Genomic DNA, 72,089 nt, shown 5'->3' on the forward strand with positions numbered 1-72,089 from the left:
AAGAAGATACTTGAGTGCCGCATGATCTGTGTAGATAATGATCTTGGATCCGATCAGGTAGGACCTAAATTTGTCCAAGGCGAACACTACGGCTAAGAGTTCCTTTTCCGTAGTCGAGTAGTTCACTTGGGCAGGATTTAGAGTCCTACTCGCATAATGAATGACGTAAGGCCTCTTATCTTTTCTCTGACCTAGAACCGCTCCAAGAGCATAATCAGAAGCGTCGCACATAAGCTCAAAAGGAAGGCTCCAGTCGGGTGGTTGTATGATGGGTGCACTAGTCAACATGCCCTTAAGCTTAGTGAAAGCTTCCTGACATGGCTCAGTCCACTCGTATGGTGCATCCTTTTGAAGTAGATTACATAAAGGACGAGAGATGAGACTAAAGTCCTTTATGAATCTTCTGTAAAATCCAGTGTGTCTTAAGAAGGATCGCACGTGCCGTATGTTCTTAGGTGGAGGTAAGTTAGAGATAAGATCAATTTTTGCCTTATCCACCTCGATTCCTTTGGATGAGATAATATATACAAGAACAATTCCCTTTGAACCATGAAATGACACTTCTCCCAATTAAGTACCAAGTTCTTTTCTTCACATCTTTTCAGCATACATTTAAGACTTCCTAAATACTTGCTGAAGATGAACCGAAAACAAAGAAATTGTCCATGAAGACCTCTAGATATTTCCCCACCAGTCCGAAAAGATACTCATCATACATCACCGAAAGGTGGCAGGGGCATTACATAATCCGAATAGCATCCTTTCTATAGGCAAAGGTGCCGTAGGGACATATAAATGTGGTCTTTTCGTGATCTTCAGGGGCGATTTCAATCTGATTCTAGCCCGAATACCCGTCAAGGAAACAGTAATAGGAATGACCAGCTAACCTTTCCAAGATTTGATCAATGAAGGGCAAGGAAAAGTGGTCCTTCCTCGTGACGGTATTCAGCTTCTTGTAGTCAATGCACATTCTCTAACCAGTACTAACTCTAGTTGGCACGAGTTCATTATTGGCATTGGCTACGATGGTGATCCCAGACTTCTTAGGAACTACTTGAGTTGGACTCACCCATTGATTATCGGATATGGGGTATATGATACCCACATCCAATAGTTTAAGAACCTCGGCCTTAACTACTTCCCTTATGTTTGGATTTAGTCTATGTTGTGATTGCCGAGCGATCTTCGCATTATCCTCAAGATATATGCGGTGAGTACAAATCGAGGGGTCGATTCCCTTGAGGTCCGCTATCGTCCATCCAAGGGCTCCCTTATGCTCAATGAGAGTAGATATGAGCATACTCTCCTATTTTTGCTAAAGGTGGGAAGAAATCACCTCCGGATATGTCTCATCTTGACCTAAATAGACATATTTCAAATTAGAGGGTAAAGGTTTTAGGTCAAAATTTAGTGGCTTGAGGTTAGACGATAGAGGCACTACATCAATTTAGGGCAACTCTTCAAATTGTGGCCTCCATCGGTTAACTTCAAGTACCGGTGTAGTATCGAGCAAGGCATATGTCTCCCTAATCATGTTATCATCAAAATCATGAGAGTGGGCCAGGCATGTCTCTAGAGGGTCAGAGGATAAGGTCAGAGGTGTCGTATCTTCCACTAAAGAGTCAATCATGTTAATGTCATGGAAATCGTCATCATCCTCTAAGTTTCTGCCGTTATTGAAAAAGATATTTGACTCTAATGTCATATTCCCAAAAGACATAATCATGACACCATTCCTGCAATTGATAATTGCGTTTGAAGTAGCAAGGAATGGGCGACCAAGAATGACGGGGATCTGAGTACTCATGTTATTGATTGGTTCAATTTCCAGGATGATAAAATCTACAGGGTAGTAAAATCTATCAACTTGGACCAATACATCCTCAATTATCCCTCTTGGTACACGAACAGAGCGATCAGCAAGTTGTAGAGTGGTTAGGGTGGGTTTTAATTCACCCAAACCTAATCGCTTGTATACCAAGTAGGGAATCGATTGACGCTTGCTCCTAAGTCAAGAAGTGCATGATCAATTTGATGGTCCCCGATTACACATGATATGGTTAGGCTACCGGGATCTTTGAATTTTGGTGGCACGTCTTACTTTAGGATAACACTCACTTTCTCAGTCAAGAACATCTTCTTTTGAATACTCTGCCATCGTTTGGTCGTGCATAAGTCTTTCATAAATTTGACATATGAAGGTATCTGTTTTACGACATCAAGTAGAGGAATGTTGACTTTCACTTGTTTCAACACCTCTAGGATATCCTGAGAGTTAGAGAGAGGTTTTAGTGCGACCAACCGTTGGGAAAATAGAGCAACTGGATTTTCTAGAAGTTCCAGTTTTAATTTTTGTGGGGCCTCACTAGATCCATCATTGTTGTCCTCTTCTGGTTCTTGAGGCTTTTCAGGCCTAACCGGAAGGGTTTTATCAATGATCTTCCCACTCCTAAGAGTGGTGATGGATTTAGCGTGCTCCATTTGATTTGAAGAGCTGGGATTACTTATCTCGTATTGTGGTTTAGGATTGGGGAGCGGTTGTGCAGGAAGCATCCCCTTTTCTATAACCGTCATACGTGAATCCATCTTTTGCATAAAATCTCGCATTACCTGGGTCAGCTCTTGCATGAAATTTTGAACCAGTTCTTCTTGAGGTTTCCTCTGATTTGGATTTTGATTGAAGAAACCTTGAGGGGTAGCAGTTTGTCCATTTCTCCAACTAAAGTTTGGATGATTTTTCCAACCAGGATTGTACGTATTAGAGGTTGGTCCATTGAAAGGTCTTTGATAAGTATTTACGGCATTAGATTGTTCATTCAACACTTCTCGAAAGGCGGGTATCATAGGACAATTTTCAGTTGTATGAATGTTGCAATCACAGATGCCACAAACACTTTCATTAACCTTATCCTTCTTTCCTTCCATGGCCTCAACTTTTCTTATGAGCGTAGTCACTTTATACTTGAGATCATCCTCTTCTTTCAAGAGATACAATCCACCTTTCTCCTTAGATTGAGTCGGCCTAGACGTGGTGTTCGATTTTGGGTAATAGTCCCATGATTGTGTTTTTTCAGCAAGACTATCGAGGTAATCCCATACCTCGTCGACATTTTTATTAATGAATTCTCCATTACACATTGTCTCGACCATTTGGCGCATGGAAGATGTCAGTCCATCGTAAAAAAAAATTATAATGCACCATGTTTCAAAGCCGTGTTGTGGGCATGAACTGACCAAATCCTTGAACCTTTCCCAACATTGGTAAAATGTTTCATCCTCCTTTTGGGTGAAGTTCATGATTGCTTTTCTAAGGGTAATCGTTTTATGATGTGGAAAAAATTTCTTTATAAATTCCCTCTGCATATCATTCCATGTGCCAATGGATCTAGGACGCAGTGAATGTAACCACGTCTTAGCCTTCTCCTTCAAGGAAAAAGGAAAGAGTTTCAGCCTGACTGTGTCCTCAGACACATTTTGAAAATATAAAGTGGCTATGATTTCATCAAACTCTTTCAAGTGTAAATATGGATTTTCATATTCAAGTCCATGGAATTTTGGAAGGAGTTGGATTACCCCTGGCTTGATATCCATATGTCCTGTATTTTCTGGAAAAACTATGCATGAGGATGTACTCACCCTCACCAGTTGTAAATAATCTCGTAAAATATGAGGCGGGGGTGCTTGATGCACCTCATTCTCATCTTAAACTTCCTCAGCCCCTAGGTTGAAGTTGTTGATTTACCATTTGATTTTCAACCATCACTTCAATTAACTCAGGGGATTTCGAGTGGTGCCTAGTCCTGCGATGGACAGTCAACCCCTCAACCAAGCCTCCTTCAATCAAGAGACGTCGAGTGTTGTCACGGGCCCACTTGGGCATGAAACACTCGCAGCCCTCAATCAAATTCAAAACCTAATCCTAAGAAAGGAAAAGAAAATCTAGAAAGAATGAGAGGGTTGGAAAGAAGTTACCAAATTGGAGTCCCTAAGTGAAAAACCTACAAAAGAAAACAAAACAAGTCAGTTTCTAAAGAGAAGGTCTAAAATTAAAAAATCCTTAAAAAGAAAGATATAAGTAAACTAGTTTCTAAAAGAAGAAATTCCTAAAAGAAAGTGGAAATTTAAAATAAATTAGGAAAGTCCTAAACTAGAAAGTAAGTTACTAAAAGAGATCTGAAAATAGAAAGTAGAGAAAGAGGTTACCGAATTATAAATTTCTATCTTAAAAGCCTACAAAATAGGAAGGTTAGTTTCTAAAAAAAAAAAATCTATAAGTAGAAAATTTCTAAAATTAAATTAGGAAACAAAGTTAGATTCTAAAAATAAAATAAGGGAAAGATAAGTTAGTTTCTAAAATTAGAAATAATTTTAAAAAGGGAAATAACTAACCTAGTTTCTAAAAACAAAAGAGGAAAGTTTCTAAAAATAAACTATTTCCTAAAAATAGAAAAATACTAGAATTAGAAAATTTCTAAAACTCAAACCTTAATTCTAAAATTAGAAAAAGCAAAGGAATTAGAAAGGGCTTACCAATTTAGAAGTTTATGTCAGGATCCTACAAAATAGGAAAAAATAAAAAAATAAAAAAAGAAAAACCTAATCCTAACCTAATCTTAAACTAATCTTAAAACTAGTTAATCTCAGAAAAACGTAACCGTCAATCCCCGGCAACGGCGCCAAAAACTTGTTCACTCCCCAAGTATAGGGTTGTGATGTAGTAATAAACTCGGTGAGACCGAGGTCGAATCCCAAGGGACTGAAACCTGTACGTAATCTGAAACTAAGTAGGACTAGAATTAGACTAAGATGAAATCTAAATCGAATGAATTTGAGGGAATAATGGTGAAATATTAATATAAAAATTAAAGAATTCAGAAGTAGGAAATTAGGGATTCAGAGAATCTACTTGTAGAGATCAGGGAGATCTTATGCCTGTTTCAAGAACTCAACTGGACTTAAAGTCCCATCTTCATGAAAATCAAGACTGAACTTCCTTTGATATAGTTTTTAAGAGATGAAAGGTATATGAATTAGAATGGATTCCATCACCAAACCATGCCCATGAGACAAAGTAAACAACAGAATTAACTAATTACTAACTAATCAACAATGTATGAAGGTTAGAAAGGGTACCGACATCCAACCATGCCCAGGAGACGATGGCGAACAACAGGGCTTCCTGACGTCATAATCAAAATAAGGAAAAAGAAATACTCAAAGCCATCGCAGACCCATTGTAATTTCAGTCAACAGACCATTAAAAACTAAAAATATTCCCATAATAAAATTAAATCAAAATCCATTCAATCTAAACAAAAGGCACACGCATAAATTCTCCCATCACATTACAAGCTTCACATCTTAGCCCTAGCTAAGAGGTTTAGCCCGTCATGGACATAGTGAAATCAAAACCCTTAAAAGCAGCAAAAGAAGAAAGAAACTAAAGAAGAAAAGGAGAAGGAAGACTCCTCTTGTGCTGGCAGTTTCAAGCTTCCTCCCTCTTCACACGTCAAAAGATGTTCCAAAACTTGGATGCCTCCCTCCTCCTCACGTGCTTCTCCTCTTATCATCGGTGTAGGTCAGATGGAGTGGAGAAACTTCATGCGAAAGTTTTCCTTACGCAGCCCAGCAGCGCGCACAAGAACCATGTGAAACTACTCACATTTTGGAGAAGAATTTCGACGCAAAATCAATTCATCTATTGATTTTAACATCTTGGCTAGGGTTATGGCCACCTGTTGTAACATGTGTACGGTCCAGATCATGGATCCGACCATCAGTACGATCGCACAACGGCCCACGGAAGTCGGTTGCGTCCGGACGTGCGTAATGCGTAATCCTTACGCTGTTGAAGTCGGTGGGCCCAGGATTGATGTCAGACGAGAAATCCGACCCGTCCATTGAATTCCTCTCGAAATTTCAGTCGAGAAGGAGTGTTTTTGCTTACGTTTAGTGTGGTCCATCGAATCAAATCTTTCCACCGTCTGTCCACCGTTTGAATGGCTGAAATCATATCCTCACTGTTTCTTGGAAACTTGACACCTAGGCCTTGGCCAGTTGACCCATGGAATTCTAATAGAGGGCCCGGATCAAAACATCGCATCATGATGGTGGCCCACAAAGGAAAATCGCAAGCTCTGTTGCGAAACAGAGCTTTCGCGTCAACGCTGTGAAAGTCGGTGGGGCCCATAATCAGTGTCAACTTGGAAATCCACCCCGTCCATTGCAATCTCCTCAAAACACCAATTGGAAATGGCTGGTTTTAATCCGCCGTTGATGAAGCCCACGAGATATTTCACTCCACCGTCCGTCCTGCGTTGGTCGGTTGAAGACGTGTTTGTGTGCACATGGGACGAAAAGGCAACCTTGGCATGGGTTAAAGCCCACATACGGACACCATGGACGGTCCGGATCATCGAAATGAGTGAATAGTGGGGCCCACTAGCAAGAACCGACGGTCGGACGTTCGTCCGCTGTTGGTTTTAGAAAGTTTAAAAAGAAATCTTCGGTCAGCGTGTTTTGACCGGATTTCTTCAGTTCGTGGTATTGCGGCCGTGCACACACCATGTGCACACTCGCATTGGTGTAGGGCCCATTGTGATGTATTCGTAAAATCCACTCCATCCATTCATTTTGTCGCATCATTTAAGATGTTGAGACCAATTTTGAAGCATACCTAAATATCATGCGGGCCTCGAATCAACGGTTTATGGGATGATCTGTCAGTTTACCCACCTCCACAGGGATCTGGGAGCTAAGATTCAATGTGTACGGTTCATTTATGGTCCTCAGGCCATATATAAAGTATTGAGCCGAGTAGATGGTGGGAACCCTGTGATCTTGCATTCTGGACCAATTTCGGGCCACTTGAGCTTCAGTTTCTCGATTTTCTTGGATCCTTGGCATGTAAATCTGTCGATCTTAGTCTCCTGGGGTCCGTCCTGACATGCTCCAGTCATATGACACACTTGATTTCAATGAGGAGGAAGAGGCTAGTTTATTCAAGCCTCAACTAAGCCTAGAAAAATAGTGTGAGGAAAGTGATCTCATCCCACTTATGAACTATACTAAATTGGAAAATGATAAGTATTGGGATGAGAATCATGAGTTGAATTTTCAACCTAGAGGACTTGATCGCCCTACTTATTTTCTGGTGTTCCAAAAATTGTTCGAAGGATATATATATAATTTTAATATTTCACAAGAAAAATATTTCTAAGGACAAATTATTTCTAATCATTGTAGACTGTTCATACATGATTTAAAATTCTACGTATGTTCATGCAATGCAATGCAATCCATCCGATCCAATCCGATAGTCTGGAAAAGTTTATTAAACTTGAAGTTTCAAAAAAGATGCTCTAAATTCTGATTTTCTTAAAATTGTAAAATAATAATAATAATAATAAAAGAATTATTAATACATGGGTACATAATAATCTACATGTAAAGTTATTTCAAGGCTTGCTAATTAAAACAAAGAAAACTAAAGAAAAAAATCATGTTAGATAAACACGACAAACTATGAATCAAATGAATAAATCCGTAAGAGCAAAATAAACAATTATTGAATTATTTGCGTAATAATAAAAAGGAAACCAAGTGGAATTTATTATACGCAAAAAAAAAGAGAAAAATATCAAGTGAGAGAACTCACCTTTTTCTTTTAAAAAAGTATTTTCTTTTCTTTTTCTTATCTTCCTCTCTCTTCCTTTTTCTCTCTCCTCTTTTCTTTCTTCCTTTTTCTCTCTCTTCTCTTTCTCTCTCTTCTCTCTCTCTCTCTCCTCACTCTTCTCACGTCACAACACACTCCACCCTCACTTCACATTTTCTTCTCTCTCATACCTCCCTTTTATAGCCTCTTCTTTCACATATTTAACACGTGTAAGAGAGAGGGACTCTTACTATTCTCTCACTGTTTCTCTGGCATTACATTATTAGTCTATTTAAAACATGTGCCGCACGTTCTTTGGTTTGCACGCACCACATGTTGTACATTGGACATGTGCCATGTGTGTCATGTGTGTGGACGGATGGATGTATGGATAGATGGATGGATAGATGTATGGTTGGATGAGTTCATGTGTGATCAGAGAATGGACTTTATGATGTACCTGTGGATTAGTGGTGAGATGGATGGTCAATTTAGATGGATGGACAAGTATTTTTATGATTTCAGCATATGGATGGTTAGATGGTTGTATCATTAGATGGATGGTTAAATGTATGGTTGGATTTATTAGTTAATGAACAATTGGATCGGATATGTTCAAATCAATGGTTGAGATTGAACCAGTTGATCTTGTAGATCGACGGTCATACCGATGACTTCATGAAATTAACTGATAAATGAGTGAAACAGGCTCAAAACTTGTGAAAATTCACTTATAAGTCTTGTACTTTCATTTGGAATTCGCCAAAAACTGACAACCGACTTGGCAAACTCACACCATACTTTATGATTTTTCACCACAACAAATCAACTTTCACATTATGCTTTGTTAAATATTGAATGTTATCGTTGATGTAACTTCCAATTCATCGTTGCGGATGACATACCCTTGTATAAGGGATTTGGCGAGTCGGCTCCCACCCTTTCATGAAGATGTTCTTTGACATGGTGGTTTGATAGCGTGAAGAGTGGTTTGGAGAAGAATACAGTAGATTAAATATATTTAGGTAGACCCCATTCTCATTTTTATTATATATTCCATCATTTAGGTTTATAGGAGGAATGTTTCACTCACTTATTGAGAGATATATAGGCAATCTTATATTCGAGATACAGGTGAACTGTGTAAAATTTTTCGAGATAGACTTCACCCTAATAACAGGGCTGAAAACTGGTGACCTCTCCATACCCAATATCCATCGTTCGAAGAAGTCAATAAGAGAGAAATACTTCAATGAATATCCTATCCTAAAGAAACATGTACAGGAGGTGTTCAATAGGATAGTTGATAGCAATAAGCACGAAGATGTCGTGAAGGTAGCCCTAATATTATGTGTAGAGTGGTTTGTTAGGGGAACCGACACGAATATTATGTGTTGTACAGACTTTATCGACCTTGTGGACTCGTTGGAAGACTTTAATATCTACCCTTAGGGTAGTTTGACCTTCCATGCGATGACTGAAGGGATCGAGAGTGCCTTGATGGCATCACATGGGTTTCACTACAATGTCACCAGCTGCATATTTCCCCTACAAGTAAGGATTCTTTCCTTGTCTATTTTAATTTATAGTTTATACAAAACTATATTTATTTAAGATCATCTTGTTAATTCATTGTAACAGATATGGGCCCTTGAGAGAGTACCGACTCTCCAAGAATGTATCATTTCATACGTTCCCTCCCAAATTCCAAGATTTATACAATATCGAGGATGAAAGGGTTGGAGGTATGTGAAGATTCATCAAATACTAGAGAGTAAAGATGTAAGTCAATTTCTATGAAGCTAAGTGGTCACTCATTGAACTATATAAATATATATGTATGTATGCTTCTATATATGAAAATGAAGATGTTCTCTTGCAGACTAAGATAGTTCTTATCTTAGAGCCTACCATTGAGGAGCTAGAGACGGAGGCCGTTCGTTTGGTCCGTGATAGATTTGACATAAGATGTCACAAAAGTCTTCTTTTATGTTGATATTTTATGTTTACTTTAACATATTATATAATTGATACATACATTGCTTCATTTTGTAGGGCATTAAAGATGAAGATGATGAAGATATGGAAGAGAGATCGGGATAGGGAGAGGGATAAGAAGGGGGAGAGGAAGAGAGCGGTGATAAGGGAGAGGGAGTGAGATTGCAATTGACTGGGGAGTTGAGGGAGGATAGGGAAGAGTTGAAGCTAAAGGAATGCACACTAAAAGAGAGAGAAGAATTGATGCAGAGGGAGAGAAAAGTAGTACTCAAGGAGGTAGAAATAATGCTAAACATGAAAGAAGTCTTGAGGTTAGAAAAGGAAGAGTTGAATGAGAGGGCGATTTTGAAGATGAAGAGGGAAATGCTAATAAGGGAGAAGGAAGAACTAAGGATAAAAGATAAGGTATTGAAGAAGGAGAAGGAAGAGTTGGAGGAGGGTAAGGCGGAGTTGAAGAAGCAGATGAAGGCGTTTCTTATAGAGAAGACGCAGTTTTTGAAGGAGAAAGAGTTAGGGAAGGAGAAAGAAGAGTTTGAGAAGTAGGATGAGGAATTGGAAGAAAAGGACATGGGAACGGAGAGGTGGAGGTTCAACACTCAGATGCGTTGGACGTTGATATATGTGAGAAATCACTGCATTCCATACCAGTATATAAAGGGAGAACTAATAGGGTGGTAAAGTCGTTTGTCTACAAGCATTCTCCATTCACTTCCATCTCTATCATTTAAACAACTCCAAGCAATGCCACCGACTCTGAGAAATCGAAAGAATTTTGTACTTTTCCGATACCCTTCCAGGCCAAGATTGATCCATTTAGGGTAATATCAGAGGACGAACTGCATGAATTGGAAAGTTGGGCCAACGCAAACAAAGATTCGGCGGAATTTGTTTGGTTCAGGACCATATGGGAGAAAAATGCATGGGTCGATAGCGTGGTAAGTAATTCGCACACATACATCTATGATTATTCAACACTTATATTATACTAGAGCTTAATTCACCATATTTATTGATTAGGCTATTAATAAATACGTTGATTTCTTAGAGAGAAGGCACAGTTCATTTCCTACTTTATATACAAAGGACTGCAAGTTTGACCCCACATTTTTCTGGTAATTGTATGAATTGGATCATGGTTATTATGTTATTTCATTATATGATATATGTTCTAATTTGGTATTTGTCTGTAATAGCCATGTATCAACATGTAAATGTTGGTGTTGAGAATGTATCAGGATATTGGTAGTGACGAAGTGCTTTCATTATTAGAAGTGGAGAAACTCACTGTTCACAGCATTGTTAAACATCTGAAGGGCAGAAGCCCATGTGGCAGTATGAACAGGTAATGGTGTTGTTACAAGTTATCAACGCTAAGTGTGCCCATTTCTATAATGTTTATAATGATATCTTATTTTGTCAAACATGGATAGGCATACGTACCAGTCAACCACGCCAACAGTCATTGGTACCTGATGGTTATCCACCCTCGAGACCGAGAAATCGTTATACTCAACAGTTTATATTCGAGGATACTTAGTCGATAAAAAAACATATCCAGCTGATGAAGGAAGGCTTGCTTATATTATTCTATACTGTAGGAGATATGTCTACGTTGGATGGGAATGCTTGGACGGTCAGAGAAGAGACTTGTATACCAAAGCAGACGAACAGATATAATTGTGGTATTTTTGTCATGAAATATATCGACATTTTGTGCAGTGATATCATTTTGTCAGGACTTGCAGGAATTCGTTCCCAACTTTAGGAACTCAATAGCCTATAATTGCCTGAGTGACCACAAAATATGACATATTCGTCTTAGGCATGAGAGGAATCAGGAAATTTTGTGAAATGTTATAAATGATGTCTTATAAAACATTCAGGATGAAATGATGTAAATGATGTCTTGTATATTTTGTCATGATTTTATAGTAAATGATGTCTTCTTAATAGTGATTTCATTATGAATGGTGATTTGTTTGTGTATTAGATAATTTCATTTACTCTGCGGTCAATTTACTTCACTTCGCGGTCAATTCCATGCACTTCACGGTCATTTCCATTCACTTCACGGTCAATTCTATGCATTTCACGGTCAATTCGTTTCACTTCATGGTCATTTCCATGCATTTCATGGTCAATTCCCTTCACTTCACGGTCATTTCCATGCATTTCACGGTCAATTCCCTTCACTTCATGATCAATTCAATGCATTTCATGGTCAATCAATTTCCTTCACTTCACGGTCATTTCCATGCATTTCACGGTCAATTTCCTTCACTTCACGGTCAATTCAATGCATTTCACGATCAATTCCCTTCACTTCATGGTCATTTCCATGCATTTCATGGTCAATTTCCTTCACTTCACAGTCAATTCAATGCATTTCACGGTCAATTGCCTTCACTTCACAGTCATTTACATACGTTTTATGGTTAATTTCCTTCACTTCACGGTCAATTCCCTTCACTTCACGGTCATTTCCATACACTTCACAGTCAATTTCCTTCACTTCACGGTCAATTCAATGCATTTCCTTCACTTCACGGTTAATTCCATATATTTCACGGTCAATTCTATTCACTTTACGTCATTTCCATGCATTTCACTTCAATTCCTTCACTTCACTGGTCAATTTCCTTTACTTTATAATTCAATACATTTCACTTCGCAATTCCTTCATTTTCACGATCATTTTCATGCATTTCACTGGCAATTTCCTTCACTTCACTGGCCAATTCAATGCATTTCACGATCAATTCCCTTCACTTCATCATTTCCATGCATTTCACAACAATTTCCTTCACTTCACTCAATTCAATGCATTTCACTGTCAATTTCCTTCATTTCACGGTTAATTCAATGCATTTCACTGGCCAATTCTCTTCACTTCACTGGTCATTTACATGCATTTCACGGCCAATTCCTTCACTTCACTGGCCAATTTCCTTCACTTAAATAATTCAATGCATTTCACTGGCCAATACCCTTCACTTCACGGTCATTTCCATGCATTTCATGGTCAATTTCCTTCACTTCGTGGTCAATTCAATGCATTTCACAGTCAATTCCCTTCACTTCACGGTCATTTCCATGCATTTCATGGTCAATTTCCTTCACTTCACGGTCAATTCAATGCATTTCACGGTCAATTCCCTTCACTTCATGGTCATTTCCATGCATTTCACGATCAATTTCCTTCACTTCACGGTCAATTCCTTCACTTCACGGTCAATTCAATGCATTTCACAGTCAATTTCATTCACTTCACGGTCAATTCAATGCATTTCACGGTCAATTCCCTTCACCTCACGATCATTTCCATGCATTTCACGGTCAATTCAATGCATTTCACGGTCAATTTCCTTCACTTCACGATCAATTCCCTTCACTTCACGGTCATTTCCATGCATTTCACGGTCAATTTCCTTCACTTTACGGTCAATTCAATGCATTTCACATTCAATTTCCTTCACTTCATGATCATTTTAATGCATTTCACAGTCAATTCCCTTCACTTTACAGTCATTTCCATGCATTTCACGATCAATTTCCTTCACTTCACAGTCAATTCAATGCATTTCACGGTCAATTCCCTTCACTTCACGGTCATTTCCATGCATTTCACAGTCAATTTCCTTCACTTTACGGTCAATTCCATGCATTTCACGGTCAAATTGAGAAATCAACTTATCGAGGCTAATTATGGATTCAAAATGGTTCCAAAGAATCACTTAATCAATCCTAACAACCCTATCTAGAACATGTCAACTTATGCATGTATCAGACTATCTGATTAACATTAATTTAACGTTGTCCCATGAATGTTGTATCAAATTGAAAGTCTAGATTGAGCAAGTGGACTGTCCAAGTGCCTGAATGCAACTCTGATCTCTATAGTTTACTGTGTTTTAAGCGTTGGATCATTCCGCATATATAATTATCAATTCCCTTCACTTCACCATCAATTCCATTCATTTCAAGCATTTCATGGTCAATTCCATTCACTTCGCGGTCAATTCATTTTGAAGTCAATGAATTTCACTATATATCGAAGAACTTTCGACATACAATTCTTCGCTATATCGAACGTAATTCAATATGATCGAATAAGTGAAAAAACTATCCAGAGACCTTGTGTTCAGTACAAATGAATTCTCGATTACAATTCGATATCATCGAATGTCAGTTGATTACATGGACCTTGAATTTCGACAAAACAAAAGCTACAATTTTGAAGGGCTCTTCTATGTCTTCGATATACGATTCTTCGCTATATCGAACATAAGTTGACATGGTCGAATAAGTGAAAAAACTGTCCAGAGACCTTGTATTCAGTACAAATGAATTCTCGATTATAATTCGATATCATCGAATGTCAGTCGAATACATGGACCTTGAGTTTTGAACAAAAGCTACAATTTTGAAGGGCTCTTCGATGTCATCGAAAACTACTCGATGTTATCATCAGTGAGTATTTTCATTAAGTAACGAATGTTTTCGTAACTAAATCAGTTTCGTCGAGCAATTGTCTCATGGAAAATTCACTGAATTTTACGATATATCGAATACGCTTCGATATGATATTCTTTGATATATCGAATTTCATTTGATATATCGAAAAAGACCCGAAACTGTCTAGAGAGTTTGTGTTTATTTAAAATGAATTATCAATGTTATCGAAGACTACTCAATGTTATCGAGCTTAAGTTATCGATAACATCGAAGCCTATTCAATATTATTATACTAAACCACTCACTGCATTCCATGATATATCAAAGCTTCTTCGATATCATATTGTTGGATATATCGAACGTCATTCGATATTATTGAAAATGACCTAAAAATATCTAAAGACTTCGTGTTCAGATAAACGAATTTTCGATGATATCGAGTGACCTTCGATATATATCGAAGGACATTTCGATATCAATCGAAGTGTACTCGATTACAAAAACCTTGAATTTATTGATGATGTCAAAGCTAAAATTATCAAGTGCTCTTTGATATATCGAAGTCACTTCGATATGATATTTTCAATCTATTGAAGTCCATTCAATATATTAAAAAAGACCCAAAACTGTTCAGAGACCTTCTGTTCATCTAAAACAAATTTTCAATGATATCGAGTGACCTTCGATATATCAAAGAATAGTACGATATCACTCGAAGTTTACTTGATTACAAAGACCTTGAATTTATTGATGATGTCAAAAGTAAAATTATCAAGTGCTCTTCGATGTTATCGAAGACTACTCAATGATATCGAGCTTAAGTTATCGATAACATTGAAGTCTATTCGATGTTATCGTACTAAACCATTCATTGCATTTTACGATATATCGAAGCCGTTTCGATATTATATTCTTCGATATATCAAATGTCATTCGATATATCGAAAAAGACCCAAAACTGTCCAGTGACTTCATGTTCAGATAAATGATTTTTCGATGATATCAAGTGACCTTCGATATATATATCGAAGGACATTTTGATATCAATCGAAGTGTACTCGATTACAAAGACCTTGAAAAAACTATCAAACCTTTTGTCCTGACCATTGGACTCCCTTCAATACATCGAGTGACCTTCGATATATTGAAGAAACATGTGTATTTATAGAACGGCGCGTCCACTTCACTTCATCATTCTATTTCCTTCTTTCTCTACGGCGCATCCACTCCCAAAAGCTGGTAGAGGTGCATTCGAGCCATTTTCACGAGCTTTTAAGGTTAGCAAATCGTTTTTGTTGTTCAATCAATCAAAACCCTAAATTTTCCTAGATTTCCCTTTAGCTGGTAAATCGTATTTGCTGTCCTTTTCCCCAATCTCCTAGATTTCCCTTTAGTTTCTTTAAGAATATCATCTGAGGTTTCCTCTAAATGGAAAAAGACGAGTAAATCCGTTCATTAGGGAGAATCCTCCAATCTTAGGCCAAAACATTCCAAAATAATTATCAGGCGAAAGTCGACTCAACCATTGACCTAAAATGTCTCTTCATCACATAGAAACGATCTGACCCCTGTACTTGAAATCCCTACTGTGCCACCATCTCCTGAGGCTCTATATGAAAAGTTTAAAGCAAGGAAGATGGAGTATGAAAGACAAGTTGACAGGTCCTATCTAGTTCCATATGGGATTGGACCAATGCTCTAGGCCATTGGCTTGTCTCGTATGCTTGACTTTGGTGGAGTGACATGAAATTAACAAATATATAGGTTTTTAGCCTACTGTCATTCACCAGTATTTGACTCCCCAGCCATAAATGTCACCATTGGCCAAACCACAAGTCACATCACTCCTGCCATTATCGGTCAATTAATTGGAATTTTCACAAAATCCCAAGGCTTTGCAGAGTACGACTTCAACTCTCTTGAAGTTCGTTCAAAAATTACAAAACGTCTCGACAATGGGCAAGACATTCCTTGGCATGAGGGTAATTCCCTGCGTGGCACCCACATGTTTGTACAATTCCGCATTCTTCACATAATTTTTTCTACAAACGTCTATCACAGAGGCACCAACAAGTCTAATCTTACCCCATTCATGTTGGGGATTCTCTATGCTATCAGCTAAAGAGTGGAACTGTGTCTACCTACTCTCATGTTGCATCAGTTGGCCGCAACAATCCAATCCACCAGAAATATGTACATTCCATTCCCTCATCTTATCTATCTTTTGTCCTGACATGTGAGATTGCTTCCCACCAGTGATTATCCTTTAGAGCCTCACCAATTTACCAAATTAAACATCAAAAGAATGGCTCCGCTTGACACACCAGCTTCCTTTTTGCACGTCATCGGGATGATACTATGGGTGAAACCGAAGCTGAAGGAGCTGAGACTGAAGCAATGGACACCGAGGCAGGAGAGACTGGAGATGAGAGGCAACAACACAGTGACGCTCCGTTCTCGCTAGTCCCACATACCCGTCGTCATGCTAGCCACCGAGAGCGTCGGACCTCGATTATATATCAACTTCAATAGTAAGTTGAACGATTGTCGAAGATCGAGGAGATCGTAGGTGTGACGTAAAGAGGACTTGAGCGAGTGGAGAAAAAGTTGCAAGACCTGATATCGATGATCACATGCAGACAAGATGACACCGTGCCACCTGGAGTCGGTCCTTCTGCCCCGCCTGATGCTTAGTTGAAAAATGTTGTTAAAGAAGTTTTTCGATTTTTTAGATATTGTATGTCCTTAAAGGGCTTCTTCTTCTTTTGTTGGATGATGATTGTACTACCCAAACTTGGGGTAGTCATTTTGGTTATTCTCTTCAAGTGAATGAATGATGATATCTGATGGTACCTTGTCTGTCCTATATGTTGATAACTCTAAACATTCATATGATGTGGCCAATTTTCAATTCATCCAATCAATTCATGTGATTGGCTCGTAGTGAAGGGAATTCACCGCGAATTGAATGAAGTGAATCGAATTCATCGCAAAGTGTTTTCAATCTTACTCATCACTTCAAGCGGGCTGCCTGCAGGAAAGCCAAAACTTGCTCTTTTGATTTTATATTCAATATGGGTCTGTTTGGATTCCACCATTTTGTAGTTCTGCAGCCTGCCTTAAGTGGGCTACTGACCTCTATTACGCTTTAAATGTGGACAATGCTACTTTCAAGAATCACCCAGTGATTTTATTCAATGTTCTTAGTGCTTACAGGCTTTCCGTATGTGATAAGTGTCACTTAATGTTTGATTCTTGGATGAACTTTCTGCATAACTCTAATTTTATTTTTTGCCTATCTGAGTTTTTACCACCTTTCACTATTAACTCTGATTGCCCTTTATATACAAACCGTGCCAATGAACATACCATTTCAGGATTTAGGATGAGCTAATTTGTTGATCTTTTGCTCCATTTCATTTTGTTGCTGATTGATTTAATTCTGAAGATTCTGTTCATTGGCATGGATTTAATTCTGAAAATTCTATTCATTGGCACGGATTTAGGATTTAGAAAAAGTGATACCTCAATTTCACTCACTTATGTGCAGATATTGAAGGAAAGAGAAGTATGGAAGATGTCAGCTAAGGGGTTGTTTGGAAGTGTCAATTTCAGGGAACTTAGATTCAAAAATGCCCCTTTTGAGTATTTTATATTTGATATGCTATAATTTCCCCCCCTTAAATTGCTATGGTAATTGAACACTACGACACACCCAAATTACAAAATGGATTTTGTACATGTAGTTACAACAAGAAGTCCAAATTCATACCAAATTACAACAGGATGTCCAAAGTCAATGAGTTAGGGGCCCTTCAATCCTAACCCAGCAGCAAGAGCAGAAGTTTTGGATTCTATTTACTGTTGAAAAGTGAATCCGTAGTTCTTATAGTGGAACTCTGAATTTACAACTGGTGCATGATTCTTTATTGTCGCTTAAACTCATGTTAAGGACTTCTTGAATAAAGCAACTGTGCAATGATATGCTATGTGTGTTTTGTAAGTAGTACAAGGTGCTTTATCAATATTTTCAATTATGTAAATTCTAGGCGTCGCTTGTATTGCCCGCATTTTCGGTTATCAGCGATATTATCGATGATATCGATATCATTTCCGTATCCCTGGGTAGCGAAACTTGTAGTGATACAGATGTTTTCGGTTATCAGCAATATTATTGACGATGTCGATATTATTTTCGTATCTCTGGCCAGCGAAACTTGTAGCGATACTGATATTTTCAGTTATCAGCGATATTATCGACAATATCGATAGTGTTTCCGTATCCCTAGCCAGCGAAACTTGTAGCGATACCAATACTTTAAACACTGGTCCCAGGACTTTCTCCAGCTAGAAAGCCTTACTCAAATAGTTGATGGGTTTTTATAGTTAAATATGGACCATATGCAACTCTAGTGAATTCCAAGACAATTCCTTCAAGTGACTGAATTTACCGTGAAATGCATGGAATTGACTGTGAAGTGAAGGGGAATCATCGGAATTGACTGTGAAATGCATGGAATTGACCGTGAAGTGAAGGGAATTGACCGTGAAATGCATGGAATTGACCGTGAAGTAAAGGGAATTAACCGTGAAGTGAAGGGGAATGGTCGGAATTAATCGTGAAATGCATGAAATTGACCGTGAAGTGAAGGGAATTGACCGTGAAGTGAAGGTAATTAACCGTGAAATGCATGGAATTGACCGTGAAGTGAAGGGAATTGACCGTGAAATGCATGGAATTGACCGTGAACTGAATGTCTTATTGGAAATTTAAATCGTAGTGGTAGGAAATTCACAAATTCAAAGAAAGCAACATATGTATTACAAGAAATGTATAACATTTACAATCATATTACAAAAAATGTATAATATTCATAGTCGTATTACAAAAAAAGCACTACAAATTACATTATTCTAGAGGTATTGAAAATTTGCAACTCTAACGATTATGCCCTGTTTGTTTGCAATGTCCGCATTTTTAATTGTTTGTTCCTCTCCACAAGAAAGGATTCGTGCCTTCTTCGGTCTTCCAGCTGACCTCGTCTGTAGCGGGGGCTTGATACTCGAACAATACTCCTTAAATCCAGAAGAAATTTTCCATTGACTCTTGTCCCGTACTAGGTACATGGAATCTTCATATGTGATCTGGTAATTCCTCACCATGTACAACAAGGAGCAATACGAATAATGAGGAAGATTATAGTTTATACATGCTGAAAGAACATGAAAACAAGAGAATCCTTTTACTTCAAACTCGCAACATGTACATGAAAGCTCATTGAGCTTGACAGTATCATTGTAGTCTCCCACAATATAGTATTCATCCCGAGAAATTGCGTGGCAATGAACATCTTGTGCCTTCGGTATGAGATCCTTTAATTTTTCTCAGCCCACGGTGTTAATGGTTCAACAAATAATGATGCTGATTCTCTTCTCTTATAGAACGTCTCTTGAATTTTCATTCTAACCGTCTCTTTCAGCATAGTCAGGGATATTCTCCTACTTCTTTGAATAGAGCATTAACACACTTAGCTATATTTGTAGTGACCAAATTAAATCTTTTTCCTAGGAAGTGCGAAGATGCCCACTTTTCATACCTTATTTCTCTCAACCATGCATATATCGGGGGGTTGGCAAGTTCGATATCATGCATTAACTTTTCGAACTCAGCCCTCCTACAAGTCTTTACAGCTTACCAGTAGTAGATTTCTAATGACTTGTCTATGAACGTGTCCACCAAGTTTCGGTATATATGGTACGCGCAGTAGCTATGGATTGTTGCTTGGAAGACCTGGGGAACTTCTTTCATTAGACCTTTATGCCGATCTGATATGATCACAAGACCAGGTAGATCCCTAATGAATCGCTGAGGTAGGTAAGGAACCACTTCCAACTGCTGCTGTTCTCTGATTCTCCGATACCAAAAGCGACTGGAAAGATATGATTGTCGCCATCCAAAGCCGTAGTAATGAACAGAACACCCTTGTACTTACCTTTTAGATGCGTCCCGTCAACGGCTAAAATCCTTCACAGAGATGTTTAAAAACTTCTGACACACTGTCCGAGCGCAACAAAATATCTCTCGAACCTCTTCGTCTGTTGATTCACGAGCAGGGCAATCATTGTCCCCGAGTTCGTCATCCTCTACTCATACAAGTACATTGGGAGTTCTTTGTAAGAGTCTGTATAAGAACCCATTACACAATCGATTGCAATCTCTTTAGTGCGCCATGCCTTCTTATAGCTAATAAGAATATTATACTTCTCTTGCATTGCAAATATAATGTCCTTCGGCCTTAATCCCAAGTGTTGCTCAATGCGATTGATAACCAGTTCACTGGTTAGCTTACTGCTTGCTTGCTGATGATTGCTCTTCATCCATGACATTCCAGATGTATGTATGGACCTGTAAGTCTTAATTTTGAATATCCCCGCATCATTCACCCTAGATGCGTGTACCCTCCATTCACACTTATCTTCCATACACGCCATGGTGAATTTCTTGGATGTGGAGTACATGACCTTGTATTGAAAGTTGTTGCGAATTGCAAATTAGTTCAAAACATACTTATACCAGCTCTTGTCCTTAAATGTTTGGCTAGCGGCTATATCAATCAGGTCATCAAGTGGATATGAATAAAGTGACAGGTCTGCATTGGTAAAACCAGCATCCTCAAAAGGCATAATGGGAAGGCCGGTGGTGAAGTCCGATGTTTGAACCTGATCGGGCAATGGAATGTCGCTTCTACTTATGTTTCTGACGTTGGATGTTGAGGGCAAATCTACTCTTGTAAATGAAGGTGATGTAGTATATTCACTTCTGAGCTTGAAGTCAGCCAACACACTCACTTGACTTGTCATGAAGTTTGATGTTTGAGCCGGCTCGGGTATTGGAGTGTTACTTAGAGGAACGATGAAGGTGATGTCATATATTCATATTTCAAGTCATGCTCCTCACCCAAACTTCCAATAGCTTGGGCGTCATGTTCGAAACCACTGTAAACCACTAGGTCTTCGAGTATTGCCTCATTAACGTGCTGTATTATTCTATGAATAAAGGGATGTAGTGATTTGGATGCTTCAAGTGTACTGTAACGCCCTGAAATTCGGGGGTCGAGCATAACTCAGCTCCCGAGTTTCAAAACATCACTTATGCAACATATTGAATGATGGATGTATGTTGTCTGTATAAGTGCATAGAACATGGAATAGATTAAGCCAAAATGCAAATATAATTCAGGGATAAGTGAAGAACGCAAGCGGAAGACTTAAAGAAATATATGTGTACATGTGCAAATCCCTGAAATACATATACATACCAGGTCGTATTACAAGTGTTTCTATTAAAATTACAAGTATCAAATGACAATATCTATTCCCAAAAAGAAATTCCAGAATTCCCACGCATCAGGACATGGCTCACTAGAACCCGCCTGAAAACTGCATGAAAGAAAATGCAGCCTCATCATCCTCGAACTCCTGCTCTGCCTCAGAGGTCGCATCAACATCTGCATCTAAGACAGTCTGGTGGGTGTTTAAACACCGCCCCAGAACGTAGGAGTGAGTGATCAACTCAGTGGAACAATATAGCAAAGGTTAACATGTTATCAATTCAATCAAGCAGTAATGATAAAGCAGAACAATCAAACATGTCCTAAGTACTCTTGTTAATGCAAGGATGTATGTAGAATGATGCGTGCTCTCACGCGTACACCCTCAGCGTCTTCATCTTACGTTACGCATGACATCGCCTCAAAGTGCGCCACCTCTTCCAGGCACATGCAATGCGGTGCATGAACATGATTACCAAGTTGTTATTAGTCCTTTTCATTCAGCAAGATTGGGAAGCTAAGGTACTTTCCTCATATCACCATCCAAACAGTGATCCATTCTAGGGTTGTCAGTCCTAGATCATCTCATACGATCATATAGTTTTAGGTCGTTGCAAAGGGCTCGTCACTAATCAATGCGCGCCTATCATACCTTCGTTACTACAATAAGACTCGTCACCTCAATGCGGTATCCAGGTATGCTCGAGGTCACTAAAAAGGGCTCGTCACCAATCAATGTAGGCCGACAGCACGAATATAGTGTCCCATACCACCATAATCGGCTCACGAGTTTGGTTGCTCACTGGTCACTACAGGGAGGCTCGTCACCCCAATGTAGGCCGACAGCTCGACCACGGTGTCCCATACCACCATGTCCGGCTCATGAGTCTTAGCGGATCAAGGTACAACGGTTAACAGGATTTGCACTAGTAAGTTTGGTACCCTAGATTCAAACAATAGCGTCCATACATGGTGAACATACATCGGACAATGGGGTTATTTGACGAACTCAACTAGCACGAGCACACGTTGGGTTGAACGACATAGAGTGCGCAAACACTCCGTGTGGCCAAACCACTGTCGACAACTCTAATACGACTCGGGTTAGTCAAATCACGTCCTACATGGCGAAAGCAACCTCAGCCATGAATTCAAGGCCGATTACCGATTTCCTGGACTATTTCGTAGTCCCAAACACATTCCACTACAACAGATATTGATATCAACAATTTAGAATAGTAATGGAACAACAACTCAAATCATGTAGTATATGAGCATTTGAAGAAGGTCAACTTAACATGGATTTAAACATAAGTAATACTTGAACTTAAACAACAAGGAATATGACTTGCATGTGGTAAATCATACACATCACTAGGAGTATTGAGAATCGCTTCTCAACGCCCGCAATTAAGTTAATATGTTGCACTTTAGATCATTCAGACATTTCTACAAACACTTAGAATACATAATACAACATACATGACATATGTTGAAATACATGTATTTGGACAATTCCCTTTACCAAGGAGTTGTTGCACATACAATTAGCACAAGTACACGACAAATAATCGTAGCAAACACAGGTTCATATTTTATACGTATACGGTACTTCCTATAGATACATATAACACACAAATCGCAATATATCACATGCATATCAGGAACGCAAAATAAACATAGCATTTGGCATGTGAAATCTCATCCATAACAAGAATAAACCATTCACTGGCATTGAAAGCCTTGAAAACCATAACCTATACGATTAAAGTCCGTACCTTAAACCAGAAATAGAACACTGAACTGATTCAAACGATATGTCTTCGTCAACGGCGGCAAGATAACTTAAAGCAAGAATAGAAATGAGATACAACACACATAAACCATTCTAAGCTCTAAAACAGATTAGGGTTAGGTTAACTTACCCAAGGATGAACTTAGAATCGCCGGAATAACGATTCAAAAGTAAAGGTTTAAGGATGAAGAAGAACAGGAAAGAATCTAAGATGATTCACCAACTTCTCTCCCACTTTCTCTCTCTTTTTCCTCTCTCTTTCTTAGCTAGGGTTAAGAAATTCGTATGAAAAAGAGAGTTAGGGTTTTAAGGTCTATATATAGGCCTAACATTGATCAAAATAACCCTAGGGCCAAGGTATACTTATGTTATAACCAAAACAGGCCTCTCTTGATCCAACGGAACACTTTCGGTGGGCCTTTTTCCACGAGAGGTCGGACTTAAGCTCACTGACCATAGATCTAGGTCAGACTAAGTTTTCGTACCAATTGGCTTTATAGATCAACCGTGGCGGACCACACACGATTCAACGGTCACCCAAACTCGATCAGGTCCACAAGCACTATGACCTGCCTGAGTCATCTTCCCTGATCAGAGGGTGAAATTGGGTCAGAATCCAATAGTCAGATTGCTTAAAATCGTCGCGCAAACGACACGACTCAGATTTCATAAAAGCACATTAATTTCTCATCGTTCTCACACTCTTCACTCCGGACTCAATCAAATCGACCCAGAACATCATCTGGACTTGATTTTTGAAGTGATGGCCAAGTCCAACATGGTGACCAATACTGGTAAGATCATCGCTATCGGACTTTCGACGCGCGGTCCAGGTCCGATCCAAAGCTTCCAAAAATTTCCAAGAGCAACTGAATTTAGCGATGAATCCCAGATTTCAGAGTAACCTATTGCTAATGATTCTACAGGTTTTAAGTCATGCAGATCCAATTTAAAGTGATTGATGCAAATTTCACAAGCAATCGAGTTTAGCGCTAATAACCCCAATAAGCTTCTAAGGAAAATAGAGGTAGTACTCGGGTCTTGGCACAAAATTTTTCGGGTCATTACATGTACTGCCAAGAGCATTCTCACATCTTCATCGTCTTCAATTACAGTTGGAGGGACTGATTCGTTTGTGTAAAGATACAATGCTTTCAACCTAATATCGTAATCCTCAGGTCTACTCTTCGCAATTCTATACATTTTCAATAGAAGCTATTCATATGTAGTGTCAACGCCCACAGCGGTAGGTTTCGAGTCTCCACCCTCGTACGTGTATCGATTGTTTTCGCTTACTAACTCCCCACCATATGAGCATAGGATGATTACCAAAGCCATGTTTTGAAAACTAACACAATCATATAACTCGTTTAGTATTCACATGTATAAGGTAGATTTGACCGAATAATAGAAAATCCACCATTGTACTAGCTCCAATAGGACCGACTTATCAGTCATATTTTCAAAGTTCTAAATTGCAGGGATGAATGCCACTCAGTTCGCAATGATTTTCACTCACTTCGCAGTCAATTTCACTCACTCCTAGGACAGGTTCTCTCATTTTGCGATGAATTTCACTCACTTCTTAGTCTTGAAGTGATTGAAAATGACTGCAAAGTGAGTGAACTTAAGAGCCTGTTTGATTTTTGGGCTCAACTGTACTTACCATGTAAATGGGTAATAATTATTTACTTAGGTAATTACCACATCTTTCCCAATGTAAATGTGACAACTTACTTTTTTAACACTTAAATCGAGAAATTTACAAAATCAATGTAGGGCCTACCATGATGTATGTGACATGTCCACACCGCTCATTTGTTATGCTAGCTAAATTTAGGACAGGACCAAAAAAATGGGGTAGATCCAAAGCTCAAGTGGACCACACCATAGGAAACAACGGGAATCGAACACCTACCATTAAAAACTTTTTAAGCCCTTTAAAAATTTTAAATAAAGCTGATATTTATGTTTTCCCCTTACCCATGTCTATGTGACCCTATGAACGGGTTAGATGATTAAAAAAACCTCAATGTGGGCCCAGTTAAGGAAATAACTTTCAACGGTATAAGAATTAATGTCATTGTTTCCTTTCATGTGAGCCATTTGAGTATTAGATCAGCCTTATTTTTGGTCTGATGCCCCAAAATGTTATAATAAAATAGATGGATGGTGTGGATATATCATATACATTACAGTGGGGTCCACATATTTAAGTCAACATAGTGGAATTACTCTCACCTTTTCAAACTAGATGAAAAAGTAATAATCACTTATTTACCATGATTTACATGTATCATGGAAAATCAAACAGGCCCTAAGGGAATTGAATTGACCATGAAGTGAAGGGGAAATGGCGGAATTGACCGTGAAGTGAAGGGAATTGATCGTGAAGTGAATTGAATTGACCGTGAGGTGAAGGGAATTGACTATGAAATGCATGGAATTGACCGTGAAGTGAAGGGGATTGACCGTGAAATGAATTGAATTGACCGTGAAGTGAAGGAAATTGACTGTGAAATACATGGAATTGACCATGAAGTGAAGGCGATTGACCGTGACATGAAGGGAATTGACCGTGAAATGCATGAAATTGATCGTGAAATGAAGGGGATTGACCATGAAATGAATTGAATTGACCGTGAAGTGAAGGGAATTGACCATGAAATACATGGAATTGACCATGAAGTGAAGGGGATTGACCGTGAAACGAAGGGAAATGACTATGAAGTGAAGGGAAATGACCGTGAAATGCATGGAATTGATTGTGAAATGAAGGGGATTGACCGTGAAATGAATTGAATTGACTATGAAGGGAAATGACCATGAAATGAATGGAATTGACCGTGAAGTGAAGCGAATTGTCTGTCAAATGCATGGAAATGACTGTGACGTGAAGGGAATTGACTGTGAAATGCATGGAATTGACCGTGAAGTGAAGAGGATTGACCGTGAAATGAATTGAATTGACCATGAAGTGAAGAGGAATCGCCAGAATCGATTGTGAAATGCATGGAATTGACCGTGAAGTGAAGGGAATTGACCGCGAAATGAATTGAATTGACCGTGAAGTGAGGGGGAATTGCATGGAATTAACTGTAAAATGCATGAAATTGACCATGAAGTGAAGGGAATTGACCGTGAAATGCATGGAATTGACCGTGAAATGAATGTCTTATTGGAAATTTAAATCGTAGTGGTAAGAAATTACAATTTTAAAGAAAGCAACAAATGTATTCAATATATAACATTCACAGTCATATTACCAAAAATGCACTATAAATTCACAGTCGTATTACAAAAATGCACTACAATTTGATGGTAAAATGCGTGAAATTGACTAAGTAGTGCATGAAGTTGACCGATCAATTCAATAAATTGACCGGGAACTAAGTGAAATTGACCGCGAAACCCCGTCAAATTAACTGCCAACTTCTTGAAGTTTATTGGATAATCACGTAAAATTGACTTAGCAATGCATGAAATTGACCACGTGAAATTAACCACAAACTTTTAGGTAATTTCTTAAGAATTTACCTAGAATTTAAACTTCTAGGTAATTGACCGCAAACTCCATTCACTCCATTACACTCAGTGAAATCCTTGTTTGAGAAAAAGAATAAGAGTATGTTGATGTGAAACACGTTCTTTGGAAAAAAGTCTTCAAGATTTCCTGTTTATCAATGCATCAACGTCTTCTCAGAAAAAGAATGTACTTAGCCTTGAGTAGAATGTAACATAGAAGATGTAATGTGATAGTAGGATGGATATTATACGGACATTTAATGAAGAAAATGGGTGAAAGGAAGGAACAAGGATGATAGATATGAGTTCGGACGTGTATTTAGGTGTAAGGGAGAGAATAGAGTGAAATTGAAATGGTAGGCGCATTTTCGACTTGTGAAAAGTCATCCGTATAGCAGGGGCTTATTATTGGGGAGTCCGGATCCTCTGTTATCAGGTCAACGTAGAATTCCTGATACCCTAATTCTCATTGGTTCACGTCACTACTCACTAAAAAAATAAAAATAATAAAAAACAGCTTCGGACGCAACCATTAGGGTAACAGGAATTCTCTGTTGACCTGATAACAGAGGATCCCCGCTCATCCTTGGGATGTAAAAATAAGTGGTCTTAAAAAAGGTTCGTGGGCCATAAGTGGGTCGTACGGTAGGAAAATTCTCCGTCCCCGTAGTCGGTGTTGGAGGGGTCCCTACCGAATCCGTGTCCTTCCGGTCATGATTTATAGAGTTCTCGCAGCTCGCGGCTCACAGCAGAAACAGAGCAGCAATCAATCCTATTGAGAGAGAGGGGAAAATCAAGAAGGATGCCGAAGAAGATGGGAACAAACAGCAAGGCAGAGGCAGCTAGGGCTCGGAAGAGCGCCACAGAAACCGAGAAGAAGGAAAGAGAAGCCCGCGACAAAGAAGATCAGTACTGGAAGGAGGCCGAGGGCGCCAGATCCCGTGCCGCCAAGAAGCGCGAGGAAGAGGCAGAGAAGCGCGCCGAGGCCGCCGCCCGCAAGGCCGAGATCCGCAGGCTCGCCGACATCGAGCAGCAGGAGCTCGACAAGGCCATCAAGAAGCCCGACAAGAAGGCGAGCCGCGTCTCCATCCCCGTCCCCAAGGTCACCGAGGCTGAACTCCTCCGCCAACGCGAAGAGGAGCGCCTACAGATCCTGCAGCGTGCCGACGCCACCAAGAAGCAGCAGAGACGGACCGCTGAGGAGGAGGAGTATGAAAGAATGGTGCTTGTAGCTAACACCAACAGGGACGACTCAGTCATTGAGGCGCATTCCGTTGAGGACGCGCTCTCGAGTATGGCCATTGCGGATGCGTTGCCCGTGGACAAGCATCCAGAGAGGAGGCTGAAAGCATCATTTAAGGTATGGGTTTCTCTTTCTTTACCTGACGAAACCCCAATCCCAGCTTTCTTCGCACCAATGGATTGGGAAGCATTATTTTCCACCCCTACAGGGGTAATTTGGTGTATTTGATAATCTTTGTAATTGCAGAATTACACCAATCCAGTGAAACTATCTAAATCACTTACAGGCAAAACAACCAGAAAACTTCATGGGGCTGGGGGTGAGAAGTCACTTCCCTGTAAGTGACTTACAGGCAGCTGAAAGTCACTTTTAGGTGAAAATTACAACTTAGAAACCTATAGGCATCCAAAACACTTGGATTAAAATATTGACATGCCCCTTATTAGAAAAGAAGGGAGTAATTGATAATTGATTTACTCAGTGAGATGAGATAAAATGAAAGAGGAGATAAAGTAAAAGAAGAGAAGGAGAAGGAAAATAGATGAGGGCAATAGGTGGTTTTTCCTTCTTATTTTGAATGCTCAAGGCAATAGGTTTTAGTTAGCAAAGTTGGTTGACTTGTAAAATTACTCATTTACTAATCAATCAAAATTACAAATATAAAGAAAAACTACAAGGACCTATAAGTAGAGCTTGGAAAAACTCGGCTATGTAGAGCTTCGGGTTGATGTGCTTGAAATCATGTGCAGAGATCCATGTTCTATTGGATCTCGGTTGGCCCTTCTACTTAATGAGAAACTTCTAATACCCTTCTTGGTGTGTGGAAACTATTTGATCATGCAACACATCTCCAATAATTTCTTTGGACTGGCGTGGTACCTCGAGTATCTGGATAGCATGTTCTTTCGTGCTCGTCTTCATGATGTCCAAGATAAACCCATAAGGTGGCAAGGTGATTTATGGTCATTGATGCTGATGATGTCTTTTGGAAGTGATCAATGATGCTCGGGCCGATCTCATCGGGTTCCTCATTGGAGATCCCTTATTGAGATCAACAGATCAATTGTCGGGCACATCTTCAATATTGAAGAGTTGGGACGGAATCACAATAAGGTGGAGATTGCGACTGTGCTACATCCATTACTACACGTGCTAGGCATCCTCTTCAAGATTTAAATCGCTGTGTTAGCAATGTTGCATCATCTTCTTAGATTCTTTTTCTAGATGCTCAACCTCAACCCACAACTTGATTTTCTTCTTGAGAAATTCTCTCCTCATCTTTTCAGGTAATCTCCTCAGCTTGTGCCTTGATAATCTTTATTTTGCAGTCTCTATTTGGTTTGATGAATGACTTACTTAGATGGAATGGATAGTAATGGATGATGATGGTGTTGGCCACAGGCGGTGGTGATAGTGGCGGTGGATGATGACGATGGAGATGATGGGAAAGCTAGGTAGATGATTAGTCAGATGGATTGGTCATGTCGAGTGTGGCTCTGCTTTGATTACACTTGATGATTTTCGTTTGTGTCGTTTTCAACGATAGAAACGGCTATCATCGAGGAGTTTCTTGAAGAATGTGGTTTACTAAATAAACTTTCAATATATAATTTGAAGATTGTAGCTAAATTGGTTTGGGTTAGGAAAATGATTTTGAGCAAATGGTTACACAAATGAACGCGTATCGAGCTTCTTGTGGAAAATCCACAATGATGGAGGCAAAGGTAAATTTTGAAATTGATAAGGGGGACACCATTTCTGCATTTGCTCAATTTTATGGGATTTGCACTAATATGGGGGCTAAAATTAGATTTTTCTTAAGTGGGTTGCATTTTTGTAAGGTTCATAATTTCATGGGGTTAATCATTGAGTGTGATTTAAATGGTGTTTAATATGTTTTCTATTGATTATACTCCTTGAATGTTTAGTAATGGTGGTTTAAAACTTAATGGTATTTAGGTGGATTGGGATTTTCTCTTTCCCATGTATCAAGAAACCATTTAGCTGATGTTTTTGCAAACTTTGTTGTGATATTGAGCAGAACAAAACCTTAGATTCATGTTTTTCTCTAACTAGTCTAGTATCTTCCAAATCAGAGCTAAGTCATTTTGCATACATGGGTTGGATTGGGCATCCTTTAACTTATTGATTGTAATCAACATATGTAATATACTATTCGATGATGCCTGATTGTAATCAACCTATGTAATAGTCTTACGCGGTGCTCTGTGAGAGTTTTGTGCTCTCATTGCTAGTCCTAGCATGGATAAAGGAGTGTTGCGTTAGGTTGGCAGCTACTGTCAAACTTATGCCATTACTTTCATCATGAATTCAAACAATATGACATTCCAAACTCATGCCAGGGCTTTTCCAGTAAACGATGGCCTACATCAGAACCTGAGTGTAATGAGAAATGGGCAAGGGTTGGCTAGGGCATCCCCAAGAAGTGGCGGGCCACAACAATTCCCGGTTGTTTTAAGAAGTAGGCAAAGTTCCCTCGCCATTTTGGACACGCATGGGTAAGGAAGCTAGTCCAGGAGAATGGGATTCGTCTTGCCACATGAAATATTGGAACATTGACATGTAATAGTATGGAGTTGGTAGACATGATGACATAATGAAGAGTTAACATAACTTGCGTTTAGGAAACCAAGTGGAAAGGGGCCACAACTAGAGAAATTGATGGATGGTTGTATATAAAGATTTAAAGGATAAATTTTTAAATTTTAAGAGAGTAAGTGATAGGATTTTATTAATAAAGCTTGTGTTAGGACAGGAGATAATTGATGTAGTGCATATGTGCTGTAGGTAGGGTTAAGAGTATAGAATCAAGAGACAATTTTGGGAGGATATGGATGGAACTAATGCAAGGAATTCTGAAAGGAGATAGGGTATTTGTAGGAGGAAACTTAAATGGTCATGCAGGAAAAGAATGAAGAGGATATGTGGGTACTAGATACTTATAAAACATTGTTTGCCATTTTCATAATGCATTCAACCCTTTCATTTCACACGCCATTTAATTGTTCCTCGACATTACACTTTCCTTCTTCCGTTTATTTCTAAATATGATTGTTCTTTCCTTTTAAATTCCACCACCATTGAGGATATAGTTTTGGGAGAAGAAATGAGATGGGGATGCTATCTGTGATTTCACTATGGCATACAATCTAGCTCTAGGAAACACATTTTTAAAAGAAAGATGAACATTTAGTAACTTTCAAAAGATCATAAAAGAAATTGTGCCTTTCAAAAGTTAATCATATACAAGCCAAATAGATTCATTCTACTTAGTTAAACAGAATGATCAATCCGTAAGGATTGCAAGGTTATATCAATAGTGTTTGACTGCACAAAATCAGTTATTGGTTATGGATGTTTACATTAAGAGATGGAAGAAAAGGAGTGAAATTTATAGGTGTCCAAAAACCAGGTGGTGGAATTTAAAAGGAGAGAACAATGCTATTTAGAAATAAACAGAAGAAGGAAAGTGTAATGTTGAGGAACAAGTAAATGTTGTGTGGAATTAGAGGGTTGAGTACATTATGAAAATGGGAAAAGATGTTTTAGAAGTATCTAGAGGAAAAGCCAGTCATCTGAGGAAATTTGGTAGTGGAATGATGATGTACAAAAAAACTATTCACGGGAAACATTCATGTTTTAGAGCTTGGTAAGGGACTAGAAATGATGAAAAATTTAAATAATATAGAATTGCAAAAAGAGTGCTAGGAAAGCAACGAAGCTAAATGTAAGGCTCATGGTAATCTTTGTAATAGATTGGGGATAAGAGAAGGTGAGAAAGATATCTTCAAACTTGCAAAAATGAGAGTGAGGAAGGTTAGGGACCTAGATCATGTGAGATGCATTAAGAGTGATAACCCGAGGGTACTAGTAAAAGACAATGGGATCAATGAAAGGTGGAGAAGCTAATTTCAAAACTTTTAAATGACAACTACTCCGAGGGCATAGAAATATAAGGGGCCATAAATTCAAATGACGTTGGAGACCATAAATACTTTCGTAGGATTAAGATATATGAAGTAAAAGAAGCTTTGAGAAAGATGAAAACATGAAAAGGCCATCGGACTAGATGGTATACCAATAGAGGTTTGGAAGTATATGAGAGATATTGGGTTATTTTGGTTGACAAAGTTGTTCAACAAGATTGTAAAATTGAAGAAAATGCCAGACGGATGGAGGAAAAGTACTGTAGTACTGTTTTAGAAGAGTAAAGAAGACATGCAGAGCTGCGTAACTATTTTGGGTTTAAACTTATGAGCTGTACAATGAAACTTTGGGAGAGAATGATTAAGCAAAGACTAAGGCATGAGACGATCAAAAGATCAGTTTGGTTTTATGCTTGGAAGGTCTACCATTGAACCTATTTTCGCACTGGTTATGGAGTTAACAAGGCATTTGTAGGAAGAGATCCTATGGTGTATGTTGTTTGCAGAAAACATAGTGTTGATTGAAAAGACGAGGGTGTAAACACAAAGCTAGATTATGGGTAGTTGCTTTAGAATATAAAGGATTTAAAGTTAGGCGGACTAAAACAGTAGATGGAGTGCAAATTAAGTAATTATAGGAGTGAAAATGAGGAATTAGTTAAGATTGTTGACCAAGAATTTTCCCAAAATGGCCAATCTCGACACATGGGGTCAATAATTCATGAGAGTGGAGAGATTGAGAAGGATGTTGCCCATAGAATTCAAGCTGGGTGGAAGAAATGGTGACGTGTTGTTTCAGTTTTATGTGATTACTATGTACCACCCAAACTAAGGAAAATTTTATTAGGCAGCTATAAGACATGCCATGCTTTATGGGACGCAATGTTGGGCAGTTAAAGAACGTGTTCATAGGATGAGTGTAGCTAAAATGAGATTGTTGAGATGGATGAGTGACAAGATGAGGAAGGATAGAATAAGAAATGAATACACTCGAGGGAATTTAGGAGATAGCACTGATAGGTAATAAGATGAGGGAAAATAGACTTTACATGGTTTGGTCATGTGCAACGGAGACCAAGAACCGTGCCAGTTAGGAGTTAGTGGCTACAAGTTTGGGGCTCTCAGGGGGCAGGGGGAAGGCCCAAAAGGACTTGGATGGAGGTGGTAAGAAAAGATGATGACCTATGGTCTAACTGAAGGCCTGTCCCTTGATAGATTGGTATGGTGGAACATGATTCTTGTAGCCAAACCCAATTAATTGGGGACAACACTTAGATGATGATGGTGATGGGGCATTTTTTGTATTGTCTCGAGGGGTAAGATCATGGCCCAGCTATCTTTGGTTCATATTTTTCCCATTAACAAAATTCTGGTGGCAAAAGAAAGAGCTCAATATATTTAAAAAGCTTTAGAGGTCTAATCAAGAGATTTGAGCTCCATTAGTGTGATTGGCTCGATGGATGAAGGTGTGGTGATGATGAGCTTGTAAAACACTACAAATTTGTTCATCTCTTCATCATGGTGCTCTTTGTGGTGAGCCGAGCAACATAGAGGATTTTGAGCATCAGATTTGCAAGCAACTGTGAGAATGTATGAAGATCATGATAAGCGTTGTGAATGTATGTGTTAGATTGCAACAAACCTTTCTAACTTTATTGGGCAAGTCCATTTGGAAGCTTTCCTATCAGATGCGAGGGAGATCGATGCAATATTTGCGTTTGCAGACAATGCAATATTTGGTGTAGACAATTTAGACAATGACAATGGAGATCATGATAAGCATGTCTGGAAGCATTCAAAATTTTCCAAACTGACCCACCCAAGGTGGTTAGCTAGCTTGGCTTCAAGGCCTTTTGAAGTTAGGGGCTCTAATGAAGCATAAGCTTGTCTTCCATGCTTACCTGCCCACACTGCTGACCTCGCCACTCCGATAACCTAGTTTGTAGTTCCAATTCATCATTTTCATTACCTGTAGCATATTGATTTCAGCTTTTGTCCCAACGACAAACAACCTTGCACCTCTTTTTGGGGGCAATTCAATCCCCTAACATTCCAAGACATGGTAATCATTAGTGTGTGGTTATTATTGACTTCCCCCTAGTTGCATTGCCTATTTTGACTTGAAGTCTCAATTTCTTGCATTCTTTTTCTTAAATAATCAAGTTGAGGTTCATAACTACCTGCATACCTTTACTTTTTTCTGATTCTCATGGAATACCTACTCTTTCTTTGCTTGGTTTTCTCCCTCAATTCTAGGTGCTTGACAACACCATATTGCCTTGCATTTCATCAAAAGATAAGCATACCGATTTTCCTACCTATTTGACCAATTCATAGGCCCATGATGCACCATCATTCCTCTCAATCAGCTGGGCATCTCCAGAACGAAGGTAATTAAACAAGAATGAAAGGTGAGGTGAAAGACTGATAAGAAAGATGGAATAGTGTTTCTTGGCCCTGTTTTCTGCAGCATTTGTCTTCAATAAATTCTGCTTTCATTGAAAAAAAGAAAAAAAGGTGATGATAGAGTAGAATGGCGGAACATGATTCATGTAGCTGACCCCAAGTAATTGGGATCGGGCTTAGATGATGATGAAAAAGATAAGAAAGGTGAAACTGTACAAGTGGAAGATAGAAGAAGGCTAAAGAATGAAAAATAAATTAGAAAGAGAGTTGAGAATGAAGGATAGATGAAGAATAGTAATTAAAGAAGAATGAAGAGAGATGAGATTGTGATGTGAGGCTCCCTTTGTTGTAATTTGCTCCTTTTTAATAATAATAATTATTGCATCCTTAAAAAAAGAGAGATGATATTTTTTGCTTACTCCCTATGAAGATAGAGCTCTGAAAATGGTCACTAGCTAATCTTGGACTTCTTATCTACCGTGGTATGCGTACTGACATGATAGCTGATATCATCACTAACCTTCATAATTATTATGCTCCTAATGACCTATTGAGGTTCTATTCAAGGTGTGGAACTTTCTTTCGCACTTGTTCTTTCGTTTCTTTCCTAAAAGCACTCACCTACAACTTGTAAGAGATTTATGCACAGAATAGTTTTTGTTTTTGTTTTTAAATGGCTATGCATACATTGTGCAGATGGTATACTTGATTGAATTACAGAACTGATTCATTTCTTAAATAAGTCTGATTTAATTATTCTCTTTTCCTTTTCTAAAGGTGTTGTTGGAATTTCCTTTTTAAGGTGTTGTTGTAGAAATTTCCTTTCCCTTGAGATAATTAATATGTGATTTCTTAAAATATGCACAGGCTTTTGAGGAAGCAGAGCTTCCCAAACTGAAAATTGAGAAGCCAGGTCTCTCCCTCACTCAATACAAGGAAATGATATGGAAGCTATGGAAGAAATCTCCAGACAATCCTTTGAACCAGGTATGCCTCAGAGCAAACAGATGCAAGAAGTCATTTTATGCTCTTCACAGTTGGGGCCTTTCTTAGTATATCTTTCAATTTGCCAATATGCAGATATGTTCGTATGCATGCATCTATATGTATGAATATATGTATGCTTGTACATCATCATCATGATTGCCTTGTCCCAACTATCTGCGGCCGGCTATATGAATTGGCACCAGTTCAATCCAAGTCCTTGTACACCTTCTCATTCTCTTTTCAGGCCCTTCCACCCTAATCAATGTTCCACTCCTTTCTAGAGTTGTCTCGGGTCCTCATTGCACGTTACTTACCTTCTTTATCTGTTTCTCCATTGTTTTATCTCTTATTGGGATACTCTTATGTTGCTTCGGATAACCTCATTGTTAATTCTATCCTAGCTAGCCTTCAACATGGTCACATGATTCTCAGTTTGACCAGTTTGAGTTCAGATAAGCAATTTGATACTTTCTATTTCCTTTTTAAGCTGCCCAGTTTGCAGTTTGTGTTCACGTGGTTTGATGAACCGTTTCGATGGTCTAGTTTAATTCAATTTGATGCAATTCTATACATGATGTGAAACTCTAGCTTTAAGTCAAAGGAAGAAAGTGAAAGACAGGCTATAATGATTTTATGGTTCAACAACGCCATTGTAGATGTGGTGTGGCTCCAGATTGATTAGACAATCCTAACCATTTGAGTAATGGACATTGTTTGCTGAATTTTGACCTTTGACTATTTCTCCTTTAATTGTTCACTTGCCAATGACCAACATAAATAGTTAAGGTCATCCTTCTAGTGTGATTATTGAGTTACGAGTTAACAACCCATATACGATGGGGACCATGATTTAGACAATCGGGATTCTGGGACATGTATGAAGCATGCCACATACATAGTGGTTGTGTACATTTGTGTATGTTCTCACTCTCCAAAGGCTTCAAATGCTTATCACTAATTTTTATGTTGCGATGTCTCATCCTCCTTACTGTAGCATATATGCAGGGAAATTTAGGCTATTTAATTCATGTGCCCCATTAATAAACATAACCTAACCTCATACTAAGGTGTGCCCTAACGGTAATGGCGGGTGTAACGGTCCCCACTATTATCTTTACGAGTAATGGCCTTTACGGGGCTGTTGTGCCCTTGTAATGATCATTTTTATTTTTCGAAAAAAAATCCTGAAAAAATATGGGGCCATAACGATTGTTACTGACTTATAATGGTCCGTTACAGCCAGTGTTTTAAGTATCGACAATATCGGCCAATGTATCCCGTGATATATCTTGTATCCCACCTATGCATTACGAAAACACACAAATAATAGGATATATCTCACATGTTCGATCCGATAAGCATTTTTTATTTTTTGATATATATATATATATATATATGTATATATTTCCTTTAAATCATGTTAAATCAGTGTCAAATTGTTACAAATTCATGATTTTTTATGTTTTGGATTGAGAGCTTCAATTTTGAGATTTGGAGGAGATGGGCCGAGTTGCGAAAAATTGAAAAAATTAAAATAAAAATTATTTTTTCGTAAATCGATTGCAATCTTTGTGTTCAAACATAAAATCAAACATGTATATAACCTAATATAGTGATTCTTCTTTTGCTTTTGAATGTATTTCTTTTGTTTCCACATGTCTTCTTACATTTATAAATTATATGAATAGACTTTGAATACACTTGCATCAATTCAGTTAAACAACGCATAGATTAGGACCCTATACAAAGAAAACCTATCATGCACACTTTTTTAAAAAAAATTTATAATGTTTTGATTTATAAGTGTGTATTAATGTCTTTTTTAACAATCACTGAAGTTTCATTGAAAATTTTGACCAATTTCCCAATGTTTCCTCATGTTTCCAACAACAAACGATATATTACGTGATACAACTGATATATCCTATGCAATATCTGATACGTATCCCTATCCGTATACCAAGGGTGCGATACGCAGCCTCTCGTAACAGCCCAATAACCAGAGAAGAAGTAAAAAATAAATACTTGGATTTCTTCTTCTTCTTCTTGTGACAGCAAAGAAAGCCTCCTCGATCAGTAGATATGGATGAAATTTGCTTCATTTTGGGATTTCACATGCACTTAACCAATTAGAAGTTATCTGCTGGTTGGACCATGGACAGTTCCCAATGTTTTAAATAGCGTGTAGCGTTCAGTCCCCTATAGCGTGTAGCGTAAGCTACATGATACTTCAGGTTCGAGTCCTTTCCTCGGTGGTAGACTCTTAGGAACTTCAACATGAGGTCATGGTTTCAAGTTCCCATAGGTGGTGAAATCCCACTACGGTGTGGGTATGTGTGGGGTGTAACAGAAAAAAAAAAGAAGAAAAAAGCTACAAGATACTTCTATTTTAATTATTAAAAAATAGAAAAAATATGATAAATAGTAAGAATAAACATTAAAAAATGCAAAAAATAAAAATGAAATATGCCTGCAAATCCTTCATTCTTCAAGTACACTATGCAAGACAACCAGTAAAAAAACAGTACACACTACACTACACTACACTGCACTGCACTACACTATGGAGTTGACAGATGGACACTACACAGTTGACAGTACACAGTATAGAGTGGTGGCCCACATGATGGACTGAATGGTTGGATTCCATGCCATATACACACCACAGTGGACCCCACACATGTGGGCCATAGGGCTGAAAGTTGGGTGGGTTGGTGCTCAACCCTAGCCCAACCCAAGATTGTTCCTATACCTCAACCCTAACCCAACCCAACCAACCTCAGGTTGGGAATTCTCAACGCAGGCCCAACCCAAGCAGTGTTGGTTGGGTAGGTCGGCTGGATACATGCTAATATTTTTGTTACTATATTAGTCTATTATATTTCAATATATGTCTTATTTTTTGTACCTATGATTTTATTAATTATATATGTAATTATTTATAGTAAAGAACTTCATTTTTTCTAAACAAGCAAGCTAAAATATAGGACAACTACTCCTTTAAAATTCATGTTGTGTAGCACGCGATCTGGCTAGGAGAGAAAAATTCGGTGTATCTTGTTAGCTCGAGTCATCGGAAATGATGTGGATCAATGAGACCCGATGGCATTGGAATTTCCCGTGCCTTCGACATAGACGATCTACATTCAATTATAATTTATAACTTATATATTGATCGGGTTCAGGTTGGGTCGCGCAACCCGAGCCCGATCCAAGTTTTATCGGGTTGGTGTTTGTATAGCCCAAGCCCGAAATCGAACCCGATACGTCCTGCCCGAGTGCAACCCAATGTAAGGTCGGTCACGGGTCAGCCGGGTTGAACCTGCCCGATTTTCAGCCCTAGTGGGCCATTGCATAGAACACAATGCACAACCAACCAAACACAACATGTTGACCCATGTGATGCTTGGATGGGTCACATGCATGCCATACATGAGGTCTTGGGTTTGAAACCCATAGGTGGTGAAAGCCCACTACAGCGTGCGTGGGTGTGTGTGTTAAAAAAAGAAAAGAAAAAATCCATAGGAACCAACCTCTTAAAAGGAAAAAATGGAAAAATAAAAAACCCCTAAATCTTCATCCAAAATGAAAAAGAACTTGTTAAGAGAGATTCAAGGGCCAGAACTTACCTTGATTAGAGATTCAGTCAAACGGAAAACTGATTTTTTTGAGTTTCGTATCTGTACGTATGTGAAAAAGGGGGAAACTTGATTTTTCCTTCGTTTGGGCTTCAATGCTCTTGAAAATACTACAGTTTGACCTTCTTGCAGGGACGATTTAGCGGCATTAATCTCGTCTTTCGCAGTTCTTTGGATCGAGAGAATCGAAAACCTCTCTTTGGGGTCGTGACGGAAGTTGTGTCGATGACATAATACTTGGGGCTTTCGAAAGAAAAGCCCTCTTTGAAAACCCTTTTAGGTTACGAGATTTATTTATTTATTAATATTTGAGTTCTATACCATTTATTACATGGCATAACCTCTCAGTTGTACATGTGGAGGCCCATTTCTAAATGGTTACAATTGTCTAAAAGGTTCAATAAATATGTATTAATCATCGGATCATTGCTCTACAGATTGCCATATGTGAGCAGGATGGGCCACCACCATCTTAAATAACCTGATTAAACTCACAGCGATACAAACTCTCTCTCTCTCTCTCTCTCTCTCTCTCTCTCTCTCAATTAAAAAGAAATGTAGGCTATAGCATATGGTACACGCTACACCCCTGTAGCGTACGCAACACCCCCCCTGTAGCATACGCTGCAGGGGAAATACACTATTTGAGGGCGCTACGTAGCGTTTTTGCTACGCTATGCTACGTAGCATGCGCTACACTCTACGCTACAGCGCTATTCAAAACACTGACAGTACCTTGTTGTCCAAGTACGTGCAGGGTATATTAATTCAAAATCTCTTTTATCCTTATATGATATGCTGGTGGCGTATGACGCTTTACACACTTGCACTTAAAAAATATTGTATGCATGGGGTATATTAACTCAAAATTAAATTATGCGACCTGTTGACCTGCTGTTACCAAGTCACGGTCCCAAAATCAAATTGTTTGAACAATCCTAACTGCTGATCTATGAACACTTGGTTTTTTAAAATAAGACCATTGGATATTTTTCAATTTTCACTGTCCAATAAATGTTCACCAATCCGGGGCTAATTAAATTAGTGGGATGGGTGTTAATAGATTGCATGAATTTGAGGTCGATTTGGGGCATCGAGTGGTCACTCAATCAGCGACACTATTTGTCGGAATCTAATTTCAAATTTTCTGAAAATTTATTGAGGGAATTGCCATCCATACTTAGATATATTCCCATAGCCTTTTCTTTCCTCATCCTCCCTAAGGCTACATTTAGGGGCTATTTGGATGCAAGCAAATTTGAGTTCCAGATAGGCCATCTAGGTTGTATTGTCTTGGATGGAAAATTTAAGTAATGACTTCTTAGACTACCTACTATGTTCACTATTTGTCACCTTGGAATAGGGATTAAAAATGCATTGTGGCACATTTGGCACATGTGAAGAGTTTAAGATGTTTGGTGTGGCACTTGTAGCACTTATGGCGCATGTGTACATTGACACATGTTGCACATGCAAGATATAGGTGGCATACATGGCACATGCGGACTTGAACATGGGTGGTCACACAAGTGGACATTTGGCACATGTGATGCATGTGCACAAAACATTATGTTCCTACAGGCATCAAGCTAGGGATAAGCTATCATCACTTTTATTCCACATTTTTCAGGAGACATGCTAGCCTTTCTTTATTCCACTTTTTGTGGACGGACTATCTTCTTTTTCTTGGTTGCCATGCATAAATGGGTTAGACAAACCATGGACAACTTGTCTACCTACGGAAAGCTTGCACCGGGTGCATCTTTTCTTGAATCCAAATGGCTACCTAAGTTCTACAATAATACACATGTACTAACATCTTCGGGTTCAAGGCCTTTCCTAGTATTATCCTTGTAGCAACATCTTCATTCAACCTTTGAAAGTAACCTATTCATCTCCCTCCAATCTCACCGTCATTCTCCAAGAACCAGGTGTAGTAAAATAATGAGTTTGAACTCAAAGAAAAATGATGGTACTAATTCTAGAAGATCATTCTCACCTCTAATTGCTACAAAATTAAAATTAAGCCCTAAGTTCAGACTGGGAGAACCCAACAGCCTTGTAGTCTAAAAGCCATAAATCACACAAACGAGACCCATTCTCATGAAACTCAGATTTCATTCAATAATCAATATCATATCATGTCTGTACTCATGGCCCTAGAGAGGTTCACTTAGACATCAGTGCAATCTCTAGTATGCTTCTAGGATAAAGCCAATAAATAGGATCCTATTAGCCCATGCATATTGCCAAATTTAATTCAAATAAGCTTGTAATAGAAGGAAAAAAACTAAGCATGTGAAGTTAACATACAGAGTCGAAAGCATAGTAAAGTTGATGTTTACACACAACTGTATGGCTTAAAGGCTGTGTGGTTTGTACAAAGCCCCTCTCCCTTAGCTTACATATAACCCTAGAAACCTTGATTGGGTTTGTAGGCCCACAGTTCAACCAATTGATAACCTGGACCACTCAATTGGATTTGTGGTCCTCAAATCTTCCATCAGGACCTTTGGTGCATAGGTCTAGATCTCACCGACTTGACTCAAAACTTGGCTGAGTCAACTCAACTCACGACTTGCGGTAGCTCGAGCCTGAGTCACTCAGCTTGTGAATCTGGTTCTAGTTAAATCTAAAATGCGCAGGTAACTAGAATCGAAGTCACATCCTCTGGCATACTTAATGACAGCTTCTACATCCTACCTACAAGGTACTTTGCTGTTAGATCTCTTATTTTATAATACTTATACTATATTTAACTATTTTAAGTATTCTTTATAATTACAAATATAATAATTATTAATTACTAATATTGAGTCAAATCGAGTTTTTGGGTTTTTAAGCTGTGTTGGTGTGGTCAAAATCTTCAATTGGTCTAATTTGACTCTTGATGTGGTCCTTTTAATCGGGACCCTGGGATGGGTCTGATCCTCAGTTGGCCAACAATGATTCTAATTTGGATACAAGTTGGATGGTCTTTCTGCATCAATTCTCTCAGGCTGGAGAGAACTCGACTTTGAGCTTGGAGCCCGTGTTAATCCATGGTCCAGAGTTGCCTTGAGTTAAGCCTTTCTGTGCTTCAGTGGAAGCTGGTGGTGAACTCCCACTTGTCGTTCCAGTAGAATTTCTGAAGATCTTGTTGTAGATCACTTCTTTGTCTTGTGTTCTCTTTTAGGTCTCATCCTTCGTAGCGTCTTCATTTTCACTGCCAACCCTTGCTTTGCTGGCTATGTACGTTGGATCTCTACCAATGCTCTCTTACTTTTCTTGTCTGTTTCTGCCCATTCAATCATCCTGAATCCAAGAGTTTTTAACTCATCCTTCTCATGTGGTATGTTGTCTTCTTAGTTTTTATGATTCTTCTTCACATTGTGCATGAATGCATATGTGCTGGTGAAACAATAGTGTTGCACTTTAGTATCATGTAACCAAGGGCTTTCCATTAAGCTATAGAACTATCAAGGGAGTGATATCTCTGAACAGACTGAGTGTAATGTGAGTAGTTAACCTAACAATTAAGCTATAGAACTATTGAGTAGTTAACCTAACAATTGTATATTGGAATATGGACTTTGTTTACCGACACAATCTGGTATGGCTTCTCCATCTTCCACATATCATCCAGCTATTGTGAAGCCACACGCATACATTCACACTACTTCTGCCATCAATGATGCAGAGTTTTCCTTGACTCTCTACTTGGGCATTGGAGATCTTTATCATAAGCCAATCTTTTAGTTCTGTTTCTTAGGCATGGTCTGAGTGTGCCTCACAGTAAATGTAGTACGCTCGAGAAGCTCATTCTCTGGTTCTTCAATTGTCATTATTTTAGCCTCTGCCTGTACTTTGACTACATCCACTAGAAAACTCTTATTCCTGTTCCTCACAGAATTATAATTCTTTATTGGACATGATGATGCAAAATGACCTCAGCCTTCTTAAAACACATGTTATTCATTCTGCTTTGTTATGTGGTTACAATTGCCTTGCCCTTGAGCCATGGTTGTGTTGTGGTTCAGTGGTCGTTGCTGCATCATCTTGTTTTGAATTTCTCCTGCTATCTAGTAGTGAAAGTGGTCCTGCTATGTGTGGGCATCAAATTTTGGTACCAAATTGAATTGAATGGGCTAGAATGGGATTGTTTTACAGATTGGGTATGAATTTGCTGTTGTGAGGTTTTGTGGGCTGATTAAGTGCAGCATTAAGGCTATGGATTTAGCAGTCATTCGGATGTATGAAAATTTGTCTGGGCTAAGGTATTCAAAAACATAGTTACGTAATGGCTGTAACTACCATTATGTAACAGTAATGGTGGTGCCTGTTACATGATACAGGGCCGTAGTGCCTGATTTGAAAAAAAAAATGGTCCATAACAGGCTGATGTTGTTTTTCTTTAAAAAAGAATTCAACTGTGCTATGGGCGCCGTAACGGCCGTTATGTCCTATATCATAATGGCCATAAGGCTGGCCATTGCGGCCAGCCTTACCGATATTGAGTACCTTGTTGTAAGCAGGCAAGCTGTCAATGGTTTGTCTAACTCTTTATGCACAATAACCAATAAAAATGGGACAATATTCTCCAAGAGTAGGAATAAAACAAGGATAGCATGTTTCTTGAAAAACGTTGAATAAAGATAAGGAAAGCTTATCCCAAGTTTGTTGCTCACAGGAACAAAATGTTCCTTGCACGCATCACCTATCACCATTGTGCCACATGCGTGACCATCCATGTTCAAGGGAGGCTACTTGTGCCCCCATCAATCTTCAAGTGGCTTGCATATGCCACGTGTCAATGGGCACAAGTGCTCTAAGTACTACGTCCCAATAGCCATCTTAAGCTTCCCACATGTGCCACGTGCCACAGTCCATTCTCATTCCTTTTTCCAGGGTGTTTGAAAAAGAAAAACAACAAACATAACAGTGAGTCTGAGGAACAAGACAGCACGATGTAGACAGTTTGTCCGTAACACCAGTTGCATCTAAATGGCCATGTAGGTATAATCTGCTGGACAGATTAGGGGTACAAGTAGGCTGAAAGTGGGAAGGTTGTTGATAGTTTTGACATTGTAACAGAGTGGGTTATAGGCTGAAAGTGGACAGATTGAGGATTGTGAACCTGTTTAATGATTTTGGTAATGGGGTTGTAATGGACAGTTTTGGGACCATAGTTGCAGGGCTCCTGCTTAAACTACGGCTATGCACTTCTTCTTGTATGATCCACAACTTTCCTCTAAACATGTATGCTTCCAACTCCTAGGAATTGTGGTTCCTAATCTTCTTCTTCTTTTTTTGCCCCTGAGTGGAAATATTTATATTTATCCACTATATACAAGTGGATCACTGTTCTGTCACCAAGAAAAGATACACTTTCATCTCAAGAATCTTAAGGTCAATCATGTGTTTACAAAGCTTTAGGTGAATCTTTTGATAAGATGTGTATCTTTTAATAATAAGAGTGACTGATACACACACACACACACACACACACACAGGGGAATTATCACATGGAGTCAACCCGTGGCAATTACCTTGTAGTCGAGCTGTTATGGGGTCCATGTGGCATGCATCCATCATATCCATCCAATAGGTGTTCCCCACTATGGTGATTGGACACCCCCAAAAAAAGGCAGATCTGATCATCAGGCGGGCCACACCTTTCAACTCAATGGAAAATAATGGAGAGCCTCTTATTCTATGTCAACATTTTCACCATTCAATATTGGCAAGGATGCCATTTGGATGATTTTGTCCTTCTGGATGAGGAGAAGCAAGCAAAAATGGACTGTCAATTCCTGATTTGTGCCAGTTGGAAGATCCTCCGCTTAGTTATGTCGAGTCTGCTTATCTTAGCTGTGGGCTTTAAGCAAGCAGTACGAGCCCGGGAAAATGTCTTAAAGTTCTTTATAAGATCCAGGCCATTATCTTGGGCTGAATTTTTAATCAGTCCATGTGGGAAGAGAGGCAAATGGTGCTTCCTGATTCATTGGCCAAGAAGGGAGTACGCCATGCTACTCTTTGCATCTAGAATCTGTTCCCTGTCATCAAATTCTCATTTTTGATCATTTTTCATTCCTTCAAAAAAGAAAATAAAAAGAATGGAAAAAAGGAAGAAGAAGAGCAAACACATTCAGATGTTTTCATACTATTGATATTCATCCTTGTCATCCTTATTAATTTTGGTATTGACTGTTTACATCACACTTGCAGGTTGCTGAATGATTCAATTTTAATCACAGGCAAGTTTCCTCGGTTTCAATCTTTGTGGCTGTTTTCTTCGTCATCCATTTATTGATCACCTTGTTACCTAAATACAGATTAATGGTTCCTGCTAATAGTAAGATTACATGGTTATGTGTTCTGGCCCCCCAATGAACCCCCGCAATTCGTACTCTATATAATGTCTATTCATAAGATTTCAGATCTCTTGGTACGCTCGTCTTGCGTGCTTTGGGCATCTAGTTTTCAGATCTCTTGGTACACCCTGTCTTGTGTTGCTTTGGGCATCTATGCCAACAATAAGCAATTGCGTGTGTTGTATATAAATATATATTGTGGTGTGCATGGAAGGCAGTGATGAGAAATCCAGTGGAGATATTAACAGAAAAACATGTCATATTTGGCTTATTCCTACTTGATGTAACTGAGTATGCTCATAATATCCTTATTATGATCTTGGACAGCAATTTCGCCAGGTGCTTTGGAACCCCTCTTATGTGTCATGGTTTTGGAAATTGTGTGTGAAAGCTATGTTACCAACTCACTTGCATTGTACAGCCGGGGCACATTGTTTGGTGATCCAAACTGTTGATGCTCATTGGTGCTAAAAAAAAATAAAAATCCTTGGATTGGAGGATCCTAACCCTTTAGTTGGTGGACCGCAAATATGTAGTTGAGAAAATACAGTGCCATTACATATTCCACTGCAAAGAGGCCATAACTAGGGTCTTCCAATCTGGGAACCTTTTGGTGATAGGGGCTTGCATTGGTGTGGCTCTATCATATATAAAAGGTTTGGGTCGGGTCACTGAAAACACGACGGTCTAACCCAAAAGGTACACTGAACAGGGAGCGGACTAGGTGTTACTTGGGTAACAGCTTGGTGAGGGAAGCGGATTGGCTGCTGTACCACACACCAGCTATATAGCTGGTGTAATGACGTCAGCAGGTTCTGTGGTTCTAATCATGAGGTATGTGGTATATCCAAACTGTCCATCCATTTGGCGACCTCATCTCGCCTGGAGACGAAAAATAAGACAGATAATTATCAAGTGGGCCACATTGCGAAAAGCAGTGGGGGATTGAACGTCTACCATTGAAACCCTTTTAGGGTCACAGAAGTTTTGGATCAATATGAAATTTGTTTTTCCTCTTCATCCAGGTCTTTATGACCTTATGAACAGATTTAGATGGAAAATAAACATTATGGCGGGCCCTACAAATTTTTTAACGGTGAAAATCATTATCCCCACTGCTATTTGTGGTGTGGTCCAGTTGATCTTTGGATATGATTCATTTTTCTTTGGATAATACTCTAAAATGATATATAAAAATGGATGAACAGTGTGGATATAATAAATACATTACTGTGGGGCCCATGTAACTTTGATCTCTTTTGAACTGTTCGTACAACTCGGAGCTCGAGGAGCTCGTCTTTGCACGACACGTAGCTATACCAGCTATATATAGCTGATGTGTGGTACACCAGCCAATCCCCTTCCCTTGGTTAGTGTTACCCCCATAGCCCTTGATGATGTGTTGTATATCCACGCTGTCCATCCATTTCTGTACCCCATTTTAGGACGGGATACTAAAAACTTATGCAGATCCAAATCTCATGTGGACCAAAGGAAACAGTATTGAGTGCCTCACCACTAAAAATTCCAAAGGGCCCATGAGGTTTTGGCAATGTTTATTTGCAATCCAACCTGTTGATGATGTCAAAAAGATCTGCATGAATTGAAAATAGAAAGATCAGATTGATCTTCTTATGATTCGGGATCTCATCCTAATATGAGACGGAAAAATAAATCAAAGCGGCCCCACACAGTTAGGGTAACACCGACTAGGCTGTTACCCGGGTAACAGCTAATCGGCTTCCCTGAACATATGTTCTGGCTGATGTCTGTGTGTGCATGTGATAGATGAGACGAGACACGCACCCCCCACCCCCCCCCAAGGAAAAAAAAACGAAGGGGTCAAGACCAACCTCAACAACCAAAGTCCATTGATTGCATTAGGTCCCACTATTAAGGTGGTTTGGATTTAACCACATGAATGCTGCGAATGCGATGGTTGGCAGGTTGTTAGCATATCGATGCTAAAAGTGAGTTAGAGCAGGAATATCTAGACATACATTTGCAACAGGTTAGCTGATGGGACACATTTCTGTTGAGAATTTGGACAATTGCTAATTTAGCATAATCACCTAAATGTGAACTTGTTGTGGCCCATCAGATGATGAGACGGAAGTCATCTCATCCGTGTAAAGGGCCTTAAGAAGTGGCTTGGATTAAGTGAAAGCTAATGCCGCAAAGTGCGCTTGCTCGATTCAAGCCCGTCAATCACATGGTTGCTGTTGATACGCGGGTATAAGAGTTTGCTAGTCTTTAATGCATCTATACATAAGGCGCGCGCACACGTGCCAGGTTGGCATGAATGTGACGTGGCACATCTGAACTTTTGCGTAAGCTGATCTTTGACCATGTTGCACACGTACGACCTAATAGTCCAACACAAAATATAAGGTCCAACACAGCCCTATTTGTGTTTACTCTTTGAAATTTCAAATGCATTTTCGTCTCGAAAATTGGTCCGAAACACCCAATTATAAAAATGACTTGAATCTCATAGGTTTGGAGGCCTAGAGTGTTAATATCAAGGAAAATGACTTGAATCTCATTAGGTGATTCCCCACTCTTAATCCCTCTCTTAAGCCTCCAAACCTATGAAATTCAAGTCATTTTCCTTGATATTACCACTCTAATGAGGATTCCAACCTTCATTATGAAGATGCACCTGATCTCTATCATTTTTTAGAGATTAGACACTAAGCTTATAAATACTATCCTTATTCATATTATCTAGAATACCCATATAGGTGAATTCCTACTAGGAAAAAAACTATAACTGTTGATACAGAAATATGGACATCCGCCTTAAACCACTTGAGACCTGCAAAACAAGACAAAGATGGAGACCCTGGCTGCAGCATGGGACCCTCTGATGCCAAAGTCAGACAGGCAAGCTAGGTTTAGTGGAACGTGAAGGTTTTGGGTGTATTTTCTAGGTTGGAATGTGCATACCTTTCACCATTAGGGACGTGCTTTTTATAGTTGAGAGTGGGCGGTGGCATAGAGGGCGATCTCCCTATTTAGTAGGTGCGTATTGTAGAAGAACTCGGCGGAAGTCTCGGGCAAATCTGTGTTGCGATCATCTTCTGGGATCCTCGGCTAGGATCTCAGGCAGTTATAGTCAAAATCAAGTCGGAAGGGGTAGGGGCACATGGTAAAAGTCCGAGGTGGACAGTCGTTTTGAATAGAGAGTTTTGCCAACCTAGATTCTCTTAGTGAGTTGTGGTCGAGTTTTCCCTTGGCATTAAGCAGATTATCGACATGTCGTCCTGCCCGCAGAAGTCATGTTAGAGGGTGGAGACCGAGCTCTTTTTCTTAGTAGAATGTAGGCGAGACGTCGGGGATAACAAAAGTTGTTCTCAAGATATGATCAGTAGCTCGGAAATGTATGGGATCGTGGAAGAGCTCAATGTTCGATGGAAGTGGGTACTTCATCTTCCGGCGGCTGAGTTCGTGATGCGCATAGATGTCCGACCTGACCTCTTCCCATTGCCATGTTCGACCTAACCTTGTCCCATTGGTCAATCCATGTTTACCCATAACAATAAGCCCCCCTACTTTCGAGCCCATTCGAAAAGTAAGTTCAATTCGGTGACGTCAAACATTCTTGCACATGGGGCATTGGGCCAGCTTGTCATTAATGCAAAGTAAGGAGGTGTGCATGGGAATCGGGGCATATGTTCAATCATGATACGACATGCTCGAGATAATGCGCGCCGCTCGAGGTCACGTACGCTAGAGGCACGCCTGCTCAGCTTCTGACCTATAAGGTACTAATGCGTGGCGTTCTCTGAAGAGTTCGGTCGACTAGTGAGTGGAAGAGATCCACGTACCCGAGAGCGGGTGTCGAGAAGCCGTTTTGGCTACTGCAATAAGTGTGAGCATTAAATGTTATATGGTTGAATCCCCTATAAAAGGGGATACCCTAGCATCGTTAGGCTCATTTGCTATGTCGTCCCTCTGCCTCTTTCTCTTCTCCTTTTCGGACTTAGGCGATTTTCGACGATCCTCGAAGGGCTCCTTCTCCTTCTCCGATGAGCTTCATCTCCTGTCTTCCCTACCTTTTTTTCCTTTTTCTTTTGGGTTTCCAGCTTCTGACAGTCGTTCCAATGAAAAAGAAAAAAAATGACAAGTTCCTTGGGATGGTGGGGGGAGTTGTCCCAGCGTGATGGTGGGCTGGACGATTTTGATCTTCGGGAGAATTCGCCCTCTCCGTTAGTGATGATGAGCGACAGGGACTTCCAGGTGTCTCATGGGTTGAGGATGACTGCCCAGTCCTCGGTCGGGCGGCCAGTGTACGCTGAGGGGGCTGCCCCAGCCAAGGAGAAGATCGGTCAATCTTCATCGGAGTCAAAAGAAATCGGGCCAATCGGATTGACATTGACGGAATCCACCCTGGTACGGATCATGTCGAAGTACCACATTCCAGACTCTATGGTGCTCCGAGCTCTCGTACTTGGTGAAATTCCAAACGACCCCCAAGATGGTGATGTGGCTATATTCTTAGTCGCCCTCCAGTGTGCTTGAGGCTCCCCCTTTCACCGTATAGTTAGGGACGTCCTCTTGCGCCTGGAGTTAGCTCCTAGGCAAATAATCCCAAATATCTGGAGAGCGCTGGTGGGTTCGTTTATTCTTTGGGCCGAGCTTGACCAACTCGAGCTGATTGTGGATGAATTCCTCCACCCATACCAGGTGAAGTCTAAGCCCTACCATGAGGGTTGGTATTATTTTTCGGTCTAGCCAAAGACTGGCAATGCCATAATCACGGATGACCCATCCTCGAACAAGAACTGGAAAAGTAAGTGGTTCTGGGCGTCGGGAGATTGGGAGGCTCCGACAGCTTCTGGGCTACATCCTCTGGTTTCGACCTGTTTTGCTCAACCAAGTCAGTATGTCCGAACTGGCTTTTTCCTTAGCTTATTTTTATTTTCCTCGTCTCTGATTGTAATTGCCTTTGGCAGCTTTGCCCAAGTACCCTGCCGGAGTGAGTGAGTCGGTGCGTAACTAAATAGCTAAGACGAGGTCAGTGGATGCCACGTCAAGGTCTTGGAGGCATCTAATTACACCCGAGCTTCTTTTTAAATTAGGTCTCGCCTCATCCATATCAAGTATACTCTAATAGATAGTTGAGGATTATTATATCCGTCTATTTGCTGATCATTCTCTTTTGTCATGCAGGGACACCTGAGCAGAATCGCTTCAAGCATCGTGCTCCTTCTGAGGCCGAGGAGGCCCAGAGGAAAAAAGCTTCAAAGAAGAGGGGAACCGCCACCCCTTCGTCCACGACTGGTCAATCGAGCATGGCTACTGACCTCGCCACTACTCCTACCACCTCCCCTCCAGACCTGTCGGCGGTCTCTAAGGTGGTCGGGGTCGCCGCAGAGGCGGCCCCCATTGCTGAAGCCCAACCTTCTGAGGTTCGGGCAGTTCCTGGTTCTAAGGCTTAGCCCCTCTCAACCCAGGTCCTGGCGGGCAATTCGATTGGTGGCCAAGGGGGTGAGGCTGGGAGAACCCTCATATCTGCTTCCACCACGACAAAGGGCCTCTTACCCTAGATAACTAGACATATTTCTGATGCTGAGTTCACCAGGGTGATGGAGATGCCTCCGACAGCCACTATCGGCCAGGTGGTGGTTCTTTTTTACAAGGTAGGGTGTTCCCTTCATAGTAGTTGTCCCTTTATACTTAGAGATTTTTCTTTGTTTTTTGACGTGGATTTATTTTTCAGTTCGCCCACGCTGCCCTATCTACTTGCCAGGAGATGTTGTGGGTTGAGGAGGAGTGCAAGGAGGCGGAGGCGGAGGCGGAGGCGAGTCTTATGAAGAAGACCGTCGAGTCCGAGCAACTCCGATACGAGGTTGTTGCTTTGAAGGTCGAGGTTGAAGAGGCTCGAAAGAATGAGTCCCAGGTGAGGGTCGAGTTGGAAGCGTTGGGTTTGCTCCTGAAGGAAGCCCAGTAAAAGGGCCCCTAATGAAGGCCGAGCTAGGCAAGGTGAAGTACAATTTCATAGTCAAACTGAAGGAAGCCTACGTAGCTATTCCGGAGGCTTGGGCGGCAGCCGTAAAAGAGTTTAAGGCCTCCAAGGAGTGGGAGGAAGAGAGGGATGCGCTTTATGGCCTCGGGTCTGACGAGTGCCTTGAGGATGTTAAAAAGTTATATGTCGAGCTCGACCTGACTTCTCTTGGGGATAGCCTTGCTGAAGAGCCCCGACTCCGTCAGAAGCTGAGCAACCGACCTTGGCAGGACTTTGATATGTTTTCAGTGCCCTTTTTTGTGTAATTGTTTTTTTGTCATTTAATGAAAAGGGATTTTTTTGCAATGGTTTGCCGTGTATGAGATTCTAAGTAGATTTAGTAAGTTGGTTTATTGAACGCTGGCCATACTGATAACCGAGCATGTTAGTCGAGTAGGGACATAGGGGCGAGCTCTTGACCCTTTTTATTAAGGAAGTTTTGCCATTGTGGAATAAATGAACGAGCTGCAATGATCCCTTCTTAGAGGACCGAACAGTTTGCTTAAGAGGATTGTCTTCTCCCTTTCTAAGGGGTCCTCATTGTATATTGCACGATACTTGTAGTATTATTAATTAGTGGTCCGACCTCGTCTTTAAGGGTCGGACGACTGGTGATAACTGTTTTTCCCTTGCACTAGAGGAAGTCTTCGGTAGGCCATGTAGTAGAATCGATTAGTGGTCCGACCTCTTCTCTAAGGGTCGGACGACTGGTGAGGACTATTTTTCTCTTGTATCAAAGGAAGTCCTCAGTAGACTGTTAAGTGTGAAATATTGCATATTCCCCCTATTTATACCTTAGTTTTATAAACATGATAGTGCTTGATTGATCTAATTATACATGTTTTCATGTGCGAGGTGCTTTCGAGAGCTTAAGGTGAAATTGATGCCAAAATGAAGATTTATGCTCAAAAGATTACTAAATGAAGATTTGGAAGTCATTAATGAAAAATTCGCATGCCAAAGATCTAAGGAAACTAAGTGAGGAATAAAGAGAATCAAATATTTGAAGTGAAGAAAAGAAATCCTGAAAATTGTATTGAAAAAAACATATTCCCGAAAATTGTCCTGAAAAAACATATTCTGGAATTCTGAGTCTAAAACAGAAATGCCAAAATCGACCAAAACAGTACAGCAAGAAGCAGAATTTTTAGCTTTAATTCGGTCCGACTGAAGTTGAAGCCAACTTCGGTCCGACGGAAATCACGTAGAATTGTCCAGCGAAAGAGTGAGATTTTCAACCTTAATTTGGTCCGACCAAACCCAACTTCAGTTCGACCGAAGTGTAATTTTTTGCGTAATTTTGAGGCGGTTTCAAAGTCGATCTAAGCAAATACTATAAATTCGAACCGAAGTGTAATTTTTTGCATAATTTTGAGGCGGTTTCAAAGTCGATCTAAGCAAATACTATAAATATAGGTCTCTTAATTGTTTCAAAGCACGAATTAGGGTTGGAAGAGTGGAGTAAAGTATTGGAGACTTTCAAGAAGTCCTTTCTTTCCCAATCTTCTTCTTCTATTCAGTTTTTATGCTTTGTTTAAGAGTTTTTAGTTCAATCATGTCCTTGATTGGCTAAATCTCTTAGCTAGGGCCAAGAGGTGAAGCACGTAGTTTATTTTGATGTTTATCTTACTTTAATTCATATTATGTTGAACATTTATTGATTTCTAGTTTGAATTAATGAATATTTTCAGTTTTTTATGGTTTATTGTGACTCCAATTACAGTAGATGTTGTGAGAGCTTTGGATATCTTCTTATCTGTTTTGATACTGTGAGATTGGTAAATTTTGTGATTCACCATCGTTTTCCGGGCATGGTGGATGGTTGAATTCCCTTCCAATCATCACAACAATGCTTCATGTGGGAACTATTTCAATGGAAAATTCATATTATGGTTTCATTGTTTTATCTTCCAACTGGATAAGATAGGACTTCGATTCCAGTTGTGTTTATTGAATCAAGTGAGGTAGCATCCTAATAGCTACAAGTGGATCCTTGGTGCTCTAATTTCCTTTTAATTATTCATAATTCATTCACGATTACTTTCTTTTATTCCAGATTTTGGTTTAGTTCTTGTTCTAGTTCTAGTTTTAATTCTTTTCAAAATATATATAAGTTTAGTCCCTGTGGATTCGATCTCGATCTCACTAGGGTATTACTACATCGCAACCCTGCACTTGGGGTAGTGAACATAGACTATGTAGATCGGACACTGTAGACAGCAAGTAGAATTCAAAGTTTTTCGGCTTCGGGATTTTTATTGACAAAATCTGAACAATAGACACGTAGATTATGACCTAGTAGATCAGCCATTTGTAGATTCTGAGATGTAGACATGAAGATTCTGTCCTAAGCTTTAGTTGGTCTTTACGGGCAGTAGATCTTCAGATGTTTGACGTTCCATGGATGTGGCAGAGGTCGTCCCTTCATGTCTTCGAGTTGGTAGGTTCCTGGTCAGGTGGTGCCCGTTATCTTGTAGGGTCCTTCCCAGTTCGGCTCCAGAGTCCCTGATCCAGGCTCCTTGGTGTTTTGGAAGGTTGGACGGAGGACCAGATCTCCAGCTCGAAACCTTCTCGTTCTTAGTCTGGAATTGTAGAATCGGATGACCTGTTGTTGTCGAGTTGCGACTTTGAGTTGGGGTTGTTCCCTCCCCCCCCCCCTTTTTCTTTTAGTAGGTCAAGATCAAATGCCATCTACTCGACATTTTGATTTTCATCGCAAGAGTGAATCCACGCAGTAGGGAGCCCGATTTCGACCGGGACAACGACCTCGGCGTTGAAGGCTAGGGAGAAAGGAGTTTCTGTTATGGTTGTTTGGGCAGTGGTCTGATACGCCTAGAGGACATGGGGGAGCTCCTCGGCCTAAGCCCCCTTAGCTTTCTCGAGCTTGGTTTAGAGGTAGTTTTTTATGATCTTGTTGATAGCTTTGACCTGACCGTTAGCTTGGGGGTGCCGAGGTGATGAGTAGGCGCTCTAAATTCTGAGGTTCCCATACATACGTCGGAACCAATCGTTGTCGAATTGTTTTTCGTTGTCCGAGACGATCATGTGGGGGATCCCATATCAACAGATGAATCTTTTCAAGACGAAGTTGGTGATTTTCTGCTCAATAATCTTAGCCAACAGTTTGGCCTCTACCCGTTTGGTGAAGTAGTCGACTGCGACGACTGCAAACTTTGTCTGACCTTTGCTAGTCGACAAGAGACCGATGATATCTATCCCCCATTGGGCAAACGACCATGGCCTGGTCATGAGGGTCAACTGCTTGGTGGCTGATGAGGTATTGTTGCGAACTTCTGACATTTGTCGCATCTTTGAGTGTACTGCTTAGCATCTTTCTAAATCGTCGACCAAAAGTACCCCTGTCGGATGACCTTGTGAGCGAAGGCGCGACTGCCAGAGTGGTTGCCGCAAATGCCCTCGTGTATTTCTCTTAGAACATACTTGGCCTCTTCAGGTCGGAGACACTTGAGATAAGGTAGAGAGAACCCCTTTTTGTATAAGATATCCCCAACCATAGTGTACCGAGCTGACTTGGACCGGAGCCTGCACACTTCAAGTCAATCTTCAGGCAGCTTACCCTCCCGAATATACTCAATTATCGGGTCTATCCAGCTTAGGACTGAATTTATTGGGAGGGTTGTACTTGGGTTAAGCTTGTTAATGCTCGGCTCGGCCAGGAACTCAATTGAGATCATCCTTAAGATATCGTCTTCGGTTGTTGTGGCTAGCTTCGCTAGAGTATATGCTTTGGAGTTTTCTGACCTGGGGATCAGGATGAGGTGGGTAATTTACTTATGAGTTCCTGGGCCTTTTGTAAGTAGGCGATCATTCTTTCCTCCTTAACCTGGTATGGCAACCTGGTTGACGACGAGCTGTGAATCATTGTAGACTTTTAGGTTCTTGGCTCCCATTGTCACCGCCAACCGAAGTCCAACGAGCAATGCTTCGTATTTTGCCACATTGTTTGATGTTTGAAATCCAAATCTTAAGGCATATTGTGTGCAGGTTTGGTCAGGAGCCTCTAGGATTACCTCGGCCCCACTGCCTTTAGAATTGGATGAACCGTCGACATATAATATCCAGGTTGGTGGGTCGAGCCCGATCATCCTTGATTGTTTAGTCAGTGTAGCTGTTTGATTGGCTTCCAGGTTCTGGCCGTAGGCGAGCTCGACAATGAAGTCAGCAACCACTTGACCCTTGATGGCAGTCCGAGGTTGGTATTGAATATTAAATTTGCAGAACTTGATCACCCCTTTGTGAGCCTCCTTGACACCTCGGGCTTTTGAAGCACTTGGCGAAGAGGTTGGTTGTTCACAACAATAATCGTATGGGCTGGAGCACTTGGCGGAGAGGTTGGTTGGTCAGAACAATAATCGTATGGGCTTGAAAGTAAGGTCAGGTCGGAGGCGGCGGGATGACACGACCAAAGCCAAGGTGTTGTGGGTCAAATATTACATATTAGACCCCAATTATTACCTGATTTTACGTACATGATAATGCTTAATGTCCTATTTTAATCATGTTTTTGTTGCAAGGTGAATTTAAAAAGCTTGGACTGAAATGGGTATTAAAAGCATGGATTTAACGCTCTAAAATCACCAATGAAAGGGACGAACCCCAGGGGACCGGGATCGAAAAATTTACACGCCAGAGATCTGAGAAAATCAAGAGATTAACGATAAAAAGGTCTGAAAGTCGTCCAGAATGCAAGATCACAGGGTTCCTACCATCTGTTTGGTTTGAAACTTTATATTTGACCTGAGGATCCTAAATTAACTGTACATGTCGAATTTCAGCCATTAAATCCTTGTGGAAGTGGCCCAACGAGCAGATCAACCCATAAAATACTGATATGGGGCCCACCTGATATCTAGATATGCTTCAATTTTAGTCTCAACCCCTTTAAATGAGGTGCCAAAACGGATGGACGAAGAGGATCTCTCATAAACATCACGATGGACCCTACTTGAGAGTGCGCATGTGCATAGTGTGCACACTCCCGCCGAGCACCGCAACCACCAAAATCGGTCAGCGTGCACTGACCGATAGTTTTAAAAAAAATCTCAAAACGCCCAGCGGAAGCACCCGAGCCAATTGAGTTTTGATAGTGGGCCCCACCCATCATCCAAACGCATGATCCGAGCCGTCCATTGTCCCTGGGGTAGGGACGACCCTAGCCATGGTGGCCTTTTGGTCCCTTGCACACGTACACACGTGGATCGCCAAAAAATACATGATGGACGGCGAATTGATTTGATACAGTGGACTACACCAAAACTCGACCAAAACTACTCCTTTTTGACTGAAATTTCGCCAGGAATCCAATTAATAGGGTGGATTTCGGTGAAAACATCACTATGGGGCCCACTGAGCATTCCAACGCAGTCCCGTATGCAAGGTCGTGTGTCTAACAGATCCGGCCACTGTGGGCCATACCGTGATCATAATCATGGTCGGATTCGTGATCTTGACCGTTCAGAAGATACAAGAGGGGGTCATAACCGCCACCATGACGATAGAACAGGTCTTTCGGTACCCTCCTTGCCAAAAACACAACCACATGCAAACTGCTTCCGGAAATCACTGTGAAACAGGGTCGGTTTTGTAAACCGACCTGCTTACTGTGAAAACACGAGATCCCAGCCACTTCACCGACATCCCTTGCTTATAAAGAGAGGGAGAGACGGACGAGAGAGGCATCCAATCAATCGTGGAGCAAAAGAGAAGAGAGAGAGAGAGAGATCATGGAGACGGCAACAAGAGTTTTTCTTCTCCTTTATCTCCTTTTTTTTTTCCTTAGTTTGTTTCTTTGATGTTTTCCTTTAAGAGATTTGAGTTCACCATGTCTATAATGGGCTAAACCTCTTAGCTAGGGCTAAGAGGTGAAGCTTGTAGTGAGATGGGAGACTTTTCTTTATGCCTTTTGATTCAGGTTTAAAATGAACTGATGTTGATTATAATTTGATTATAAGGAATGCATTTAGTTTTTAATGGTTTGTTGTGACTTAAATTACAATAGATCTGCGATAGCTTTGAGCATGTCCTTTTCATTATTATGATTATGAAATTAGGAGGCCCTGTTGTTCACCATCGTCTCCTGGGCATGGTTGGATGATGCAACTCTTCCTAATGTTCATAACTCTCTCAGATGGATGTGGATTGGTTAGGTTCTATTGTTTGCTTTGTCTCATGGGCATGGCCTTGTGATGGAATCAAGTCTAATTCTTATACCTCTTATCCATTGATGACTAGATCAAAGGACGTTCAAAATTGTTTTTAATGAAGTATCTTCCATCTGGATGAGGATAGGACTCTGAATCCAGTTGTGTTTGTGAATCAAGCATAAATCTCCCTGATTACTACAAGTGGATCCTTGGCACCCTAGTTTCCCACCTTTGAATTTCACAAGTTTTAGTTAATTAATTTCACAATTATTCCCCTAAATTTTCCTGGTTTAGATTACATCTTCTTCTAGTTACTTTCAGATTACGTACAAGGTTCAATCCCTATGGATTCGACCTTGGTCTTATCGAGATTATTACTACATCGCAACCCTATACTTGGGGTGTGAACACAAGGCAAGCTTCTTGATATCTGGATACCTAGTTTCGGCCAAGACCAAGGCTTTGCTTACGTAGTATACCGGTAACTGTTTACCTTTTTTCTCTAAGATAAGGGCCAAGCTGACCGTTGTTGTCGAGACCGCCAAGTATAATAGCAGAGCTCTCCTTGCTCGGGCTTTGAGAGTAGCGGGGGTGAACCTAGGTACTGTTTGAGCTACTGGAAGGCAAGCTCGCAGTCCTCGGTCCACTCTATCTTTTGCTTTCCTTTCAACGGTTTGAAGAAGGGGAGGCACTTGTCGGTGGCTCGGGAGACCAAGCGATTAAGAGCAGTAACTCTCCCAGTGAGGCATTGAATTTCTTTCATCGTCTTGGACGAGCTCATGTCTAGCGCAGCTCGGATCTTGTCAAGATTCGCCTCGATCCCCCTTTGGTTGACCAAAAAGGCAAGGAATTTTCCCGAGCTAACGCTGAAGGTGCATTTGCTCAGATTCAACTTGATCCAATACTATCATAAAATCGTGAACATCTCCTTGAGGTCAACAGCATAACTTGTAGCTTTGATGCTCGTGACGAGCATATCATCGACGTAGACCTCCATAGAGCGTCCGATCTGTTGCGTAAACATCTTATTAACCAATCGCTAGTACGTGGCCCCAACGTTCTTCAGTCCAAAGGGCATGACCTTGTAGTAGTAGAGTCCATTGTCAGTGATGAAGGTCATCTTCTACTTGTCGTGGGGATGCATGGCGATCTGGTTGTAGCCTAAGTAAGCGTCTATGAAGCTTAGGAGCTTATGTCCGGCTATGCTGTCACCAGCTGGTTGATCCGTGGAAGAGGAAAATTGTCCTTGGGGCAAGCTTTGTTCAGGTCGGTGTAATCAATACAAACCTACTACTTTCCATTGGACTTTTTCACTAAAACTACATTAGCGATCCAGTCAGGATAATAGATTTCTTCAATAAAACCAGCTTCGAGAAGTTTGCCTACCTCTTCACTGATAGTGGCGTATCATTCTGGCTTAAATGCTCGTCGCTTCCGTCTTAATAGCCGCAGATTGGGATTGACATTTAGTTTATGAACCGTCACTTCCGGGCTGATGTCGGGCATGTCTTAGTGGGACCAAGCGAAAACGTCGGCATGGTGCCGGAGTAGGTTCTTAATTTCATCTCGTAGGGCTAGAGCTAGTGACAAGCCGACTTGTACAGTACGGGTCGGATTCATTGAGGGGGATAGCCACGAGGTCTTCCATTGAAGATCCTCTTTTGCCCGACTCTTCACGGGGATCAAGAGAGGTGATGGCCATCGTGGGATGCTACGTTCTGAGTGTTGTGGAGTAGCACCGGTGAGCTTCCTGCTTGTTTCCTTGGACTCGTCTGACACCATGCTCGATCGGAAACTTCATTGCGAGGTGGTAAGTTGACACTACTGCTCGCAGGGTGTTGAGGGACGGTTGTCTGAAGATAATGTTGTAGACGGAAGGGCAATGGACCACGAGGAAGTTGATCATAGTTGTCGTCTGGTTCTGTCTTTCTCCTACAGTGACCGGAAGTTGAATGGACCCTTCGGAGGTAACTTTGTCCCATGTAAATCTGAGCAGGGAAGTTTTGATAGGTCGGAGTCAGGACCGTTCAACCCCCATTTTATCGAAAGTGTCGGCAAAGAGGATATCAGTCGAGCTGCCGGTGTCCACCAGAATTCAGAACACCTTGCGGTTGGCTATGGTCATGGTCACTACTAAGGCATTGTTATGAAGATGGTGGACACCTCGAATGTCCTCTTCGGTAAACGTCAGTTCGCAAGAGGTCACTTTTACTCCTTCGGAGGTCTGCAAGTGAGGTGGATCTGGTGCTCCGAGCTATTATGATTGATGCTCCGAGCGTGAGCCTTGCGTGCTCGGTTAGAATCTCCTCCTACAGACCCACCGAACATGTTGCGGATCTCTCCTGTGACCTCGTTGTTGTTGCCATTGGGTTGTTCGGTCTTCCGATTTGATCGGTCTTCCCTTCTGTTAACACTCCCGTAGATGTCTGTTCTGGATGAGGGCTTCGATCTCTTCCTTGAGGTCGAAACAATTTCTAGTGGAGTGGTCGTGGTTGCAGTTGCAGTGGAAGTGAAAGTACTTCCGTTTATCCCGCTTATTAACATCTGTCTTCATACTGTTTGGCCATTTGAGAAGTCGTTTGTCTCGAACCTCCATGAGGACCTGCTCGAGCATAGCGTTGAGGGGAGTGAAAGAGCTGAACCTACTCTCGGGTCGTTTGCTCGGTTGTTGACCCCTTGTCGGGTCATCATCCCTCCTGCTTGTTGCCGCGATCGGATGCTTGCTCTTCTTTGGGTTGTTTCTCACTGGTCGGGCTTTCTCCACTCCTCGTAGCTTTTTGTGAGCTGCAAAGCTCTTCGACATTGGAGTACTTCTGAGCTTGGTTGAGGAGGTCAGCCAAAGTCATGGAGGGATTCTTGCCGAGCGAGAAGAGGAACCTCCCCTCCCTCAGGCAGGGCATCATAGCGGCCAGGGCAATATGATCTGAATAACCTTCCACTTGCATTGCTTCTAGGTTGAGGCGTTTGATGTAGTCCTTCAACAGTTCGTTGTCTTTTTGGATGATGGTGAACAGGTGAGTTGTTGGCTTTAGTATTTCTTTCCCTCCGATAAAGTTAGTGATGAACGCTTTACTGAGCTGAGCGAACGAACTGATGGATTTTGGCTTCAACTTTCGGAACCATTTCTGAGTTGCTCCCAACAGAGTTAGGGAGAATGCTCAGCACATTACCATGGTCGAAGCACCATGGAGCTCCATCCACATTCTGAAAGATTCCAGATGCTCCACCGGGTCAGTAGACCTAGAGTAAGCAGTGATTTGAGGCATCCTAAATCTGGACGGGAGCTGAGCTCGCATGATGTCATCGGTGAACAGGGGTTCGATTTCCTCCAACATGGCTTCTATCGAGGTCAGAACAAGCGCACGATAAGTCTGTCATATATCATCGATCTGACCTCACAGCTCATTGAGCTCGACCTCCTAGGGATCCACGTTCTCAGCTACTACTTCGGCCACGATCACAGGAGCTTTGCCACACCTCTTATTCTCCAACTCATGACACAAGTCGGAGGTAGCCAGCGTGGCAGTGCTCGAAACATGAGAAGGCACTTGTATCGGTGCTTCGCCGACCTATCAGTTTCCTCGGGATCTAGTGGGTGCTCAAGTTCCTGCGAAAACTTCTGTGGCTGCCTGGGCAATAACTTCCTCAGTCCCCTGGTCGGGGGGAGGGATCTGTTACTCTAGCATTCGTTTTATCATATCGATGTTGTTGGTTAGTGCCTCCACTCATTGTTCCAGAGAGACAGGCCGACCTCCCCAGTTCCCGGATCATTGTGCCAAGCCTGCGGGCGCGGAATCAGCCTGAAGTTGGGAAGACGAGTCCCGATGATCTAGGACTGCTCTGTCGGCGCAGGGCCTAGCACAACAGAAGTGGTTTAAGCTTTATTTCTCCACTTCGCCATTATTGGAGCATTGTAGACGAGGGGAACGACTGTCACTGTCGTTCCCATAGACAGCGCCAAACTATTGATACAAAAATCTGGACGTCCTCCTTAGACCACTTGAGACCTACAAAACAAGACAAAGATGGAGACCTTGGCTACAGCAGGGGACCCTCCGATGCCAAAGTCAGACATGAAAGCTAGGCTTAATAGAACATGGATTTTTTGGTTGTATTTTCTAGGTTGGAATGTGCGTACCTTTCACCATTAGGGACGTCCTTTTTATAGTTGAGAGGGTGGTGGTGTAGAGGGCGATCTCTCTATTTAGTAGGTGCGTATTGTAAAGGGACTAGGATCCCACGTATGTCACGAATATCTTCCGAGATCCTCGGTGGAGATCTCAAGCAGATCTGTGTTGCCATCATCTTCCGGGATACTCGGCTAGGATCTCGGGTAGTTACAGTCGGAAGGGGTAAGGGCACGTGGTAAAAGTCCGAGGTGGATAGTCATTCTGAAGAGAGTTTTGCCGACCTAAATTCTTTTAGTGAGTTGCGGTCGAGTTTTCCCTTGGCATTAAGAAGATTATTGACCTGCCATCCTGCCCTTGGAAGTCATGTTAGGGGGTGGAGACCGAGCTCTATTCCTTAGTAGAATGTGGGCGAGATGTTGGGGATAACAAAAGTTGTTCGCAAGATATGATCGGCAGCTCAAAAATGTATGGGACCGTGGAAGAGCTCGATGTTCGATGGAAGTGGGTACTTCATCTTCCGGCGGCTGAGTTCGTGATGTGCACCGATGTCCGACTTAACCTCGTCCCATTGGCATGTCCGACCCGACCTCGACCCATTGGCCAATCCATTTTTACCCATAATGATAACCATTAGTTGTAGGAGATTCAACCCAACTTTCATCACCTTGGTTACCTCACAGGTACATCACATGCAAAGTTTTTTTTATCGTAGAGTTGAACCATTCGACTTCAACGATCGTGGAAGAAAATGAGAAGTTGATTCAAGAACGGGAAAGCATTAAAGAAGCATTTTAAGAAGGTTCAACAATCAGGCTCAATCCAGCAAGTTATCATTTTAGAGTCCATACACTCCTTCCTGTATGATTGAGTGTAGAGTTTATGGCCCAAACTCGAATAGGTTCTTGTGTAGGACCAAATTCACTAGACATGGATGCATATGCATTAGTCTCCATGGGAGCCTTCAACGGGAGTAAACGTATGACCTTTGATTAGGATCGCATTCACCGGACATGGGTGTGTACATGTTAGTCTCCACAGGGAGCCTTCGGCGGGACTGTATGTAAGTCTTTGGATTATGATCGTATTGGTTGTTGGTTAGCTGATAAAAAACCAACTAAGTCTCCACAGGAGCCACTGATACGGGTGAAAACATGTTCATCCGACACAGGAGTGTACGTGTGTTAGGTCCTTATGTAGAGCTTTAAAGGTTAGAGGTGAACCTAATTTAAAACTCAGAGATAGTAAAATCTGGTACACTCGAGGAGAATGTGTTCGTCGAGAGTCGAGTAAATAGATGAACCACTATATATGATTGTATTTGTGATTGTCATTTGTGCATATTTCCATTCATGCTTATGAGCATTGTTGTCATGTGCGACTACATATGCGATCGCATATGCACATATCCATATATGCGATCTGCATATGGATATGAGTATATGCGAAAATATGTGATCGCATATGTATTGTATGCGATTGCATAGAACATATGCGATCACATATTGGCTAATGGTTGGCACATTAAGTTTTTTTTGTAAAAAAAAAGAAAACTTTTTATCTATAAAAAAGCTTCTAAACCTCCCACATTTGCAATATTCTCACACAAAAACTCTCTTGCTCTTCTCTTCTCTTACATTTCCTAATTACAGGTGGTCTTAATCCCAATCTCCACCCCCCCCCCCCCCTCTCTCTCTCTCTCTCTCTCACTCTCTCACATTTCCTACTTCCAAGTGGTCTTAATCTCTCTCTCTCTCTCCCCCCTACATTCCCACTCTTGGAAGTTGGAAGATCAAGATTCAAGCATTTGATGTTTTTAATGTTTAATTCATTGTTTAAATGATTTTATTTTTCTCAAATATATTTAAAATATGTAAAATTAGTTATCTATTAACTTAGGAAAGTTACCCTTAATTTCTTTCTTTTTTTTACAATTTTTTATTTTTATTTTTTAAAAAAAACGTGGTTGCATATGTGATCGTGTGATCGCATATGTGCATAGGCATATACGATTACACATGATCGTAGATGCGATTCGACAACATTACTTATGAGTTTAATTAGTTGAATTATATAAATGCTTAAATGGATTAAACGATAGGCATTTAATTGATCACACACACACACACACACACACACACACACACACACACACACACAAACACACACACACACACACACTCATGATCTCTTTTGTAAACTAGTTGCTTACATTGTTCTATCTTTTGTAGTCTATGTGATTGGACCCACTTGGCTTATAAGCCTAAGTGTTATTTTCCTTCTTAGTTTAAATTGATAAATCATTTTAATTAGGTAAGAATTTTTAAGTGGTCTTATTCACCCTCATCTAGGACTTAGTTGTAATTCTAAGCTCCACTAAGCTTCCGCTTATCATGGTAGACAATCCACGTAATTTCAATTAGTATCAGAGTCAGGTTGCTCTTCAAGGACTTAACCATATAGAGTAAGATCCATTAGGAGCTTTAGAATTATGTCTACCCATGAGGAGTGTCGTCACACGACCGACTTATTTTGATAGATCTAACTATGCTTGTTAGAAGACTATGATGAGGGTATTCTTGATATCTATTGACCCTATGGTTTGGGCTATTGTCGATCAAGGATGGACTATGCTCATAGAACAAGTTATGATTGACGACAAAACCATTAACATTCTCAAATATCAATCCACATAGAGTGTTAATGAGAGAGCTCAATATACCTATAATGCTAAAGCTCTCAATGCGATTTATTGTGTTGTTTTGCCCAATGAGTTTAAACGCATCTACACATGTGAAATGGAAAAGGAAGCGTAAGACATATTGAAAACCACCTACGAGGGAACTGGCATAGTAAAGCGATCAAAGCTTTAGCTCTTGACCACATAATTTGAAAATATTAAAATGGAAAAGTCTGAAACTTTCATGGAGTTCTATAGTAAATTGAACGATATTTATAACTCAATGTGGGGTTTAGGAGAAAATATTCTGGATGGCCAATTATGTAGGAAAATTCTTACATCCCTTCTGGATAGGTTTAATCTTAAGATAACCTAAACAAAAGATTGTAGAAACATACATAAGATGAAAGTAGAAGAACTTATCGGTTCCTTACAAACAAATGAACTGCACTTTAAAACACATTCTAAGAAGAAACACTGTTTTAAAGACTTCACATAAGCACACGATACACATTTCTAAAGATGACAGTGATGATGAAGATGAAGAAAAAGATGAGGAAGAAATGAAGATGATGACTAAAAACTTCTTGAAATTCTTTAAAAAGAATAGAGGGAATGATTATGACAAAAAGGGAAAAATCTCTTGAACCTAAGCATATAGGTAAACCTTTCAAGAAGTCGAAAGATATCCAATGTCACAACTGTGAGGGCTATGGACACATTGCCTCCAAATGCACTAGCAAAGTAAGATTCAAATGCAAGGCTATAGTTAGGATTGTACACGAGCAGAGTTAGCACGGTTAGCTCGCTTGACTTGACTCGAAAAAGCTCAATTCGACTCGATTTGAAACTGAGTTCGAGCCGAGTCAAGCTGATTTTTTAAGCTCGAAAAAATTTCGAACCGAGTTCGAGCTTACCTGAGCTCAACTCAACTCGGATCGAACCCAACTCGAATCGAACCAGTTCGGTAACTCGATTACTTTAATATTGTTGTTGCTCACCAAGCGTTTAATGAAATGACTCAATGAAGTGTGGCTGGTGGCAATGAAGGTAAGTATATGAGACAAAAACCCCTTTTTTAAAAATTGATTTTTATGTTCCTTATAAGGTGTTTGATGAAATACCTATAAAACTACTGCTTGTGTTTTACATGCAGTGAGATTTTGAAGGTGCAGCCCATGTGTTTGTGAAAATCTGCACAGGCGAACTCGGCTTGATCTTAGCTCGAACTGGCCCGAGCTACTGACCGAATCGAGCTGAGCTGGCCAGTTAGGCTCAAGGACCGAGCCAAGCCGAGTTCGAGCTAGGGTCAACAAGTGGCCTAGCCAAGTCGAGCCATGCCAAGCTCGACTCGGTTCGACTCGTGTACACCTCTAGCTATAGTAGCAACATGGGATGGTACAGAGGAGTTTGGATCCAATTCAAGAGACTCCCCTAGTGATGAAGACCTTGGACACTTACATGTTTTAATGGCCTCCACCACTGCTTCCCTCCCTAGAGACTTGAGTGACCATGACACCTTGTAAAGGGATAGATGGCCTTAGAAGGTCCGTGTGGGTTTAATAGGTAATTCTGAGAATTTGAGCCTCATTTTTTAAAGCCTTATACGTAAATTCGAGAATTTTAGCCTCATTTTTTTCTTGATAGTTTAACTTTAAAGTAACTTTGTTTGGTATCATATGTTTATTGCTAGACTATCATTGGTCGTTACTTGATAAGTATATCTTTTAGATAACTATTTATTGTATGCTTCATGTTTTAAAAGTTTATATGCACCCTATATTTCATTATTAGTATGTGCTTATAGGTATATTTCTGATTTATAGCATTTTTCATATTCTGTTTTTATTGGATATTCATGGAATTAACTCTTTGTCAAATAATGACAAAAAGTGGGAGAAAGATCAAGTCTCACCAAACAAGTTGAATTCTGTCTTGCAAGATCTATTTGTTGTTGCAGGGAATTGATGGAGTTAGGGGGAGCAATTGAGGGGGAGCATTGCAAGTTTACTTGTTGTATTCGAGTTGTAAATCTTTATATTTGACATGTAATATTTTAAATTGTTTTAGTTTGTCATTGGTATGGATCATGACAAGGTATAAGTTAAGTTTTTGTAATGTAATTGAAAAGGGGGAAGATTGTTAGTACACTTATTTGTGCACTTATTTGTCAATCACATAAGTTAGTGTATCAGTGAGTCGATTGAACCCTTGGAAGTTGAATACCAAAGACACAAGAGGACATGAATCAGTAAGGAGTAAAGGAACAGGTAAATTGAGGTGCTTTGATGATCATAACCTTAGACCCAAAACAACCTTAACTACTAGATAGCTAAACCTGTATTAATCATCCCTCAGCCTTGTTAGTGCATTGATTTGTGCACCTATTTGTCAATCACATGCGTCTGTGTGTCAGGGAGTCGATTAAGCTTTTGGAAGCTGAAGACCGAAGATATAAGAGGACAAGAAGCATTAAGGACTGAAGAAACAGATAAATTGAGGTGCCTTGGTGACCCTAACCTTAGCATCTATATGATCCCAACCTTTATAAGTAAACCTTGATTGATCATCACGTAGCCTTAGGAGCATAATTAAAACATGATAAACTAGGCCAAAAGATGTGCTAAGCTGTTATAAAATACATAACACAAAAAAACAACTTTCAAATGGTCCTCGATCCCAGTTCTTGGGCACTTGGATGAGTTTTTGGAGCAATAGAAGCCTAGGTAATTTTCCATTTTTATCCGTCCTAAGCCTCTAAACCAAATAGATCTAAGTCATATTCCTTGTGATTTATCACTTAAATGTGCATTCCAAGCTCCCTTTGAAGATGAACTTAATATCTTCAATGATCTAGATATTACACACTAAACCTATCATCAAATTCTTGTCTAAATTCTCTAGAACACCCATCTAGGCGAATCTTCTAGTAAATCAACTATCCATTAGTTCGAGAAGATTCCACCATTCTCCCTTGCCTTGGTAACCTCATTGACACATCTCATGCAAAGCAAACTATCGAAGGAGCCAAAGCATCGGCATCATCAATCTGGGGAGCATGAGAGGAGCCAATTGAAGCACAGAAGAGCATTAATCAAGCAACCCAAGCAAGACGCTATAAATGGGCTCAATCTGACAATTAAGTGTCAATTGTAGAATCAATTCATATCATTCCTTGTGTAGGATTGAGTATAGAGTCTGTGATCCAAACTCATGTAGCTCCTCGTGTAGGACCATATCGCCACCAACAGACGTAGGAACGTGTGTAAGTCCTTGTGTAAGCCTCCAACAGGAGTGTACATTTGACAAGTCCTTGTGTAGGCCTCTGAAGGGAGTATACATTTGTAAGTCCCTATGTAGGTCTCCAGCAGGAGTATACGCTTGTAAAGGTTATAGGTGAACCTATTAAAAACTCCTCAGATAGTGAATAATGATACACTCGAGGAGAGTGCGTCTGTCGGGAACGAAGTAGGGAAACCAAACCACCATACATGCTTGTGTTTGAGATTGTCAATTGAGCACATTTCTAATTATGCTTGTGAACTTAATTTGCTGAATTATGTATAGGTATGATTAGATGTATGTTATAAGTTGAATAGCTAACACACCATTCACACAAGATAACTATCTTGTTTTATAGACTAGTTGCTTAATTGGCATATCTTTTATAGTCTATATGATTAGACCCACTCTGGCTTAAAAGCCTTAGTGTTAATTTGCCTTATTAGTTTTAATTGGTAAAATTGTATTAATTAGAAAAAGAATTCTAAAGTGGTCATAATCACCCCCCTCTATGATTTTGCCATAATTCTATAGCTCCTCTAAGCTTCCGCACGCGTTGTGGTAGACAATCCACAGAATTTCGAGCCTTACGAATACACTTAGAACATGCTTAGTTAGGTTTTGGAGAGGTTTAGAGCTATTGTAAACCAAACTGCCCAAAATAGTAAACTCTCAATCAAAGCTCGATCGATCGATGTCGACGTCAATAGATTAAAGGTCGAGCTCGATCGATCGGAGATGGCCAAAGCTGTCCAACGAGTTCTCTCACCTATTTTGACCAAGTTCGATTGATCGAACTATTCATTTTATGTCCGTTTTATAGCCGTTGCAAATTGATTTCTTTATAAATGGCATTCGGGCTTTGGGCATTCAGATGAGTTTTTGGTACCATTAGAGCTTAAGTGATTCTCCACTCTTAATCATTCTCCTAAGCCTCTAAACCTATGAAATTCAAGTCATCTTCCGTGAGATTACCGCTATAATAGGGATTCCAACATCAATTATGAAGATGCACTTGATCTCCACAATTTTCTAGTTATTAAACATTAAGCCTATAGGAATATCCTTGTCTATATCCTCTAGAATATCCATCTAAATGAATCCCTATTAGGAATCAACTAAAACCATTAGTTGTAGAAGATTCAACCTAACTCCCACTACCTTAGTCACCGCATGCAAGATGTTTAATTGTAGAAATGAACCATTTGACTTTAATAATCGTGGAAACAAATGAGATATTGATTCAAGAAAGAGAGAGCATTGAAGAAGCATATTAATAAGGCGCAACGACAGGGCTTAATCCAGCAAGTTGTCATTTTAGAGTCCATACACTCATTCCTTGTGTAGGATTGAGTGTAGAGTTTATGACCCAAACTTGAATAGGTTCTTGTGTAAGACTTAGGTTCTTGTGTATGACCGAATTCACCGGACACGGATGCATACGTGTTAGTTTTCGCAGGAGCCTCCAACAGGAGTAAACGTAGAGCCTTGGATTAGGACAACATTCACTGGACACAGGTGCGTACGTATTAGTCTCTAAAAGGAGCCTCCGGCAGGAGTGTAAGTCCTTAGATGAGGACCATAGTAGTTATTTGTTAGCCGATAGAAAACCAACTAATTCTCTGCAGGAGTCACCAACATAGGTGAAAATGTGTTCCTCTGAACGAGAGTGTACATGCGTTAGGTCCTCGTATATGGCTATAAAGGTTAAAGGTGAACCTGATTTAAAATTTCCGAGATAGTGAAATCCGGTACACTCGAGGATAGCACCTCTATCGGGAGTGGAGTAAGCAAGCAGCCAAAGCACTATATTTGCTTGTGTTCGTGATTGTCATTTGTGTAAATTTCTATTCATAATTATGAGTTTAATTGATTGAATTATATGAATGCTTGAATGGATTGAATGTCAGGCATCTAATTGATCACACACGCACACATACAAATACTTAAGATCACTATCTCTTTTATAAATTAGTTACTTATATTGTTGTATTCTTTATAGTCCATGTGATTAGACCCACTTGGTTTTAAAGCCTAAGTGTTATTTGCATTCTTAGTTTAAGTTGGTAAATTCTTTTAATTAGGCAAAAGCTTTCAAGTGGTCTTATTCACTCCCTTCTAAGACTTAGCCGTACTTTCAAGCTCCGCTAAGCTTCCACATGTTATGGTAGACAACCATGCAATTTCAATATATATTACATGGATGCATACCATTCATCTCATATACATTATGTACATTCACATTATGTAGTAGATGGAAGTGTTTTAGGCCAAGTAGAACAAATGCTTAAGTGATGCATGTGCTTGTGCTCATGCTAGCATGATAGATAAGTTCATGTGCGATTCATGCAATATGCATTTCATCCAAATGTATGGTGCCCATGCTTGTGGTCTATGTTGGATATTTTTAAAAATTAAAGTTTTGGCATTGTTTATTAAAAATGATGGTGTATATTTGAAATATAAAAAGAGATTCTTTTCAACAAAATGAAATTTTCATTTCCCTCTAAATTCAATTACTTTGAAAATGTTACTGTTTTTTTGTATTTGGAAATTTTCAAAATTTTAATAAAAAGAGCAAGGTTAGATAGTTTGTTAAGGGCATCTTGACACCATAAGCTAAGGTTTAAGTCACCACAAAGATAGTGCTCCGCAGCATTCATTCACGCCTGCATATCACCTTTTTGGTGCACTTTGCATTTTACGTGTGTACACATAATCACAAGGAGCATGAGGAGCCTTAAGTCTCTTCCAATATTGCTTGAGCTTGAACCCACGCCGAGCCATGTACTAGTCACGAACAAAACAAAAGCAAAGTCAAAGTAATAGTATAATAGTAGTTCATGAGACCTGGAATTCCCATGTTCAATATGCATTATGTTAGCAGGTCCCACCCTCATTGAGTTAGGATGTGGATTGCCTGTGACACCCCGTCCCAGAAGTTCTTGCACTCAGAAGCTAAGTGTGGCCCACCATGATGTTTGCGAGAAATTCACATTGTCCATCCATTTTGCCAAATCATGTTAGGACATGAGCCCAAAAATGAGGCAGCTTAAAAACTAAAGTGAGCTAAAAAAAAAAAAGGAAATAGTGAGGATTGAATGTTCACTGTTGAAACATTTGTGGAGCCACGGAAGTTTTATATCAGGCTAATATTTTTGTGTTTTCAGTTCATCCCAGTAGAAATGATCTTATAAATGGTACGGAAGCCAGTTGCTATTAACCGCGGTCAACACAAATTCAAATAGATTCAAAACAGGTCAGGGAATGCCATGAAAAGGCATGTGATTGCTCTGACCTAACAAAGAACCAAACCAAAGGTCACCTAGATGCTTATATCATAGTTCAAAACCCAAGAACTTGACTAAACTTGATGTTCAGCCAAATCGGGTTGACACGAAAACTTGACTTAACTTGACTCAATAGTTAATTATTATAAATTTAAATTATTAGAGAAGTTAATAAATATTTAAAATAGACATATAGTATAAGTAATATAATACATAATATGTAATAACAACTAAGGATGTGCTCAACTAGTTAAGAATCCAGTCAATTGAGTTAGACTTGCTCCAAATCAAGGTCGAGTCGCTCTCAGCACCGAGTTCCTCGACAGCCTGACGACTTGGTTGGAAATCTCGCTGAGCCGAGTTGACTAGGCTGAGTTTCAGGTCGAGTCAACAAGTTTTAGGACTATGGTCTATAAAAAACAGCGTCCAGACTGGGATTTTGCATTCCACAACCATACATGCTCTCCAAAAAATCCTTTTTCTTTAATCCCATTTTGTGCTGATTTTCATACCATAAGTTTCTAGTTTTAGACAATATTGTCATTGCAAAAACATAATATAATTTTTCTCTTTCAATGTCAGAATCATTGCTAGGGTATTCAGGCATCAATCACCAACATTGTTTGTTATAGGCGGATTACAAGAGGTTGGTCATCACTAATCTCTTTTGGTGAATGGAGTATGGATGCTCTATACATATCAGATATATTTTTAGGCTCAATCCAATATCTATATTGGATGGATTGCATAAGTCTCCTTCACACCTGACATTGCAAAAGGAATTTAGGGATCCTAATGTAGGGAATTGATACAATTGCTTATGCTATATTAGTGGCTGACACATGTTATTGAGCTCTTACTTTAAGATTTAGTTGAGGCTGATGTACTTGGGAATCTACTTATCGCTTGGGACTAAGTTCAATGGCTAGATTTTGCTTCTGGGATGCTCCATTAAGCTAAAAAATGTGGCTAGCATAATCATATGTTTTCAAGTAGTTCTTAGATGAATTTTAACCGTTGGATCATTTGTTCTCGTTGTCTATTTATTTTTATGAAGCTTGATGAAAGTTTATTAGTCAAATCTTTAGCTATTCAATTTTGAACCTTTAATTGGGTTTTAAAGATATGAATTGGTTGCAACAGTTAATTGGAAGGATATGGATCTATTTAGATGTTTGTGTTAGGCAAAATTATGGGTTTTTGA

At 40.1% G+C, this 72,089-nt stretch overlaps 1 protein-coding gene and 1 non-coding gene across 3 annotated transcripts; both read left to right on the plus strand.

Annotated features, from left to right (window-relative positions):
* The first annotated feature begins 3,208 nt into the window (after positions 1–3,208).
* On the plus strand, positions 3,209–3,315 carry LOC131244789 (small nucleolar RNA R71). Its single transcript, XR_009170565.1, has one exon. It is a non-coding gene; the product is annotated as a small nucleolar RNA R71 (small nucleolar RNA).
* Positions 3,316–27,415: 24,100 nt separating this feature from the next.
* On the plus strand, positions 27,416–45,684 carry LOC131243235 (uncharacterized). 2 transcript variants are annotated; one of them, XM_058242432.1, is made up of 4 exons: positions 27,416–28,118; positions 35,222–35,341; positions 45,187–45,215; positions 45,294–45,684. In XM_058242432.1, exons 1-3 carry the CDS (start codon positions 27,561–27,563, stop codon positions 45,196–45,198), a joined length of 690 nt encoding a protein of 229 aa, XP_058098415.1. In that variant the 5' UTR covers positions 27,416–27,560; the 3' UTR covers positions 45,199–45,215; positions 45,294–45,684. The 2 variants fall into 2 exon arrangements, with proteins under 2 accessions (XP_058098415.1, XP_058098414.1); XM_058242431.1 differs by having other exon boundaries at positions 45,187–45,684.
* Positions 45,685–72,089: the final 26,405 nt, after the last annotated feature.

Source organism: Magnolia sinica, chromosome 4 (genome assembly GCF_029962835.1).
Source record: "Magnolia sinica isolate HGM2019 chromosome 4, MsV1, whole genome shotgun sequence".
NCBI lineage: Eukaryota > Viridiplantae > Streptophyta > Magnoliopsida > Magnoliales > Magnoliaceae > Magnolia > Magnolia sinica.

Bases quoted from the DNA above. Each gene is read 5' to 3' on its own strand.
- LOC131243235 (XM_058242431.1), top strand. From the start codon at position 27,561: ATGCCGAAGAAGATGGGAACAAACAGCAAGGCAGAGGCAGCTAGGGCT. The intron at 28,119-35,221 runs GTATGGGTTTCT...AAATATGCACAG, and splicing joins GGCTGAAAGCATCATTTAAG to GCTTTTGAGGAAGCAGAGCT.